At 37.5% G+C, this 72,089-nt stretch overlaps 4 protein-coding genes and 1 non-coding gene across 5 annotated transcripts; 2 read left to right on the top strand and 3 right to left on the bottom strand.

Moving 5' to 3' along the window:
* Positions 1-16,809: 16,809 nt before the first annotated feature.
* Positions 16,810-16,916, bottom strand: LOC125588116. Its single transcript, XR_007324510.1, has one exon. It is a non-coding gene; the product is annotated as a small nucleolar RNA R71 (small nucleolar RNA).
* An 8,381-nt stretch (positions 16,917-25,297) lies between these two features.
* LOC111206144 lies at positions 25,298-26,560 on the bottom strand. Its single transcript, XM_022702516.1, has 5 exons — positions 26,478-26,560; positions 26,268-26,397; positions 25,904-26,140; positions 25,612-25,836; positions 25,298-25,426 (listed from the first exon to the last, which is right to left on the bottom strand). Exons 1-5 carry the CDS (start codon positions 26,558-26,560, stop codon positions 25,298-25,300), a joined length of 804 nt encoding a protein of 267 aa, XP_022558237.1.
* Positions 26,561-29,442: 2,882 nt separating this feature from the next.
* Positions 29,443-36,923, top strand: LOC111206146. The gene is made up of 10 exons (XM_048759138.1): positions 29,443-29,558; positions 29,635-29,694; positions 29,777-30,482; positions 30,581-31,451; positions 31,563-31,904; positions 31,982-32,041; positions 32,109-32,161; positions 32,235-32,314; positions 32,394-32,563; positions 32,682-36,923. Exon 10 carries the CDS (start codon positions 34,857-34,859, stop codon positions 36,489-36,491), a length of 1,635 nt encoding a protein of 544 aa, XP_048615095.1. The 5' UTR covers positions 29,443-29,558; positions 29,635-29,694; positions 29,777-30,482; positions 30,581-31,451; positions 31,563-31,904; positions 31,982-32,041; positions 32,109-32,161; positions 32,235-32,314; positions 32,394-32,563; positions 32,682-34,856; the 3' UTR covers positions 36,492-36,923.
* Positions 36,924-37,929: 1,006 nt separating this feature from the next.
* Positions 37,930-40,560, top strand: LOC125587199. Its single transcript, XM_048757394.1, has 3 exons — positions 37,930-38,386; positions 38,468-39,859; positions 39,917-40,560. The coding sequence occupies exons 1-3, from the start codon at positions 37,930-37,932 to the stop codon at positions 40,558-40,560; spliced, it is 2,493 nt and encodes an 830-aa protein (XP_048613351.1).
* Positions 40,561-58,175: 17,615 nt separating this feature from the next.
* Positions 58,176-59,061, bottom strand: LOC106374604 (1,4-dihydroxy-2-naphthoyl-CoA thioesterase 1). The gene is made up of 2 exons (XM_013814598.3): positions 58,736-59,061; positions 58,176-58,639 (listed from the first exon to the last, which is right to left on the bottom strand). The coding sequence occupies exons 1-2, from the start codon at positions 58,859-58,861 to the stop codon at positions 58,298-58,300; spliced, it is 468 nt and encodes a 155-aa protein (XP_013670052.1). The 5' UTR covers positions 58,862-59,061; the 3' UTR covers positions 58,176-58,297.
* Between the last annotated feature and the right edge of the window lie 13,028 nt (positions 59,062-72,089).

Genomic DNA, 72,089 nt, shown 5'->3' with positions numbered 1-72,089 from the left:
CCTAGCCGGCGACCTTGAACCCTAACCCGACAAACCCTAATCTGTTCTTGCAAGCGTTCCAGCTCGTGTTCATCCGATCAGCCCCAGCCGTAAGGTGTTTCTGATACTAGACGAACACAGCCTCAGCTCCATCCATTCTCAGCTTGCATCCCGGACAGCTACAGCTCGCGTTCCCCGATCAGCCAGCTCGCGACCCGACAGCGATCAGCTCACGCGACTTCAACTCCAGCTCGTTCCAGCTCGCGCCCATTCGAGGTTCTCTTGGTGGTCCGGTTTCTACAATCTGCAAACAAAAGGATAATAGATCAAACCCTAAAAGTGTAAACCGGAGCTCGAATAAGTCCGATCCCCTAAACCCTAAATCAAGATTGATCCATTGATCAATTAAAATCATAACCTTAAAGGTTTTGAATCTCAAATCAAATCCCTTTGATCAAAGATCAAAGTTTCGAAATCCCTAAAACCCTAAATTGGAAAATCGGTTTTTAATTTTGATTTGAAACTTAATTGTTTGTTTGATCACCTAGAAATATTGATTAGGATTGTTTAAACCTGAATCTGAATTGCTTGACTTGGTTAAAACCCTAATAATCTACTTTTTATCACTTTGAAAACGAATTAGATTGTGGCCGTGTGGTCTTAATACATTCTAGGTTAATTGTTCTAGATCATCATCCGTGGCCATGTGGCCTTGTTGCATTCATATCTGAACCTGATCACTACTGATTGATTGTAATTGAACTTAGATCTAATTCTAGGGATGATATTAAATTGAACTAAATAGCCGTGTGGCATGTTCTATTACTTGGCCGATTGGTTTGTTTGTTTGTTTTGATGAATCATGAACTGATAGAAACCAACCGCTTTAGGATTGCAATTACATGTAAAACTATATGCATTAACCCTAAATTGAATCTTGGCCTTGTGGCTTCTCTTTCTTGGCCGCGTGGCTTCTACTTGGCCGTAAGACATATACTTTGGCCATTAGGCTTTACTTGAATGTTTTTTAAAACTAAAAACCTTATTTCTAAAAGACATATATTATCTATGATTTTAGATGTCGAAAATCAATAACTTGGATTTTGCTGCCCTAAATGTCTCTGGAAACAATTACCTTCAGTGGGCGCTTGATACCAAGATCATATTGAAATCCAAAGGTCTCGGTGAATGTATCACCGAAGACAACAACTCAAATGAGAAAGATCGTTACAGAGCCATCTTGATCATTCATCACCATCTAGCTGAGAGTCTCAAGGATCAATACCTAACCATTGAGAATCCACTAGAGCTTTGGAACGAATTGAAATCGAGATATGATCACCAGAGAACGGTGATCCTACCAAAGGCTCAGTCTGATTGGAGGGATCTAAGAATCCAAGACTATAATTCCGTGGACGAGTACAACTCGGACATGTTTAAGATCGTTTCAAAGTGGAAACTGTGTGGTGAAAGTATTACGGATCAGGATATGCTTGAGAAAACCTTTTCCACTTTCCACACAAGCAATGTGCTGTTACAACAACAGTACAAAGAGAAAGGTTGTAAGACCTATGCTGATCTTATTTCTTGTCTCTTGCTTGCTGAGCAGAATAATGAGTTATTAATGAGAAACAGTGAGATGAGACCTGTTGTCTCAGCAGCACCACCTGAAGCACACAACACTGAAGACGATAAAGAGTCCCACCATGTCCAAGGAAATGACTATTATGGCCGTGGTCGAGGAAGTAGATACGGACGTGGCCGTGGCCGAGGTTCCCCTGGCCGCGGACGAGGTAATCAGAATGGACGAGATCATGGACATGATCGTGGCTCATTTGGACGAGGCCATGGTCGTGGACGTGGATCTTCGTTTAAGCCTCAACCCTCGACCAAATCAAGTAAATCAGTGTGCCATAGATGTGGAATGGACAATCATTGGACTAAGACTTGTAGAACTCCAAAGCATCTTGTTGAGCTTTATCAAGAGAGTTTGAAAGGGAAGAATCCCGAAGCCCATATGGTTTATCAAGACAATGAAAAAGACTTCGATCATGACAAGGACGATCTTATGGATTATGAAACTTCGGATTGTCTTAATGACTGAAGTGATTTCGACATTATAATCTGATTTCTATGTTTTGGTGTTTTTAAATTCTATGTTGTCTTTCATTTTAAACTTGTTTTAAAGACCTATATAATAAAATAAAAGCTTTCCTTATATATATCGAAGCTAATGCCATTTTTAATAAATAGGCAATCGATAACTTCATTTTGTGGCACGACCGGCTGGGTCATCCCGGGTCCTCCATGATGCGTAAACTGATTATGAACTCGAACGGCCATTCCCTTAAATAGAAACGAGTCATCCCTAAGCACCTATCTTGTGTTGCTTGTTCCCAAGGGAAACTCATTTCTAGGCCATCACCAGTTAAAGTCACTAAAGAGACTATAAACTTTCTGGAAAGAATTCAAGGAGACATCTGTGGACCAATTCATCCACCTTGTGGAACGTTTAGATATTTCATGGTCCTCATAGATGCATCCACTAGATGGTCGCATGTCTGTCTCCTGTCGACCAGGAACTTGGCCTTTGCCAGGTTGCTTGCTCAGATATTTCGATTACGAGCACACTTTCCAGATTTTCCATTAAAGACTATACGTCTTGATAATGCTGGTGAGTTCACTTCCCAAACATTTATTTACTACTGTATGTCCATGGGGGTAAGTGTGGAACACTCCGTGGCACATGTACATACACAAAACGGCTTGGCCGAGTCATTTATAAAATGCATACAGCTCATAGCTCGACCATTACTCATGAGGTTGAGACTTCCGGTCTCAGCGTGGGGACATGCGGTCCTTCACGAGGCCAGCCGCGAGGTTGTTTGGTTGAGATCGATGATCCAACATATCGGATCAGATTGTGGGATGGTCGAGTGCAAAGAGCTGACCATTATCTTCGAGGACAATGCGGCTTGCATTGCTCAGCCAAAGATGGTTATATCAAAGGGGATAGGACAAAACATATTTTGCCTAAGTTCTTCTTTACCCACGATTTGCAAAAGACCGGAGAGGTCAAAGTGATCCAACTACGGTCTAGTAATAACTCGGCCGGTTTATTCACTAAGGCACTTCCGACCTGTACATTCAGGAAGCTCACTAAGGCACTCCACTGAGGTTCTCATCAGGGGGAGTAGTACCTGTTGTACTCTTTTTCCTTCATCATGTTTTTGTCCCACTGGGTTTTTCATGATAAGGTTTTAATGAGGCAACATTAAGCGTATTACAATCTCTGTATGGTTATGGCATCCAAGGGGGAGTGTTATAAATCAATTGATGGATGTCCATAACCGGCCCGGTCCAAACCGGCCGATCTGCAGGAGAGAGAGAAAGGAGAGAGAGTCGGCCTATTGAGGAGAGAGAGGCGGCCACATACATGTGTTTCCTTTTCCTTGTATGATTAGGATTTCCTTTCTTTGTAATCTTTCCATATTATGTATTAGTAGTCTTTCCTAATTCTAGTTGGTTTAGGTTGTGGATACTTTCCTTTTTACTTATCTTGTAATCCCCTATATAAAGGGAACACTTATTCATTAATGAAATACAGAAACATTCAGCTCTAAATCTATTGTTTCACAACATTTTGTTCTTTTTGATGACTATTAAATAGATTTATGTTTTTGGTAATGACTTCGTATTTTCTTGTTTTGAAATCAGAGAATAATGATTAGCATACATTTCGGGTCGTGTTTTGAATATCGTAGCTGGCGGCTGCTTTACACATTCACACTTTGCATTAGTGTATTTGTTTAGTTTTCATCAACATAATAATTTCTATCTAATAAACTGTTCTAACTTCTCATATTTACTAGTTGTCTTCTTATATGGCAAACGATCTCAGGACAACTAGCTGTAACAAGCAACTTAACACATCGCTATATGCAATGAGATAATCACTATCCTAGATGTGGAAACTGAGGCAGAGAATAAAACTGTTAATCATACCATGTTTGAATATCCTCCAGCTTTATAAACATGGTCTTTAGCAGCAACCCCGTCTCCACCATTGGTATTTCTCAGCGCAAACCAATACACAAGTATAGATTATCTGTTCTGGCGAAAACATGATATTGAAGATCATGAACTGGACAACTACCCATACCCATGGATAACATGGTATATTTAGAAAGCGTGGAACGATAAGTTGTTCAAATGGATAGATAGAGACCCGATGGAAACTGTCATACATGCAGAACTAGAATGCCATGCTTGATTTGAAGCGAATTGTAAACCAGAAGAAATACCAGCAGAGCGATCGACAATCTCTAGATTATGTCACAACTTCAGGGAGATGTATGATAGATGGATCATAGATACATGACACACTCTTCAGTATTTGTGGATGGACATGGAAAGACTCTAGAAGAGAAATTCAACTATTGGAGTAAGAAACCAACGCAGAAGAATCTCACCCCTACATTCAAAAATTGAGGCTCTTTCATGGGCAATGGAGTGCATGCTATAATAATCGACGTGTCAGGCTTTTGGCACCGATTGCAAGGACCTAGTCTCGATGATTCAAGATCCATGAGCATGACCTAAATTTTCCACTAAACCGAAGGAATTGTCAAATCTGAAGAATAAATTCTTGGATTTCTCGATTGTTTTCATTTCTCGTTTTGAAAATGTATTGTCTGATTCTTTAGTTAAGATAGCAAAATCTTATCACATGGATCTGTACTATATTGGTTGTTTTGTTTCAGTCTGGTTTCTCCGACTTCAAATTTGAATAATAGAACAACCGTTTATGAAAAAAAAACTTCTCACGCTTACTAAACTAACAACTACCATAACTTATTTGTTTGTTTTTCTTGAAATATTTTTTAACTCAAAGTTGTTAAATGTTTAATAGGTATATAAACCAAAAAGGAAAAAATAGGTATATAAGATAAGAATTAGTTGGACTAGATACTATTGAAAATAAAAATATTTAAAATATGTAAGTTCAGATGCTTCAATCACAAATATTACGATGATGTGCCCACGACTTAGACCCAATAGATTCGTTGGGTAATATTTTTGTTTATACACTGGAATTCAAAGAAACGACAAATTCTTTGGAATGAGAAACTTTGGATTCAGATATCTTGTATACAAATACATGTATCTTCTAATAAGAGAAGACAAATCCATTGGAATGAGAAACTTCGGATATGAATCTTTTGTATATTATTAGTATTACATGTGTATCTTCTAATCTGGCTAAGAAAGATTTAAAATTATTGTTTAGATTTATAACAAAATAATTCAAAAGAGACATGCATAAAGGTTTTTACAACCCAAAAACAATAGTCTAGATTTATAAAAAAAAATATTAAAAGAGGCATGCAGAAACGTTTTTAACAAGTCCTCCTCTAGTAGGAATGGTTTCTTGTTTTGTTGACAAGATCAGCAGAAATTATATAATTAAGTAGAAACAAAACATAGTTAATGGGAAGGTCGTGTGGGACTTGGCTTCCTCGAGTAGGTTAAGAAAGATAAACAAAGGGTCCCATTCGTGTTTTATTAATTTTAACTCGATATGAAGATTTGACCCATAAAAACTTGATGTGTGTTGTGATTAGAAGATTGAAGACTGAATGTTTCTGTGTTTTATTAATCATAACATGAGTTCCTTTATATAAGGATTACAAGTCATAGAAAAGGAAAGTATCCAAAAATCTAAACCAACAAGGATTAGGAAAACTACTAATACATAATAATGAAAATATAACAATTACAAGGAAAATGAAATAGAGTTTCCTTTTCTCCAAAGCATAAGCCGTCTCTCTCTCTCTCTCCTAAGGTCATGGCCGCCTCTCTCTCTCTCTCTAGGGTTGGACCGTCTCTCTCTCTTAGTGTATGGACCGGTTATGGACTGGGCCGGTTATGGACATCCATCAATTGATTTATAACACTCCCCTTGGATGCCATAACCATTCAGGGATTGTAATACGCTTAATGTGGGACAAAACCATGATGAAGGAAAAAGAGTACAACACGTACTGCTCCCCCTGATGTGAACCTCAGTGTAGGTTCTTTAGTCTACTCAACTGATGTGTGATCTTTCCTGAACGTGCAGGAAGGGAGTAATCAAATCGGCCAAGTTTATTACTGAACCGTAATTGGACCATTTTGATATTTCCGGTCTTTTCTCATGTATTCTGACATCGTGTGTACATGGTCAAGAAGTGAACCTTTGCTGTCGACCACTCTATACTTTGGTCAGACATGTAGGACTATGGTCCTCGACCAAAAAAATCCTCACGGATACTCTCTTTGGCTATTAGCCGCCTATGACGATGTTAAAATGCTGATTGATAGGTAACGGACTGTATGAGTTTTCTCTATACTACCATCGACTATGCACTAATCTGATCGATCAATGTTGAGTCATAGACTTCTTTTATACATGTTCATAACTTGTCTCATGAGTGTCCAAGATCATGACTTGATCAATGATCATTGTTGTAATTAATTTTACAATCTTATCTAACTATGGCACTCTGGCAAATACACTCATGAATTTCACATGTGGTCATCGATCTTTATTGCCTTAGGCAATGCCATATTCGTTTTTCATTGCAGTCATATCCTTATATTTATGTCGTCTCATGACCTCTGTTGCTGTGGATCATATCACACAATGAATATATATTAGGTCATGGACTTCGATCACACATTCTTATGGACTGCAACCTATTGGTATCCGATCGAGAAGGATAGATTAAATGTCTCCTCTCAGCCTCACAGTAGCAGCAGACTGTTCTGCTATGCCTGATCCTCATCTAAGGGATCTGATGTTGGATTGGTCTATCCGGAGAACATGCTATCCGAGGTAGCAAGCTGAGGCAATCCGAATTACCTTTCTTTGGGCTGATCTTTCTTTTCCACTAGCCCGTACTACAATCTAGTCGGTCCATGCTAGTGTCACAGATCTGTATAAACCTTTTAACATCTCTTTAGGTTGGTTTAATATAAACACAAGGAATTCGAATTTCTTTATTAGTTTACATATGGACTGAATTTGATTGTTCTTATAGAACTCCTTTACTAGTATTATATACTATATGCAGATGCTTTGTTTCAGTCCATGAACAACTTAGGAACAGTGCTGTCCTTTATCCAGTGATCCATATGCTGCTTACTACATCTTTATATGTCAATCTAATTTCTTTCTTATGACCAGACCTTTGTCAATTTCGAATTTGTGTAGCAGCATCCACCACATAGGAGTTTATCTCCTTATAATCTGTTATATGGTCTCTGTGAGTATCCTTGTGTAACAAGCTATGATCGAATGCTGTTAGTAGGAAACATGAACACCTTTAGACCTCGTGATCATGTACCATATCTCACGGTTTCTTTTCCCTCACAAGATCCATCTATTTCACTGGTTTATATCAGATGGCGTTTATGTATATATGTATGTGGCCAATACGCCTATCTTTCTCTATAGATACTTTAAACCCCACGTTTATCTTTTCAATCTAATCTTTATTCTTTATGAGTACTCTTTCGTGGGTTCTGATCCTCGTTTATATCTTTATGTTCAAGTGCTACTCTCTTATGTACAAATATATCTTTATGTGTCGACACTTATATATGGTTCCATTGTGTTTCAGACATGATCTAATCGATTTGAGATTTCATTATCCAGGACCTTTGTTACCTACCAGCTTGGTGTCCCAAGCTACATGGTTTGGTACCTTAGATGTTTAGCTGTGCAGCCTTTTCTCAATGTCTGGTCTGGTTTCCTTATGACCTCGGATTTGTATTCTATGCACCTTTCTCTTTTTCTTTCCGAGGTTCCTTATCTTATGTAACACTTTGGTCTATCTTGTATAGACTCTGTAGAAACTTGACTGTGTCTCTTTCTAGGACATCAGATTTCGTTTGGTGCTAAGCTGGTTATGACTTAGTCATTCTTTTCTTTTCTTTTCGGGTCAGTGTCTGACATCTCGATTAGCTAGCTATGTATAATCGTTTCTTTCTTTGGACGTCTATAATTCTAATCCGAGGATCTTTGCCAAGACAATGATGGTTGATACCATTCTGTTTCTTATCATTCTTTACTCTTTACCAGCTTATAGCTTTCTCTTTTTAATGTTGGATAGTCAGATTCATTGATCATACAATCCGTGTACATGGCCACTTTCTGATCACCCATATTTGGCTCAAGGTCTCTTAGAAGTCGTGGGAGAAAGTCATACTCTTATCCAACATATATTCTCAATCCTCTTCTGAGGTTCCATCTTAGACGGCACATACGTCTGTGGTGGTTTATTCAAAGTCTCTTAAGATGGTGTATGTCTGATTTATGACCCGTATTCAATTTGAGATGGGAATATCTATGCTCACTTATATGGCCTGATATATTTTTACTTTATATACATGTAAATCTATGATGTCCCTAAGCTTTAGGATGGATGTCTGATCCTTATAGGTAATGGACTGCACGGCCAAGCCGCTTATATCATGGTCATAGACCATGGTTCACGAATTTGTTCACGAATTTGTAGTATTGATCATGTATCACGGGTTTATCCTCTCTCTCCCCCTCATGAACATACTATAATTTCGTGATGCTTAGGACAATAAAGCCTAATGAGTTTTCCTTTGTGTACATGTTTCACAACGTGAGATCGTATGGGATAACTCTTTGTGCCTTCTCAATATCAATCTTTGCATCAAGTTTAGACTAGGATGGCTAATCCGGTCTTGCCATAAAGTGTATAATTTTCGTGGGATATATCAGTATGATCACCACGGCTCTTGCCTCTCATCATACTGATCTGTAGCATAGTTGTGATCAGTAGATTACATAGGTATAGTCTTGACCACTTTCTCTATAGATATGTTGTAACAATAGATCTCTTGGATCGGCTGTGAGGAAGGTCTTTTCCAGTAAATCCTCCTCTGTTACCACTTCACCACATAGTCTCAGTTTGTAAACGATTTTAGACAAAGCAAAATGATATTCATCCACAGACTCAAAATCCTGGAATCTGAGACTCATCCATTCATGCCTGACTTTTGGTAATAACACCATTGTGTATCTGGATTTTAATTTTGTCCAAAGGTCACGAGGATTCTCAATATTTAGGTACTGATTTCTTAGATCCTCAGTGAGATGATGGCGCATAATTGTTATGGCCCTATACTTTTTACTTTCAGTTGCATAATTACCCTGAATGATACTCCTACCGAGTCCTCTTGATTTCAGGACAACTAAAGTGTTCATTGCCCATTCTAGATAGTTTTTTCCAGAGGGATTTAGAATGGCATAATCCAAAGGCTCAAATCTCGGCATCTGAAACCACATTATCAATCAATTCATGATTTAGGATGCAACCAATTCAAAATAATCAGTGCATATGATTTCAAAAGTCTCTCGACCAAAACACTTTACGACTCGATCATGATGCGAAACAAGTCGAGAATGCTAGGTCTATATGTGATGCTTAGGCCACACGGTCATGTAATGTGATACAACGATCCTAGAGATCGGTTCATGAGATATGCAAGAAAGGTCACACGACCATTCAGATATGGTGTATCTCTAGGCCACACGGCCAAGCTATGATGCATTAAGCCACACGGCTTTCAATCATATGATGCAAACAATGTGATCTATCAAGGGCACAAGGCCGCGAGTATGAACAATACATCGGAATGGTTAGGCCACACGGCCAAGAAAGAGAAGCCACACGGCCAAGATTCAATTTAGGGTTAATGCATATAGTTTTACATGTAATTGCAATCCTAAGGTGGTTGGTTTCTATCAGTTCATGATTCAATCAAAACAAACAAACAAACCAATCTGCCAAGTAATAGAACAAGCCACACAGCTATTTAGTTCAATTCAACATCATCCCTAGAATTAGATCTAAGTTCAATTGCAATCAATCAGTAGTGATCAGGTTCGAATATGGATGCAACAAGGCTACACGTCAACGAATGATGATCTAGAACAATTTAACCTAGAATGTATTAAGGCCACACGGCCACAATCTAATTCGATTTCAAAGTGATAAAACAAGGTCATTAGGGTTTTAACCAAGTCAAGCAATTCAGATTCAGGTTTAAACAATCCTAATCAATATTTCTAGGTGATCAAACAAACAATTAAGTTTCAAATCAAAATTAAAACCGATTTTCCAATTTAGAGTTTTAGGGATTTCGAAACTTTGATCTTTGATCAAAGGGATTTGATTTGAGATTCAAAAAACTTTAAGGTTATGATTTTAATTGATCAATGGATCAATCTCGATTTAGGGTTTAGGGGATCGGACTTATTCGAGCTCCGATTTACTCTTTTAGGGTTTGATCTATTATCCTAGGGTTTTATCTTAGAAATTAGTTTTTAGGGTTTCAATCTTTACAAACAATCCAAATTCAATTCTCATGTTCTTAGAATGAGGGTTACCTTTTGTTTGCAGATTGTAGAAACCGGACCACCAAGAGAACCTCGAACGAACTCGAGCTGGAACGAGCTGGAGTTGAAGTCGCGTGAGCTGATCGCTGTCGGGTCTCGAGCTGGCTGATCGGGGAACACGAGCTATAGCTGTCCGGGATGAAAGCTGAGAATGGATGGAGCTGAGGTTGTGTTCGTCTAGTATCAGAAACACCTTAGGGCTGTGGCTGATCGGATGAACACGAGCTGGAACGCTTGCAAGAACATATTAGGGTTCGTTGGGTTAGGGTTCAAGGTCGCCGGCTAGGTTTTAGGTTTAGGAGTTTTTCGATTAGGGTTTTAGGCCTAGGGTGTTTAGGGACTATCGTGCTGATAACGTGTTGCGATTAGAAGATTGAAGACTGAATGTTTCTGTGTTTTATTAATCATAACATGGGTTCCTTTATATAAGGATTACAAGTCATAGAAAAGGAAAGTATCCAAAAACCTAAACCAACAAGGATTAGGAAAACTACTAATACATAATAATGCAAAGATAACAATTACAAGGAAAAGGAAATAGAGTTTCATTTTCTCCAAAGCATAAGCCGCCTCTCTCTCTCTCTCTCTCTCTCCTAAGGTCATGGCCACCTCTCTCTCTCTAGGGTTGGGCCGTCTATCTCTCTTAGTGTATGGACCGGTTATGGACCGAGCCTGTTATGGACATCCATCAATTGATTTATAACAATGTGGAGAAAGTCGTGACTTTTTGATCAATTATTGGACCCATCACTCATATATCATTGACTGAGCCATGTATCAATACACATTTTAAAGCGTAGAATTGTAATATGTAACTAGATTTTAATCCGCACGTCCATGAAGATATTTTTGTAGTTTTATTAATGTATTTTGATATTATTACAACTGTTTTAAATATATAATTTTCATTTTAGAATTATATATTATGTAACTCTGTAGTATTATTATTTATATTTTTATTTGGCACTATAAATATATAGTGATTTTCTTAATACATTTTACTTTATTAATAATTTTTATTATTTACTAATATATTTTCGAGTTAGGTACAATAAAATAACAATATAAAATAAACAAATAGATAATTTTCCTGAAAATATGTTTTTTCTTTAGTTTATACATTTTGCTATAATATATTTTTAAATTTTATATATTTATATTATAGAAAATAAATATGTTTAAGATAATTTATATTTACATGTTGTGTTTAAAAAATATACTTTAACATATATTATTTTAGTATTTTACGGGATTAATAAGTAAAAAATATTGCTTTGTTTAAATAATATAGCCCTGTTATTTTAGTAAATTTTATACATAGTAGCCTAATAGTAGCATATATCATATTATTTTAGTAAGTTTTATTGATATATGATTTTTTTTGGATGTTATGATGTAAAGTTTTTTTTTTATTTTTAATTAAGATTTCAAAATATTAGATTGATTTAATTTTTACAACATGTATAGTTTGTTTTTTCGTGGTGGATTTCAAAAAAATATTTTTTATTATCTATGATTTTATTGTTTGTAAAATTTGAGATATTATCATTTTGAGCTTGAATATTTATTTTTAAAATTTTATATTTTGTCAAGAAAACTTTGAAATATACACTATTATTTTTGAGTTTGGAAGGTTAAATGAATTTTGAATTTGTTTTTGTTACTACATTAATACATTATTTAATAAAAATATTTGAATATTTGGTAATATTTTCTAAATGTTTCTTAACAGATTTTGTTATAATGAAAAAAAAATTATAATTATAATTTGATTTGTCATTAATATTTCAAATGAATTACTAAAACTTCATAATTTTCTAATAACATATTTTTTTTTAAATAGTATATGAACTAAAGGTTATTATATACTATTATATTTTTGTATATAAAAATTTTAAACAATATATTGTTGAGAGTTTCAAAATAAATAAAAAGATAATATATAGTTGTAGATATAAAAGTTTAACTTATGTTAATAAATTTATTTTTTTATATTATATACTTTACGAATTTTAATCCATTTTAATGATGAATGATAATTTATTTAAATGAAAAAATTTTAAGAAATAAAATTTGTTAATTTATCTATTTAATATAATTTTGTCATATTTAATTCATATAGCACTTTATTCTTATATAATACAGAATATAATTATAAAACTTATAAAAAATAGTATATAATTTTTTATTTTTTTGTTTTATAATTAAATTTTAGTTAACAATGATTTATATTATACTATATTGCTAATTACGAAGTTAATTTATATGTTATTTTATAAAAATATTTAAATTTTTAAGTAAGATATTGGTAGATTGTTTCTGAACAGATTTTGTTATAATGAAAAAAAAAATCAAATTTATAGTTAGTTTGTTATTAATGTAAATAATCATATATGTCATATTAACTAATTCTTTAAGTAGTATTACTATGACTTATTGATATTAGATAAAAAATAATACCCTAAATTAATAGATTAGAAGTTGCGTGAAATAAGCTTAAGGTCCAATTGGTAACCACTTTAAGAATACTAGAAACTGTTGGGAAAACAATCAAAAAAATCATCTTTTATACTATAAAACAAGAGTCAATTGATAATTTTGGGAGTGACATGTGTCCTTTTAAAAAAAAATCTAAAACAAGTTTTTTTTTTTTGACAAACATTCTGTAAAATAAAATGATTACAAGTTTTTTTTAAAACAAGATTCAATTGACAATGTTGGGAGTGGACATGTGTCCTTTTAAAAAAAAATTTAAAACAATTTTTTTTTTTTTGACAAACGTTTTGTAAAATAAAATGATTACAACTTTTTTTAATCTTCACTATCTCCATAACTACTTCGGTTTTCCATTATCTCAACGATTTTGTGAAACTAATTAAGTAACTATAACTACTACTCAAAGAAAAAAAAACTACTACTTTTATCAATCACCAACAATGATCTATGTTCTTCTTCTTTTCTTTCCGACACTACTCTGTTCTACTTTTCAGTTTGTTTGATAGATCATTGAGCCAATTTATTTAACATGTAGGTTAATCAGAGCCTTACGGTTGATTTATTTCTTGGATTTTTAATTCATCTCAAGCATTTTTGTGTACGAATCTCTCTGTGTATTTACTTTGTTTAATTTTCAAAATTTTATTATGTTGTCAGAAGGAGAAGGAAATAAAATGGCTGTTCGTGGTGTTGAGTAGAAGTTTATCAAACGGTGGATGAAGAGTCTAATAAGTTCAATAATATGTGCAAAGAAAAAGGTATTAAAATAGAGTATGGGTATTTAGTTCTGTTTTATTCACAAGTTTTTAATTGGAACATAATTATATCCAAAACTTATTATTTTCACTTTTGTTCGAAATTTTTTATACTATTTGTTCAAAGTTAATAATTTTACAATTAAATTTTTTGATGAGATACATATATTTTCGTTCAGCTGGAATAGATTGTAATGATATTAAACACTAGAGTTATGCACATGCATAGCATATGCCAAAATACTAGTATTGAATAAATTAGAAGGCACAACTCTTTTTTTTTTACCAATGCGGATGTGGACTACTGGTTTCATGAAAGTTCGAGTTCTCTAGGTCGATTCTTGTTGAGAGGACGAGCTTACGCCCCTAAAAAATATCATTAAGCGTTGCGTTTGGTTCAGGGGATTGGTCGGACCTAAAGCTCGGATCACCTCTTAATTATAAAAAAAAAATTAGAAGGAACAATTGTATAGTAGGAATGTAACGTTGTTATAGTGAATGGTAACCCCAAAAAGAAATGAGTCTTAAAACAATAAATAAGTTGATAATTTGTCTTTAGCAAGAAAATGTTGGATGTAATGAGCGTTTTGGTCCACAGTTTTTTTGACTTAAGTTAGAAGGAAACTTTAGATACAAGTTAAAGTCTAAATCCTACCGAGTTATAAAGATTAGGGTTATAAGATATGTTTATAGAATTCAAAGATCAAGATTTAAGAACACTTTTCTTATTGCTTTAGAAAATAACTCAAAAAACTAAAGCTCTCAATCTTTAAACTCTCGTAAGTTATGTCTCAACTTGACATCTTCTTATATAGAGAGATAACGGCTCTTAATCCTATTAGGTAACATATTTAGATGACTCCTAAACATACTATATATCCTAATTTCCAAATCTCGGTAGGATTAGTCTTTAACTTGTGTTTCAAGTTTTCTTCGAGCTTAAGTCAACATTCTTCCCCTTAAGCTTGCACTCCATATACGAAAATTCTTGAACTCCTATGAAATCTCTCATTTCCTTGAATTTGAACCTTCCTAGTGTTTTGGTTAGAATATTCGCCTTTTGTTTATTTCATGGTACATGCTCCACTTCAATCTTTACATTCTCAGCACAGTCTCCGATAAAGTGGTACCTGGTGTGTATATGTCTATTCCGACCATGAAACACTTGATGCCTTGTGAGAGCAATAGCTGACTTATTATCTATTCGTAGGATGACCTTCTCGCATACTGAACTGTCTACATCTTTGATTAACTCTTGTAGCTATATCACATGCCTTGCTGCCTCTGTCCCTACCATACACTCCTCTTCACACGACGATAAAGCCACAACTTTTTGCTTATGTGAGCATGATATATGGTGTTTTTGACATCATTGTATATATGTTTACTAATTGGTTTTCAGGTTTTTATCGAGTCTTCCTAGTCTTTTTCGAGTCATTTCAGGTTTGGAGTTGCATTGGATGGGAGATGGACCAGTTGGAGAAAAGAGGCGGAAAACAGTGCAATTTGGTGATTTTCACGCAGAACAGTCTGAAGTGACTGTTCCCTATCGAGCGGAGCAACCCGAGTGCCTGTTCCAGCGGTAGAGATTTTTAAGGAAACTACAACCTATTTTGGGATTTGCCTTAATCTCCCTATTTTCTCTCCTAGCTGCCTGTGGCTTCCATATATCTTCTTTTTCTGTTTCTTTTTATTTTTCTACGTTAGTTTTTGGAGAAGAAACCAGAATTGAGGGCTTTGTACCTTGCGATTTCATACTTTGTAAAGGGAGAAAGATCTCTCTCTTGCCTTAGAGAAGAACCCCCTGAACCCTATCTCTATTTCTTTTATAATTGCAGTGATGTATTATTCAGTTTCAATATATGTGTTTTCTTGCTTCATGGCTGAGTAGTCAACTTGCTTAGTCTAGGGTGTTAGGGTGTTAGATCTGTGGGCTAAACATGAATAAGTTATAAATCGATTGTCTTCATTCATTGCAACACTTACTGCTTGTGTCAAACTGGCCATTTAGTATTTGATTATAGGTTTAATCTATTCATCAAAAGTGTTATAGGTTGCTCGACATTGAATGAATGAGCATTGCATCCCTAACCAGCGAAAGTAGATGTTAGGGCGTTTTGGAAACATATCGGACTTGATCTTAATGTTTGTCATCGCGTCTCAATCCAAACGACAGTTTATGTACTGAGATCGATTGACAAAAGGTGAAGCACCAAGACAGTGGGCTGATCTATTTTAAGTGATCCGAGTTCTAGACTAGTGCTAGATTGAACTTGAATAATTGTTTGGCTCACACTTGTTTAACACCCGATCAAACCACCCTAGGCTAGCTCTCTTAATCATCTGAAAACCTTAATCCAATCTGTCACTTGTTTATTTCGCTTCTTTAAACTCAAAACCCCCATATTGTTTTAGCTTAATATTGAACTCATAAAGATAAAGTGTAAACTTCTGGAATTGAATCTCAAATACTACATTTGCACTGTTAGCTTTCAGTAGTAAAGACACAATTTTAGTGTACCAGAGCAACCAGAAGCTAGCAAGGTTAGAAAGACAGAACATACAACAGCAAAGGCCAAACAACACCAACATGGGTGATCAAGGCCATCTTGATGATCTCGCTGCAGCAATGCAGCTGATGCAACATCAGATGCAGCAGTTGCAGCAGACCATTCAAGCGCAGGAACAAACTGCTCAACAAGCTGCTGAACAGGCCGCGCTACAGCAGGAGCAAGCTGCTCCAATCGGGCAGAGAAACCTTCCGCGTAACTTCCCTACTACGAGCTCTGCCATTACTCCTCCACCCTGCCTCAGACAGGATTTTGAGATCAAGCCTGCTTTGATTGCTCTGGTGCAGGGGAAAGTGTTCAATTTTCTTCCAGCAGAGATTCCAATGGAACATATTGAAAGTTTCGAAAAAGTCTGCAGCTTTACTCGCGCCAATGGAGTACTACAAGACTACATCAAGTGCACGTTGTTCCATTCACTCTTGATGGCAAGGCTGGAAGGTGGTTGAATTCTCTCCCTACGGGTTCTCTTACTTCCTGGGAACAGGTCCGATCAGCGTTCCTAAGCCACTTCTACACGAAGGCGAGAACAGCTGCATTGAGGAACAAAATCACCTCTTTCAGACAGCTCACTGATGAGCCTTTTTGTGACGCATGGGAGTGTTATAATGACTACCGCAGAGAATGCCCTCACCATGGATTTGATGATGATTACCTCCTGGTAATTTTCTATGATGGAGTAGACTGGAAATACCAAAGTGCTCTAAACTCTTCGAGCAATGGAGACTTCATGACTCAGACCACTGATGGAGCGTTTAAGCTGATTGAGAACATGGCATCTAGCTCAGCCAATGAGAATCAGGAGAGTGACCGCTCCAAGAAAGTCAACAGTGTCGACACCCAGAAGATAGATGATCTGACAACCAAGGTTGATCAGATACTAAAAAATAACCACAGGCAAATCTTCAGCATGGAGCAAGCTACGGCTCTGCAGATTCAGAACACTCAAGAGGATTCTCCCGGGGCTGAAAAGGAAGGAAACAATCAACAAGGCTTCCCATAGAACTTTCAGGGTAAAACTTTCGTTTTCAGTCAGGCACAAACCAGCAACAATCGCAGAGCAACCAGCAAGCTGCTACAGCTACTACCAGCGGTCCGCAAGATGAGATGAAAGGTTTGGGTATGATTCAGGGACAACAGATTCAGGGACAACAGATTCAGGGGAAGTCACTACACCAGGTTACCTCAGAGATCAACACCAGAATGGACAACATGTTCGCCGAGCTGAATACAAAATATGATACTGTGAGCAACCACATAAAGAGGATCGATGTTCAGCTTGCTCAAACAGCTGAGAGTGTCAAGAGGCAAAAGGGACGCTCACTGGAAAAACTGATAAAAATCCTAGGACTGAGCACTGTAATGCAATAGAGCAGCCGTTCGCTGAGACTGTTCTAGGCGCAGAAGAGAACACAGAGCAGTCTGCTAGCTCTGGAAAGACTGCTCCTAGAGAACCTACTGAGACTCCACAAGTTCGAGTCTATGTTCCTAAGGTTCCCTATCCTATTCCACCTAAACATCGGATGGATCCCATTAGTGCAGAGAAGCTGGAAGGCTTTAATAAGATGGTGAGAAGGCTTCATAAAAAACTCTCATTCGAAGATGCTCAGCATATTCGACCACTGCATATGTTCTTCAAAAACAGTAGAGAGACTCAATAGGAAATTAAAACCCTCTATACAAAGGCATTGAGCACACTATCACTGAAGGTATTGCCTAAGATTGATAACCCTGGTAAGTTTGTTTTCCCATGTTTCATCGCTGGAGTGGAATTTAAGTTCTTTGTGATTCAGAGTCTAGTGTGAATCTTGTCTCAAAGGCGATTGTAGATGAGCTGGGCATTGTGGATGTTGAGCCTTCTCTGGTGACTCTGGCTTTTGGAAACTCTTCCACAGCAGTCCCTTATGACACCATTCACAATATTCCTGTCCAAGTAGGGGACTGTGTGCTCCATACATAATTTCAGGTGGTTGAGATGAGCAAGGATCATGAGATGCCTTTGATCTTTGGAAGGTTGTTTATGGCTACAGTGGGAGCAATCATCGACCTGCCTAATAAGAGAGTCTCTTTCTCTAACATAAACCAGAAGGTTTTCTACAAGGCTGTCCCCACCAGATTTCACACACTACACGGCTCTTGCATCTTAGTAGTCAGTGGAGAAATGCTGAAAATTGTTCCTAAGAAGGAGCTTGGTAAAAAGAGTGAGATCAAAGAAGTTCTGGATGGAGATCCTCACACTGATACCAAGAAACTCGGTGGGAATGCAAAGGTGAATGAAAAAGTCCAGAAGAAAAGGGTCAAGGGTGACCATATGACGGCTTTGATACCTCGCTTGAGTGATGAGAAATCCATTGAGTATGAGGTAAAGTGCAAGGGTACCTCTAAACCTTTCTCTAATGTCAGAGTAATTCTCACACATGAGCTGAAAGAGAAAGGAGAAGCTGCTGTGAAAGGGTTGTTGAGCAGAGTTTTGAAGCTGAACATGTCTGATTGTGAAGCTTGTTTTGGAACAAGCCCTCATGCTCAACCCGACTGATCCCAGTCACCAAGTCAAGTTAGTGACTTAAACCAAGCGCTTGGTGGGAGGCAACCCACCAGTAAGTGTAAGTATAAGTTGGTTTTGTTTTTGTTTGCTTATTTTTGGTTTTAGCTTATTGAGTCTCAGGTCAAAAAGCAAAAAATCCGAGATACTTCAAAAATTCTGGGTTGCAGAAACGGAGCACCTGCCCTCTGAAAAGAGCGGTTGCTCGAGACGATGGAACACCCAAGTTTTCATGGAGCGCCCGCTCCAGTCAGGTAAATATCTCGACCAAAAAAATGTTTATTCTTGTTTTCACCTTCTCTCTGATTTATTTTCACACCAGGGACGGTGTGAAGTAAGTCTGGGGGAGAGTTTTCGTCGTTTACTAACTCGTTTCTTTCTTTTGTGTTTCTTTTGAGTCAGTTTTTAGGATCGAGTCAGTCAAAAATTTGTGGGAATTAGGATCTTATTCTGTTATGATCACTAACCACCTCGTGCTTTAGTTATCTTATTCAGTGACCTTAGGAGTGGCGAAAGACACACATGTGGACCTGGAACACCCTGACATATCTCACTTGATTCTCCAGAAGTTCTCAGCCGATCAGGTTACACTGGATAGACTTAAATCCACCTAACTTGAACCTAATCTTGACTGAAACTCTTCTTGTTATGGGCACTAGATCAGGGAAACGAGACATACACTCATGACTTCTTATTCTTTTTTACCCATCTTGCTGTTCCTGAGTGGCTAGCTCATTTTTAGCTAGTTCCCACCTTGCACCTTAGCCTTTATTCCACCTTCATGCATTTGTTTTTCAGTGTTATATGTGCAGATATGTGCAAAAAGGTCGGAGAGGAAAGGATCGACGCAGCCTCTTACTCGTTACTGCTGCAGAAATTCAGTCAGAAAGGAGAACAAGCAGATTAAGGGAGCAACCACTCCATGACCAATGAACTGCGCAAGAGCAGGGGTGGAGAACCAGAATGGTGCGAATCAGAATCACCAGTGGCATCCCTAACGTCACATGTTACCTCCTTCTTCGTCACCTTACCATCTCTTTACATACTTGTTAAAAAAAAAAAAAAAAATCTCTATCTTTCATTTTATTAGCATATGGTGATGGAGAAGGAGATGAATTCAAGGGAACACGTGCCACTGGGAAGGTGGAGCAAGGAGTTGGTACTAATTTTTGAAGAGCATATAGAGGGAAGTGACGAGCTGAACAGCCTTTCGGCTGTTCCCGAACAAAGAACAGCCGTTCCAGAGAGAGTAAAAAACGAGTAGAGGCTGTGGACATCAATGGATCCTTCCTCTCTAGCAGTTTTGTGCGATATTATGCATCCTCTAAAAATGGTAGCCCCTAAACACTCTTGAACTCCACCATTTAAATTAGCATGTTCGATACCTAGCCTGTCTACCCTGAATAATGCATGTGATGAGAAGCTCACACTACTCTTAAATGAATGTAGGGAGTTTTGTCTCGATAGTGTTGCTTTTTCAGGTTTGAGATGTTGAATACGGAGCTGATTTTCGAACAACAGTCAGTGGGGTTCCGGTAAGGGTGTGTTGTCCTAATTTTATAGTTTGTATGCTTCAGAGATTCGTGTTTAAAGTATGGTTGCTGAGAATAGGAGAGTTTCCACACTTTCAAACTTTTCTCCCTGTTCTTGACACTTGACATTGTTTGAGGGCAAACAAGGATCTAAGTCTGGGGGAATTGATATATGGTGTTTTTGACATCATTGTATATATGTTTTCTAATTGGTTTTCAGGTTTTTATCGAGTCTTCCTAGTCCTTTTCGAGTCATTTCAGGTTTGGAGTTGCATTTGATGGGAGATGGACCAGTTGGAGCAAAAGAGGCGGAAAACAATGCAATTTGGTGATTTTCACGCAGATTAGTCTGAAGTGACTGTTCCCTATCGAGCGGAGCAACCCGAGTGCCTGTTCCAGCGGTAGAGATTTTTTAAGGAAACTACAACCTATTTCGGGATTTGCCCTAATCTCCCTATTTTCTCTCCCAGCCGCCTGTGGCTTCCATATATCTTCTTTTTATGTTTCTCTTTATTTTTCTACGTTAGTTTTTGGAGAAGAAACCAGAATTGAGGGATTTGTACCTTGCGATTTCCTACTTTGTAAAGGGAGAAGGATCTCTCTCTTGCCTTAGAGAAGAACCCCCTGAATCCTATCTTTATTTATTTTATAATTGCAGTGATGTATTATTCAGTTTCAATCTCTGTGTTTTCTTGCTTCATGGCTGAGTAGTCAACTTGCTTAGTCTAGGGTGTTAGTTCCGTGGGCTAAACATGAATAAGTTATAAATCGATTGTCTTCATTCATTGCAACACTTACTGCTTGTGTCAAACTGGCCATTTAGCATCTGATTATAGGTTTAATCTATTCATCAAAAGTGTTATAGGTTGCTCGACATTGAATGAATGAGTATTGCATCCCTAACCAGTGAAAGTAGATGTTAGGGTGTTTTGTGAACATATCGAACTTGATCTTAATGTTTGTCATCGCTCTCAGTCCGAACGACAGTTTAGGAACTGAGATCAATTGGCAAAAGGTGAAGCACCACGACAGTGGGCTGATCTATTTTAAGTGATCCGAGTTCTAGACTAGTGATAAATTAAACTTGAATAATTGTTTGGCTCACACTTGTCTAACACCCGATCAAACCACCATAGGCTAGCTCTCTTAATCATCTGAAAACCTTTATCCAATCTGTTACTTGTTTATTTCACTTCTTTAAATTCAAAACTCCCATATTGTTTTAGCTTAATATTAAACTCATAAAGATAAAGTGTAAACTGATCATCTAGAATTGAATTTCAAATATTACATCTACATTGTTAGCTTGCAGTAGTAAAGACACAATTTTAGTGTACCAGAGCACCAAGTGATTGGACTCTCACCAAGATAGAAAACATGACCCATTGTACTTTTACCATCATCTGGATCCATGTTATGACTGATATCACCATATCCTATGAGTCTTGTTGATTTGACGTTGAGCGCTGATACCAGCTCAAATTACCCTAGAGCCAACTTTACTCTTTCAAATAAGAGGATCAGGTGTAGTACTTATGGATCGAATCCATAGAGAGCGTGGACACGCAATAAATCAGACTAAATGTAAAATCAAGCTAGGCAAGAATATTTAAAGCAATAAATGATTAATAAGACAGTAAATAAGATAGATGTGATTTGTAAACAGATAAGTCAAAAGCTAGACTTTCAGGTTTAGGTAATCCAAATTATGATATGAATGCTAGAAACATGTGATAATCACTTCTAGAATTCGAAAGCAAAAATAAGATCTCCAGCTCCCACTGTGAGTCTACATGTTTGAATATGTACCATACTTTTATATGCGATATGGAACCAGTGTTGATCGATACACCTATAGGGTGTCGATCCATACGCTTCCAAACAAGCGTTAATGATCAGATCTATAAGTTCACTAAGGCAAGCATTAGACCAGCGTGTCACCGCGCCTAATAACTTAGCTGATCAATTATATTCATGTATGAATCCACTCTCGCAGTTGTCAATCCTACGATCAAGATTCTAGTTAGCTACATTAGAATACATGCAATAAGATCTAACTCTGTGAAGGATTTCAATTAATCACCTTAGCAATTCTAAATTAATAATTCATCATAACCATATTAAACCCTAAGTCTAACAATAATTCTACTCAGACATAATCAAGAAAGACATAAAGATAAACATAATAGGTTAATTGGTTGCTCCAATTGAAATCAAATCCAGTAAAAGAAAACCAAGTGGATCAGTTCAATTTGAGTTTGGTTAATGGTTGACCGGTTTGGGTCAGTGTTGACCGGTTTGGGTCAGTGTTGACCGGGTTGACTATTGACTAGATGTGTTGACTAATATGTTAACTTTAACTAGACCAGTGCTTATCCGTTTATAACTGTTCGAAGGGCACTCTGTAGGCATGTGCATTTTAACCTGGACATGGAAACCCGAACCAGAACCGATCCAAAAATATCCGACCCAGAATCGAACCTAAAATTTACAAGTACCCTTTGGGTCTAAATTTCTTTTACCCGAAAGAACCGGAACCGAAAGGAACCGACCTGAATAAACCCGGACCCGAAAAGAACCGACCCGAATAGACCCGACCCGATAAGAACCGATTTGTACCCGACTTAAAAACATGTATATCCAAAACAATATATTTTTTTGTATTCTATTATATATATATATATATGTATATTATTTTATGATTTAGTTGAAATATCTTTTGTTAAAAACATTTGTTATTATTTTGCAACATTTTTTAAGTAATATGAAGCTTTAAAATGTAAAATTTAGAGTTTAAAAATATTTTATTTTAATTATTAATAATTTCATTTAAGTTATTTTGTAAAATTTTAGATATATATGACAAATATCGACTAAATTTGATGTAGTTAGGAATGTAATGACCTTTTCAGATCCTAAATATCCAAACCCGACCCAAACCCGAAATGGACCCAGAACATTATGGGTATTTTATGGATATTTTAATTATAGTCCCAAACTGACCCGGACCCGAGAAGAACCGACCCGAACCCGAACGAAAAATTTCAAAATACCTATTGGATCCAAATGTTTAGGACCCGAAAGGATCCGGACCCGAAAAGGACCGGTCCGAACCCGACCCGAAAACCGAACACCCATGCCTAGCACTCTGACTCAATTTTTTGCCCTGATTTCAGATTTGGAGTCTCTTTGAGTAGCTCGAGTTCATAGATACTACTTTTCAAATGTTTCAAGGCAGGGCTATTTCATTAAATCTCATAAAAGTGTAGAAATTTTTCTATGGTAGTTTAGTTCGAAGCATGTTGCATCTATATGAATTGAGTCTTGCTTGGTAGACATGGTATTCATTATAAACCTAAATTAGGGATCTAGAAGATTCAACTGTTAATTGATTCGAGCGACGTTAAATAGCGATATATATATATATATATATATATATATATATGTAGTTTTAGAAGTAGAGACTATGTGGAGATTGCGGGGCCAGAGACGTCTGAGCTAGCGACACAGATTTTTTAAGTGATTGTGGGATGCCAAGACGTTTGCATATGGACGCAGAGCAGAGATTGCAAGGGTACATAGACGAACTTTGTACTATCAAAGCAGAATATGTATATCCTCCCTGTGAGGAGAATGCAGGTGTATGGACTAGACATGTACTATCAGCGCTTTGTTTGTTGTGTGTGATGCATTAAGCATCTTGTTTGATCGTGTTAGAACTAAACTTCTGTAATAGTTTGCCTGTCTACCATTCCATACCTCACTTACTCATCCCTCATTCTTTTCCCTTTTTAGATGAGACTGACGAGTATTAGTGATATGCTTTTGGGCGTTCAATTTTTTTTTTTCTAGTTTTATGCTATTATCAGGTTTAATTTTATTTATTGGATTTATGGTGTTGGATTTACATTTGAAATTAACAAAGTGGAGATTTGAGTTAAATAAGAAAACCCGGTGTTACATGTTCAAACCCAAATTTGCAAAACCTAGGTTTTTTCTGGAATCCAAAACAATCACTTTCTCTCGACTTGCAAAACGATTTCCCAACTGAGATTACCTCAGGTTTATAAACAGTTGGTACCTATGGATTTCTTGCAGAAATAAATTTCCAGAGACATATAATCTCGATGTAGCTCTTCCTATCTGGAAAACTTCTCAAAAAAAACCTCCCACAAAAACTAATAAACATAATAACCCAGAATTAGTTTTAACAGATTCGCCTCCACATATTGAAATAGCAATACATTTTATAATTAGCAATAATTTCATAAGAAGCTTCTTAGTCGAGTAAGGTTGGTTGTTTCGGAAAGTTGGGAGCAAGATATCACTACAAGAATGCAAGCGAATTCCGACGGTTATATTCGTCGGTATAGGTGAATTTCGACGAAACGAGTCGTCGGAATGGTTTCGACGGAAAAAAAAAATTCGTCGGAAATTCGTGACAAATTCCGACGAAACTCCGAGCGAAACCGACGGCTAAATTTTCGACGGACAACCGACGACTCCTTTCGTCGGGATAAATTTTATCGGTAATTTGTTGGAAATATTTCCGACTGCGGTGTTCATCGGAAAAACGTTTCCGACGAAACATATCTCTTTTTCCGATGAAACATATCTCTGAGAAATTTCCGACGAAGTTGTTTCGTCGAAATATTCCGACGAATAATTGCCGTCGGAAATGTCCGACGAATAATTCCGTCGGAAATATCCGACAAATTTCCGACGAAATATGTTTCGTCGATCTTTTTTATTTATTATTTTTGTATAAATCGCAATTTATAAAATATTTTATTTTGTTTTAAAATAAAGAATTATTTTAAAATAAAGATCTAAAGAACACTGAATTTATAGAAAAAAGTTTTGCATAATTAAAAACAACATTTAAAATTTTTACATAATTAAAAACAACATTTAAAAGTTTTTAAAATGGAAAAAGAAACTAAGAAAATTCATGAGGAAACAAACGCTTCATCTTTTCCGTTATCTCCTCGTTTGTCTTTTTTTGACCCGCTGAATAAGCAAGAATTGTGGCGTTCTGCGTTTGCCAGCGCCACAAACCGATCATCCTTGTTCTGCAGCTGCTCTATAATCATAGGATCAGGAGGAGCAAACAGAGCTTGTGAAGACGAAGGACAAGAAGAGGCACGCCGAGCCAAACCAAACAACCTTTCTTCTTTAGAACCGCCTAAAAAATATATATATATATATATATATTAATAATAAAGTTAATATAGTAATGCAGTGGTAAAAAAATTTTTTTTACCTGTTCCACCATTTGGTTTATTCGAGCTCGGGTTATGTTCGTGGATGCTGCAGAGGAATCGTCATCTGAGATAGGCTGAGAAGCAAGTAATGCTTCTTTCTGGGTTTGCACAAAGTCTATGACATCTTTGATTACGAGATTCTGAATTTCCCCCGTCTTCTTGTTAGTGTACGCCTCTTTCATAACATCGAGATGATCAACGGGATTACCCGCATTTGCTTCAACCTAAATACAATATTAATCAATACATACATAAAAAAATAATTTAAAAAGTTATATATATGGAACTTACAAGTTCATCTTCCTTAGAAGACATACTGCAAGCACCGAGGTTGTGGACATAAACACCTTTCCCTCCACGATCGCTCTTGTGGTTGGATGAGTTTTTGATTGATTTGTCTATAGTCTCGTGGTTCACCCAATGATCCTTCAACTCTAGCCAAACCGTTGGGTTGATGTATTTTGGTGTCTTTCCCTTGAGCCATAGCTGCTTCCACTCATATATCTGCTTCGTATAAGTGTCTGCCACCTAAAGCTAAACGGACACTTTCCGTGAGGCCTGACTCAATTGAAATGTTGCTGCCAAAAAAAAGAAGTTAGATAATATATAATAAAAAATTTAAACCCAAAAAAATATATTAAAATTTAGGAATTACCGTAAATTTACGGAACCACAAATGGCGCTCGTCGTTAAGCATCACACTGTAGGTCGGATATCCCTTGCGGAGCATTGAATACATCATCTGGTTAATGCACCTGCAAATGCCATTCTTCGACTTGTTGGACCTTAAAAAAAACAAAAATTTTGTTAGAAATAAAACTACAAAAAAAATTAAACTAAAGATTAAAAAAAAAGAAAACTTTACCAAGTTGTGTATCCTTGTGGATACGGATGGAGCACACGAAGATGCTCTCGACCAGGTTGGAGAACAAGGAGCTCAACCGGCATGGTACCAGGCTCATATGGAGCAGCGGGATCAGCCGGTGGAACAACTGGAGGAGGAACAAATGGGACTGAATTTTGCTCATGCGACGAGCCCGAAGTCTGGGAAGGACTTCTTGAACTTAGTCGACCTCGGGTGCGGAACGACGTAATGGTCTACTACCACCATCCTCAGACCTACGAAAAAATAACATTTTTGAAGATCATATATACCAAAAAAATAACTATTAGAAAGGAATATTCATTTATTTAGTTTATAGTAAGTTTGTATACAATAAATTTTTTAATATATTTTATATATATAATAAACGGTTTTAGTATTATATATTAAACTATTAAAATGTTTTATAAAATATATTTTTTAAAATTTAATAGTTTATATAAATATAATAAACGATATATATATATATAAATATATGTAAACTATTATATATTAAACTATTAAAACATTTTTTTTTTTTAAATTTTAATAGTTTATATAAATATAATAAACAGTATATATATATAAACGTTTTTAAAATATAATTAACACATAAATTTCACAATATATACATAAAATTCCCAAAATCTACAAATCTAACATTCAAAACCTTAAATCTACATATAAACCACAAAATCTAACATGTAAATTCCAATAATTATCCATTCAATCCTAACTATTCATATTCAATTCTACATAAAAACCTCCAAATCTAATATCAAAAACTATTAAAATTGAGATTGAAAGAGGGTTTAGGTGACTTACATGATTATGGAAAGGGATTTGAGATTCAAATTTGCCGGAGGGAGAGAGATTCACGGTGAGAGAGAGAGATTCATTTCTCGCTGGAGGGAGAGAGAGATTAGCCAGAAGGAGAGAGATAAGGGGAATTGAGGAAGAAGAAGAAGTGTCAAGTTATGTCTTTACAACGTGGCCGACCGAATTCCGACGACTAAGTGTCCGTCGGTTATATTTCGTCGGAAATCCGTCGGTATTTAATTTTACGCGGTTAACCAAATGAATTCCTCGAAAATAGTACGCGGGAAGTGAAAAGATCCGACCGAATTCTGACGAAAAAGGTTCCGTCGGTCAAATATCGTCGGTAATTCGTCGGAAAGTTTAGGAAACATGTAAGGACAATGCAACGAGGAATAATATTATTTCGTCGGAATATCTGTCGGAATTTCCCGACCGAAAACCGACGATTATTCTATTTGTCTCTTTTTTCCTACAGATTTCCGACAAAAGAGTGCATAGGGTTTCAAAACATCAATATAATGCTCTAATACAAAACTCTTATAATAAACAGATGGTTTTAAGAAGATTAACTAAAAAAAATTGGTTTAACTCGATATTATACAAATTAAATATGTATGATTATATTTTGGAATATGTTTGTTGTTTAAGTGTATAAGTGTTAATGAAAGATGTTATGAATAAGTTGATATATGTACATATAGAGTTTTTACAATTGAAAAACTTAAATCGTTCTGAACATTATATTACACACTTGATATGTGTTATTTGGTATTTTAGTATCCATTTTTACATTTTATATGAATTAGTTGTATTTAAAACTACATTTCGTCGGAAAACAGTCAGTAATTTCCGACGAAATTCCGACAACGTCTTGAGCTTCGTTGGAATTTCGTCAGAAATTTCTGACGGAATACCGACGATGTTTTAATTTCGTCCTCCTTTTCCTACAGATTTCCGACGAAAGAGTGTATATAGGGTTTCAAAACATCAATATAATGCTCTAAGACAAAACTTTTATAATAAACAGATGGTTTTTAAGAAGATTAACTAAAAAATATTTGTTTAACTCGATATAATGTTTGTTGTTTAAGTATATATATAAGTGTTAATGAAAGATGTTATGAATAACTCCGATAACTTTAATATTTAAAAAGAACAACTCCAATAACTCACATAACTCCAATAACTCACATAACTCTAATAACTTATAAAAAAACAACTTCAATAACTCACATAACTCCAATATCTATTATTATAAAGAAGAGCTACTCTCTTCTCCTATGCTGCCACGTCATTAATTCGTTAAACCACAGGCTGACACGTGTCCACAAAACCTATACGCTGCGTTTCATTTATCCTGGTGTATATTGTGTTTGGGCTTGCGACTGCATTCGTGTCATTATTTTGCTTCATAAAGCTGATATGATCGAAACGCGTCGTTTTGATTTTTTTTCATCCTGTTCCTTCGGTGCCGCTGCGATATCGGACGAGACTCTAGGGTTTACGATCCTGTTGGTTCATCTTCTTCCTAACGATCCAGGAATCCACCAGTTACAGATTCATCCCATTAAAGTCGTTCTTCAATCCATCGTCCACAATCTACCTTAAATGCGACCTTCGCTTTTGAGAGGCGGTGGAAATTTGAATATAAAAAGGCTAGCATCCCTACTCTCAAAATCATCCTATCATTCTAGATTCAAAAGTATTTCGAGACTTGTGATCTGATTTCATCACAATTTTCTAAGAGCAAAGAAGGAAGAAGAAGAAGGATTATTAACCATTGAGGCATTGACTGGCCGCAAATTTCCTCTGTACATTTCTTTGAAAGAACACATTTGTTTTTTATTTTCTCCTTTTTTTCTCCCTTAATTTTGATTGGTAATGGTTTGTGTTTCTAACTTGGTATTTTTTTGAAAAGAGCAGAGATCAAGCTCTCTTACCGTTGGAGAGCAACTCTGCGCCGTTTTTATACCTGTCTTTGCCATTTTTGATTTCCTCTTCTCAACCGTTGGACAATGATTCGACTGCTGCAGCCGCGGATCGCCTCATACATGTCAGCACGCGAATCTGGCTCTTCTTGACCTTGAATCTCCATGTGGTTTTCTTCTTTTTATCAATGGATTTTCAATTTTCTCTTTTTGGGACCGCAAAAGTTTTTAACCTTTTGGTTTTGAATTAGCAGTTTCAGTCAATGAAGTTGAAGCACTGTATGAGTTATTCAAGAAACTGAGCTGTTCAATCATTGATGACGGCCTGATTCACAAGGTCTGTTCTTTTCAAAGTTAATTTTTTTAAGTTGATCGATCTTCTCTAAGGATATATTTATTACTTTGTTTTGTAGGAAGAGCTTCAGCTAGCGCTTTTCCAAGCTCCATATGGTGAGAACCTCTTTCTTGATAGGGTGAGTGTGTTTTTTTGTGAGACTTATAAATAGCTTTTTTCAATGGTTTCTTGGACCTTTTTGAGATGAATGTTTTGGTTAGGTTTTTGATTTGTTCGATGAAAATAAGAATGGGGTTATAGAATTTGAAGAGTTTATCCATGCCTTGAGTGTGTTTCATCCCTACGCACCAATTGAAGAGAAGATCGACTGTAAGGATCATAGCAACATAACTATTCAATGTCCTGCTAATGATGTACAGTCTCAAGCATATGTTTTTGATCATTGGCAGTTGCGTTTAGGCTCTATGATATAAGAAAAACGGGATTTATTGAGCGAGAAGAGGTAAATAATCAGCCATTGCAACTTGAAACGGTGTGTTTGAGGTTTTTAGTAAGTTGATGTTGTTAATGTTTAGGTGCACCAAATGGTGGCTGCTATCTGATGGAATCTGAAATGATTCCTTCTGATGGACTTCTGACCATGATCATTGATAAAGTGAGTGTATAAGTTGGTGTCTCAGTTAATTAGAAGATTAGTTATTCACATTTTATATCTCTAATTTGGTATTTGCTAGACATTTGCTGATGCAGACTCTGACAAAGACGTAAAATAACTAAGAAGGAATGGAAATACTGAGGATTTTTTTCTCTGATCTGAGTCCGGCAAGTGTTCCTCCGTCGTCGAGGTGAGGCAAGGCTGTTAGTAAACAAAATGTTATCTGATTTTTGCCAATTTGTTTTTCTATGTCATTGTCAATAGGCTGTTGGCAATGTGAACTAGATCATTGGCCCAACATTGATGGAAAGGTGGGTGTTACCTTGAATTATGTTTAACGCTTCAAGTTTGTTCCAAAAGTTTTTCTCCCTCATGTTCATGTGTTTTTTTTTGTTGTTGTTTCTTGCAGTATCCAACTCAGCAAACTGCTATTGACAAGTTCATGGTCTATGAACTGATAAAAACGAGTGGGATTGGTACAATCAAAAGGTGATTCAAGGAAAATTAATGTTTTATGTATTTACTTAATAGTGAAAGAATATTTTAATAGGTTAGAATATTGCATGTTTTGAACTCTGTATGTGATTCTGATATTCTAAGAATATAGGATATTGACTTTTTCTGCACCAAAAAGGTCACCGGTATCAAGATGGACAAAAATGGTGTTACGCTTCTTGCTCCAACTGTACCAAGAAGCTTCAACGGACTGTCTCAGCCTATTATTATAAAGAAGAGCTACTCTCTTCTCCTATGCTGTCACGTCATTAATTCGTTAAACCACAGGCTGACACGTGTCCACAAAACCTATACGCTGCGTTTCATTTATCCTGGTGTATATTGTGTTTGGGCTTGCGATTGCATTCGTGCCATTATTTAGCTTCATAAATCTGATATGATCGAAACGCATCGTTTTCATTTTTTTCATCCTGTTCCTTTGGTGCCGCTGCGATATCGGACGAGACTCTAGGGTTTACGATCCTGTTGGTTCATCTTCTTCCTAACGATCCAGGAATCCACCAGTTACAGATTCATCCCATTAAAGTCGTTCTTCAATCCATCGTCCACAATCTACCTTAAGTGCGACCTTTGCTTTTGAGAGGCGGTGGAACTTTGAATATAAAAAGGCTAGCATCTCTACTCTCAAAATCATCCTATCATTCTAGATTCAAAAGGATTTCGAGACTTGTGATCTGATTTCATCACAATTTTCTAAGAGCAAAGAATGAAGAAGAAGAATGATTATTAACCATTGAGGCATGGACTGGCCGCAAATTTCCTCTGTAAATTTCTTTGAAAGAACACATTTGTTTTTATTTTCTCCTTTTTTTCTCCCTTAATTTTGACTTGTAATGGTTTGTGTTTCTAACTTGGTATTTTTTTGAAAAAACCAGAGATCAAGCTCTCTTACCGTTGGAGAGCAACTCTGCGCCGTTTTTATACCTGTCTTTGCCATTTTTGATTTCCTCTTCTCAACCGTTGGACAATGATTCGACTGCTGCAGCCGCGGATCGCCTCATACATGTCAGCACGCGAATCTGGCTCTTCTTGCCCTTGAATCTCCATGTGGTTTTCTTCTTTTTATCAATGAATTTTCAATTTTCTCTTTTTGGGACCGCAAAAGTTTTTAACCTTTTGGTTTTGAATTAGCAGTTTCAGTCAATGAAGTTGAAGCACTGTATGAGTTATTCAAGAAACTGAGCTGTTCAATCATTGATGACGGCCTGATTCACAAGGTCTGTTCTTTTCAAAGTTAATTTTTTTAAGTTGATCGATCTTCTCTAAGGATATATATATTACTTTTTTTTTGTAGGAAGAGCTTCAGCTAGCGCTTTTCCAAGCTCCATATGGTGAGAACCTCTTTCTTGATAGGGTGAGTGTGTTTTTTTGTGACACTTATAAATAGCTTTTTTCAAGCATATGTTTTTGATCTGTGGCAGTTGCGTTTAGGCTCTATGATCTAAGAGAAACAGGATTTATTTAGCGAGAAGAGGTAAATAATCAGCCATTGCAACTTGAAACTGTGTGTTTGAGGTTTTTAGTAAGTTGATGTTGTTAATGTTTAGGTGCACCAAATGGTGGCTGCTATCTGATGTAATCTGAAATGATTCCTTCTGATGGACTTCTGACCATGATCATTGATAAAGTGAGTGTATAAGTTGGTGTCTCAGTTAATTAGAAGATTAGTTATTCACATTTTATATCTCTAATTTGGTATTTGCTAGACATTTGCTGATGCAGACTCTGACAAAGACGTAAAATAAGTAAGAAGGAATGGAAATACTGAGGATTTTTTCTCTGATCTGAGTCCGGCAAGTGTTCCTCAGCAAACTGCTATTGACAAGTTCATGGTCTATGAACTGATAAAAACGAGTGGGATTGGTACAATAAAAAGGTGATTCAAGGGAAATTCATGTTTTATGTATTTACTTAATAGTGAAAGAATATTTTAATAGGTTAGAATATTGCATGTTTTGAACTCTGTATGTGATTCTGATATTCTAAGAATATAGGATATTGACTTTTTCTGCACCAAAAAGGTCACCGGTATCAAGATGGACAAAGATGGTGTTACGCTTCTTGCTCCAACTGTACCAAGAAGCTTCAACGGACTGTCTCAGCCTTTTCCGTGTGCACTGCAACAATACTAATGTTGTTGGTGTCGTCCGATATGTATCTATATAACATGTTATTTCCATTCATTGCACTGAGTGTCCACACACACGTAGTTACCCTTGACACTTAATCAGTGGCGGAGCCAGAAATAATTTTTACCGGGGTCATAAATATATCGCGCAACAAGATTACAACAACAAAAATAAGAACTATCTGTAATTTATTTTGTTTTCAATAGATAAAGAAGTGAAATAATCAAATAACCATTTGAAAAGTTGTATGGAACATAAGTTTCCCATTAAATGTAGTGTGGTCGTGTTTTATTAAAGAATAAGTATTGTTTTTATTATATAAAAATGTAGTAAACTTTTAAAATATCGTATAGGACTTGGACTTTTTAAATAAGGGCTGTAATATCTGTAAAGTAAAAATATATATGCAAAATCTTACTGAGAAAAATGTCATTTGGGGAATTGAGACTAAGTTTAGAGGGGTCATAACTACAATTAAGACCGCTTGAGCTCGAGATTCTTAATGATTTCAAATACAAAACAAATAATTTGATTATTTTAGTGGGGTCAGCTGAACCCCCTATTCCCTTGGTAGATCCGTCCCTGCACTTAATACATGTTTTCCGACTTGTAGATATCGTGTGGAGATGACCATTACTGATGATACTGCCGAAGGTCTATTTGTTTGTTTTGATGGGGTAATGACGAAACTACGTAACATCAGAAACTATGAAACTGGTCTTCTATTGGTACGTGACTATTCCATCTCATATCATCGTTTGGTCCGATTTTTTTCTCATACACTTGCAATCAACCACTGGTCACTTAGCCTGGAGAGGGTGTGAACCCGGAAAAGACTCAGGTCCCCCCTTTATTGCAGACATAGTAGTCAAGACCTACACGTTCTAGGTCAAGGTTAGTACCTACAACTTCACAGTGAATCATCAAACTTTCACAATCTCACGCATCCTTAGCGAAGGTGACCGTACGCCACTTTCTGCCTTTGTTGACGATGTAAGTTTCATGTATATTTCATTCTTCATTCCTTAGTTTGTAAATAATTTTAAGTGATTCTGATCAGGGAGCAGCGATGACAATGGAGATGATATATGCTCGGTGCCAACTCAGTACCTACTAAGGTGGACATTGGTGCTAGTAGTTTTCAGGAAGCATCGACTACACGAGCAGCTCCAAGTGGTGTCGACACAAAGAAGCCTCCAGCGCAAGCAGCTTCCAAGATGGCCAAGAAAACACTCATGGCATAGGTTAAGATAATGAGTGCATTGGACGCAGTATTTCCTCTTTGAACAATGCTAATGCATCAACATTTTATTTGAATAAGTATGTTTTTGTTTCGCTCCTTTTGGGTAATCTATGTTTGGTTCAGAGGATTTTTATAAAAATGTCTGAGCTTTAATTGGTTTGTATATTTAGTACCATACGTCATTTAATTACTAAGATTCAGTTTATATACGCAGAACTCACATTCTGCTTAAAAGAAAGAGGGTCATCTATAAAATGACTTAATGCTCTATGACTACGTGTCCAAACAGTCTTTAATTGCCTGTCTTCGTTTTTTTTTATCAAAGTCTTAAATTGTCTGTCTAAGCTTGAATAAATAGATATCTTTATCATGACATTTAACCACTAAGGTTCAGTATATATATGATGCACTAAAATTCAACTTCAATGAAAGATGGTCAGCTATATAATAACATAATCTATCTAAGTTTAAGGTATTTGTTACTTTTTCGTGTCTTTTAAACTCAAGGTTCATTAATTTATATATAAAAATTTTACTAGGGAAAGCCCTAGCTCTAATGGCGACTCCGATGGCGACTCCGACGGCGACTAAGGAAACGAAGATCTTTTCCTGATCGATTCACCCTTAGTGATTGATTAGTCTCTCATTCCAAATCGATCATTATCGTCTGGTTGTGCCCGGTTCATTCCAAGCAATCCACCTTTGATCACCCTCTTTGTTTACAAATCGATCTTCGTCGTTTGTTTCACTGAGATTAAGCAACGCAAAGCTTTACACGCTGTATCCATACAATACCGATGGCGTCAAGCAAAGGAAAAGGTCCTCTGTATCAGGATGATGACAATGACCCTATACTACTTCCGGATCAGGCTGATGAGAATCTTATCAAAGAGTATAGCTCGTCTCTTATAGGCAAGGTCTTAAATCCCAAGAAGCAGAACGTCGAACGTCTTATTGTTGCGATGCCAGAACAGTGGGGAATGTCTGACAAGATCTCTGCGTGTGATCTAGGCAATGGTCGGTTCTTATTCAACTTTGATAATGAGGAGGATCTTACTTCTATTCTCAACCAAGGCCCTTTTCACCATAATTATTGTATGTTTGTGCTCGTACGTTGGGAGCCGGTGATTGACGATAACTATCCATCAATGATCCCATTTTGGATTCAACTGCAAGGAATCCCTCTGCACCTGTGCACGAAACAGAATCTGGAAGCTATTGGTGATCGGCTGGGCAAGTTGGAGACATCAGACACGGTGGAGGGGAAGATTAAGGTCTCAGTGGACTCAACCAAGCCTCTGAAGTTTTCACGGAAGCTGCAGACAAAGAATAAGGAGGATATCATGATCAAACTTTTCTATAAAAAGCTGTTCAAACATTGCTCAACGTGTGGTCTTATGTCACAAGAAAGTCAAGACTGTTTACATAAGCATGATCTAACCCAAACGGCCCCTCGTGAGAACGTGTTTGATAGAGTTCGTCCACCAAGACAGGATGAGGCATCTCGTGTGAATGCAGAACGTGGTAAAGAGGAGACTTCTTATAGGTCTCTAAATGATGGGTCAAGTTCCACTTCTAGAGTCCAGAGATCAACTCACTCAAACCGTGTAAATCGTATCAACAGCTCAAGAGAGTCTCGATACAATCCGTACTCGTCAGTACGTAATAAAGGACAAGAAAAGCGATTCCCTCCTAGGGATAAAGAATGGAAGGAGAAACAGAGGCCCCTGAGAATCGTTGAACCAGTCAGGAGTATGGATAGGGATACTGATCGTGCATCTATGTATCCAAGGACGACAATCGGGGACAGAGGAAAGAGTGTGGTCGAGCCAGACAGGTCTCAGCATAAACGAGATGACACGAATGTCACTTACCGTGGGTCAGGAAGTGGCAAGTCGACAGTGGATGTTGGGACAGCGGATGATCTTATTCCACCATATGATGCTCTAAATATTGATGCATTAAGTGAACAAGAACAAGATGAGGAGGATCGTATATGTGATGCGGATATGAACGATATTCCGGTGGGTAATGAATTAATGATAATGGAGGAAGATGATCTCCTCGGAGAGGAACTAAACCAGACAGAAAATCAAGAGCCCCTTAAGCAGGACATATCGCAGCCGGTGTTTGCTTCAGAACATGGTAATTCAATCCTTTTGATTGAAGCGAAGGAGAATTCCGGAGATGATGGAGCTGGAGATGACTATGCGAAAGCTATAACGAGGAGTGCTACGCGTTCCTTGTTCTCGTCGTCACAAGCTGTAAGCCGTAGGGCTTCAACAAGGATAAATGCACAGACAACATCAGGGCATGGTAGTGGTGCGAGAGGACAGAGTGGGCACCAGCAAGGAGCGGCTGTGAGGAAATCGAAAGCGGTTCAAAAGAAAGGTACGGTGGATGCCAAACATCCGCCCCACCATCGTCAATGAAGACGCTCAGTTGGAACTATCGAGGGATAGGAAACGACCTCACAGTTCGACGCCTTAAGGAGATGTGTCAGAAGCATCGCCCATGACTTTTGTTTCTTTCTGAGACTAAAAATAGGAAGCTGCTGTTGCAAGACATTCAGGCTGACCTAGGATTTAATAAATTGTTCACCGTTGAACCTCTTGGCCAAAGTGGTGGTTTAGCTTAATTTTTTATGGATGAATTTCAAGTTGATGTTTTATTTTCTAATAACCGAATGATTGATGTAAAAGTGGTCATTAATGGAATAAAGGTCTATATGACATTTGTTTATGGAGACCCTGTACTAGACAGAAGAGACGAAGTTTGGGAACGTCTTACGCGTTTCTCAACAATTAAAGATGGGCCTTGGTTTATGATAGGGGACTTTAATGAAATCACAGGACATCATGAGAAGGAAGGGGGGGGGGGAGGATACGATCTGATTCTTCATTTCTTTCTCTTAATCAAATGATATCAGATTGTGGAATGCTAGAATTCCCATGCACTGGGAACAAACTATCATGGGCTGGAAAGCGCACTAATGGCACTGTTTGGTGTCGCCTTGATCGTGCTCTTGGCAATGAAGACTGGCATGAAAAGTTTCCACACTCCAAAGTCCAGTACTTAAGAATGTGGGGATCAGATCATCGTCCGGTCCTTGCGGATATACTATCTAAGCCAACCAGAAAGAGGAAAACTTTCAAGTTTGATAAGCGTTGGTTAGAAAGTGAAGAAATAAGACAAGTAATCTTAGACGGCTGGAACTCCTCTGATCTTTCCCCGGATGCAAGCATAATGGATCATATATCCAGCTGCAGAAAAGCATTATCTCAGTGGAAAAGAGAAAGGGATATAAACTCTGCAAAAATGATCGAAGATCTTAAAGCTAAAGTCGATAATCTTTACTCTGATAACGAGGCCACGACTGAAGAAATAGTAGAGGCCCTGAAGGAATTAACTGATGCTCTTAAGGTAGAAGAGCAGTTTTGGAGGCAGAAGAGTAGGATACTCTGGCTTCTGGAAGGTGACTTGAATACAAAATTTTTTCATGCCATTACAAAGCAACGTCGAGCCAGGAATAAGATTACAAGTCTTTTAGATTCGGCAGGAAACCTTGTAGAGGAGGAGGAAAAATTAGTAGCCATTGCTACTAGTTACTTTAGAGATTTGTTTCAAACATCCAACCCTCAACTCATTGATGAGGCATTGGCGAATGTTTCCACAACCATCACTGACCAGATAAACGCGGATCTTACAGCTCCTGTATCTGAATGGGAAGTTAAATTGGCTCTCTTTGCGATGCATCCTGAAAAAGCGCCGGGTCTGGATGGTTTCACTGCCCTTTTTTACCAAAAGTTCTAGGACATTGTGAAGGAAGATTTAACTCGTATGGTTAATGAGTTCTTTTTCGATTGAACAATGGCCAATGGGCTTAATGATGCAAATATATGTCTTTTACCTAAGAAGGAGAAGCCAGATGAGATGTCACAGTTCAGGCCAATAAGTCTATGTAATGTCAGTTACAAGATTATATCCAAAGTCCTATGCCAAAGGTTGAAAAAAGTATTACCAGATCGAATATCTGAAACCCAGTCAGCTTTTGTTGCTGGAAGACAGATAACAAATAATGTCTTGATAGCTCGGGAAATGTTCCATGCTCTGCGTACGAACTCTGGGGGAAGGGTGAAGAGAATGGCGATAAAGACTGACATGAGTAAGGGTTACGATAGGTTGGAATGGGAGTTTATTAGCGCGGTCTTGAAGAAGATGGGATTTTCAGACACATGGATTGAATGGATAATGCGATGTGTATCATCAGTGAAATACCATGTCTTATTCAATGGTCAACCAAGAGGAAATATAACCCCTCAACGAGGTTTACGACAAGGAGATCCTTTGTCTCCTTTCATATTCATCTTATAGACGGAAGCGCTCGTTAGCCTTCTTAATCATGCAGAGAACCAAGGAAAGATTACGGGGATGCGCGTTTCACGTGCTAGCCCCCCGGTATCCCACCTTCTCTTTGCTGATGATAGTCTTTTCTTTTGCAAGGTGGAGCCACGTGAATGCGATGAAGTTATGAAAGCACTTGGGACCTATGGAAAAGCCTCGGGACAATGCATTAATTTTGAAAAATCCTCCTTACTCTTTGGTAAGAGAATACCTGGACATGTCAAGGACACTCTGAAACTATCAACTAGAATTACAAATGAGGGAGGAATGGGCTCCTATCTTGGTATCCCTGAAGATATTAGTGGTTCGAAGGTAAGGCTGTTTGCCTTTCTGAAGGAACGTCTACAAAACCGTGTTAATGGCTGGACAGGAAGATGGCTAACAAGGGGAAGAAAGGAGGTGCTTATAAAGTCTATACTGCTGGCTCTACCTACGTATGTAATGTCGACCCTTCTTCTCCCCTTGGAGACTTGTGAGAACTTAGCTAGTGCCATTGCACAGTTCTGGTGGAGCTCGAACCCTCCGAAGAGAGGAATACACTGGGTTAAGTGGGAGCAACTCTGCAAATCAAGGGAAGAAGGAGGAATAGGGTTCAGGATGATCCATGAGTTCAATCTCGCAATACTTGGGAAGCAACAGTGGCGATTAGTGCAATTTCCGGACTCTTTACTGGCAAGAGTATTGAGAGGACGATATTTTTGTTTTAGCTCAGCATTACGACTAAATGATGTTAACAATCCCTCATATGGGTGGAGGAGTATAATGGCTGCAAAGCCATTAATAACGCTGGGGATTAGAAAAAAGGTACACTCTGGGAATGAAATCAGGATGTGGGAAGATCCTTTGATCCCAACGATACCGGCAAGACCAGCTAGGCCAATTGCACCAGTACTTCACCCAATGATGCCAGTGAGCAGTCTGATGATTGGGAACCCGAAGAGATGGAATACAGAGATGATAGAGAATTATGTCCATCGGGAGGATATCCCATTGATTCAGTCACTGGCCATAAGCCAGGACTATCAACGAGATGGATATTGCTGGAGCTATACGAAGAATGGGATGTACACTGTCAAATCAGGTTACTGGGTGGCAACTAATTTGCTAAAGGAACAGTCATTGGAGACGAAGGAGCCTAGTATCACAAAGCTCCAGGCCTATGCTTGGAAGATAAAATCTCCTCCAAAAATGAGACATCTCATTTGGCAGGTGGTATCGGGCCAACTAGCAGTAACGAGTAATCTGACTAATCGCCATATGCGATGCGATAATTACTACCCTCGATGTGGTGCAGATGATGAATCTGTAAATCACGCCATCTTTGAGTGTCCTCCTGCAATTCAGACATGGGCACATGCATCAACCCCAATGCCGCCGACTATATTTCCAAGCGGAAGTTAGTTCACGAATATAGATTACCTGTTCTGGAGGAAGAATGATATTGTATAACCAGAATTGGACAGGGACCCATATCCATGGATCATATGGTTTATTTGGAAATCGAGGAACAACAAACTCTTTAAAGGAATTGACAGGGACCCTTTGGAAATTGTCAGACACGCTGAATCTGAATGCCAAGCTTGGTTTGACGCAAATCAAAGAACGGATGAGGTGGTGGAAGAACAAAACACAGTAAGGAATCCAATCTCCGAGCGCTGCATGATAGATGGATCATGGACACATGATGCACTCTTTAGTGGTTATGGATGGACATGGGCAAGTTCAAGTGGTGCGCTACAATTATTGGAAGCAAGAAATCAACGACGTCGAATCTCACCACTGCATTCTGAACTGGAAGCATTATCATGGGCAATGGAATGTATGCTACAGGTATCAACATGCCAATCTTTTGGGACTGACTGCAAGGAATTAATCGCGATGACCAAAGACCCTGGAGCATGGCCGAGCTTTTCTACTGAGCTGGAGGAGTTTATGAAGTTGAAAGCAAGATTCTCGGAATTCTCGATTGTTTTTGTACCTCGTCAGGAAAATGTATCGTCTGATTCACTAGCTAAGATATCGAGATCCTTCCATATAGACTTGTATTACATTGGTTGTTCTGTTCCGGTCTGGTTTCCCAGACCAACTCAAGCTTGAGTAATAGAATAGCCGTTTGAAGAAAAAAAAAATAAAACTCAAGGTTCATTTTCTATAAGGTGCACTTAAATTTATCTTGAAAGAAAAAGGGTATATACTAATAAATAAAAAATTAATGCTATCCGAGTACGTGTTTCAGTAATAAATTAAAGACACATTGCACCTGACTTTCAATTTTTTTATAATTCACAAACTAACCAAAAAAAGATAAACTGATACTCTTTGTATATTCTATATTAATGTTAATTTTATTTTTTCTCTTTATTCTTACTGGTTACATCTCTTTTTTCTTCTTTGTGAGAGAAATAAAGCTCATTTCTAGATTTATGTCCACATATGTAATATACTAGATTATGCTTATTTAAAGTTAATTTCTAAAAATTACATACTAGTTGAAAATATCATAAAGATAAATTTAGAATAAAAATATAAACTTTATTTTGTTAAAAAAAAACCACGTCATCAAATAAAATACCATAATTATTAAAAGGTGTATAAGAAGTACACCTCTTAGTCTTATTAGTTCAACTAAACAGTATGAACAACACATCATCCATAAATTTTTTAATAAACAGAATTGTATATTTTCAACTCAAAACCAAATGAAAATTATATATTATAAATAACTATTTCAGTATAGTTCATAAAAAATATAACTAATAAAATTAGCTATACAAAAATATTTATATTTGAAGTATTTAACTGAATTTTTATTTTAAAATAAACATAAATTCGATAATCAATAATATTATCAACATATATGTCTTAAAGTTATAATTTTTTTTAAAAAAATATTCTGTTTACAAGTAAAGTAGAACAAGTATTACAGACAACGTAAAACAGTTAAATTTAAATATTTTAATTATCAAACAAGTATATAGTTTATAAATATAATAATAAAGAAAATAGAAAAAACAAATTGTAACTATTAGTGAAAGTTAATGTTACTTATAATTGATCATAAATAAAGTAATTTAAATATTTTCACTAAAAAAGTTTAACGGTAAAACATATATACATGTGTATATATATATGTGTGTGTGTGTGATTTGTTAATAAAATGCACCACTTACTACTTCAAACAGAAAAAAACGTGATATATCGAAATATCAATATTGTATCCAGAAAATAGAAAATATTTTATAGAAATTATGTATTGGATTAAAAAGGTCAACCATAGTTTCAGTAATGATATGAAAATAGAAAATATATATAGTTGCACATTACGAACGATAGACCAATATAAAAGAACTCGGCAAATTACACATAAAAAAAAAGAAAAATTAGATTATTAAAACAAATAGATTAAAATATCTACACAACCATAATAAAATATAAAATATCCCCATTCAAATTATTTCAACAATTGTAATATGAAATTTTGTCACTTGCAGCAGAAGTAAAGATTCCAACAAACAAGTTTAAATAGAGTGATAAAAGATAATAAAGAAGAGAGAAAATCCCTAGGATAGACCTAAAAATTTTTTTGTCACAAATATAGATCTTAAAAATAAAAATGACCAAAATAGACTTAAAGGTTTTATCAAAAGAAGTAAATATACACTTATACCCCTAAGGTTAATTAATCTAGACATTAGGGTTTAGAGTCAAGGGGTGGAGTTTAAGGTTTAGGGTTTAGGGTTTAAAATTTAGGGTTTAGAGTTGAGGAGTGGAGTTTTGGGGATATGATTTCAAATTTTACAAATTAAAAAAAATTAAAATTTTCAAAATAAAAATTGCTATTTTGGTCATTTTAGTTTTTGGAATCGATTTTTGTGACAAAAACTAAAAAAGATCTATTTGAGAGAATTGTCTTCAATAAAAATAATTATGTAAATAAAAATTTATCTTACTCATCAACTTCTTGATACTTTGAAAAAAGACGAGAGACTAATGCGCTATTCATATTTTGTTCAATATTCAGATCATGACATCCGAAGGGTGATGAAGCTGCAACTCAGGAGGATGAGATGGTTAGGAAGGAGCCTGAGGTAGAGAAGAAAAGCGAATCGGAACCGGAGTTTGAAAAACATAAGGAGCAGAACTAAACAATAGTTTGTTTAAAGTCTTAATTATTTTGGATGATATGGTAAGTTAAAAGTTGAATTAAAAAATGATAGTTAACGTTTAATTTTGCATAATTAAAAACAACGGATTTAAAAAAAATGTGCAAAATGTATTCAAAAACAACTTAATATTGGAAAAAAACAATTACGTATTGAATATCAACTGTAATTCCAAATAATTTTATTTATTTATTATTATAATAGAGGCAAAACCAGTACTGAAAAATGGAAAATAATTACATGATTAAAAACAGCAATATTCTTTTTAGTTAGATAACCTATAATTTTAAATAAGAATAAAAACAAAGGGTGAATATATATTAATTTTGTTTAGTTGTGTTTTGCTTCACTCTAACTTCCTCCAGTAAATTATTTGATATGAAGTTGTATGTAACTAAAGTCAAAATATAGAAATATACTCTTTCATTAATTTATAAATACTCTTTTAAAATAGCATGAGAAAAAAATTCTAACGAATAATTTTGTTACTAAACAGAGTTCAACAAAAGCTTTAATAACTTACAAAACATAACCAGTAAAACACTAAAGTTTCATCAATATTTCATTCCAAATATAATTATGCTCGGAAACAAATATATTTGAAAACATCATTTTCTGATAAATTAGAATTTTTTTTTTTAGATATTATTAAACTATATATAAAATCAATGATATTTTGATCAACACTGAAACACTTCTTCTCTACTACGCTACCTAGGTTTAATCGTCTTCATTGATTTGACTTCGTCATCTACCTTTCTTCGCGAGATGGATCCATCACCGTTAAAAACTATCGCCATTAATATATTAATTTTATTATTTATGATATTACTAATATATATAAACAATATTAATTTTAAATGTATCGTAAATTAATATAAAATCATATAAAATAGCTTTTATTATAATTTCCCGCCCGTAGGACGGGCCGAACCTAATATATATATATATAAATATGTTTGCTTCTCTCCTATGCTGCCACCTAGGATGCCACGTAAGAAAGTCATGCGTTCTGGAGCTGACACGTGTTCAGTTAAGTAAGACTCTGCGTTTCATTTAATCGAGTTATGTTTCGTTTGTTCACATGTTAATGGACTTCTAAACATTTAATTGGCCCAACGGAGAGAGGTTGTCTTCCCCAATGGCGTGACCAAAAATTAAGGCTCGTGTCCTCTTCGATCTATACCAGTTATGGAGGAGATATGATGAATTGAGTGAATCAAATCGACGTGAAAAACCTCTGTGCCAAGCTTTAATTGCGTCTTTTTGTCTTCTGTTGTAATCTTCCAAAGCGTTACGTAACAACCTTCATAAATGCTTCCATGATTTCTCATTCATTGTATCTCGCTTTATCCCTTTTTCCTAGCAATGAATCTCCACCTATGAAAAGGTAAAGCTTCATCTCTTGAAAATCATCCTCACAAATCCAATAGCATTCGATATTTTCTCATTATAATAGTTAACTCCTCTGTTCGACTTGCTGATCTGAATTATGGATTGTTCTTCCACCTTAGAGGTGAGGTTGCTCAGTTTCTGGGAAATTGACATGCTTTTTATTTATTTTAAGATATTTTGTTTTTAAAACATATCTTAGTATTGAAATAATTTGTCTTTACGAAGAAGGTTGTATAATCTCAAAAAAAATTGAAAAATTGTATCCTAATGAGAGACTCTTTGATAACAACAAAGTGTCTTTCCGAAGTCAAAAATAAAAGGACATACATATCCCTCAGTTATGTCATCGATATGGTAAATGTGCTGAAGGAACCATGACAGAGGAAGATGTTGTCTTGAGAGAAAGTTCAAACAAAAAATATGGCATGAAAAAGTATAAAAGTTTCCCGTTTCCTAAATCTGAGGAACATGTCCTCATGAACCAAAGTGGTCATCAGAAGAGTTAAAAGTTTTTTTTCTGGTTTCTTAATCTGAGATGTGTTATTTGTTTTGGTTTTTGGAACTGTAGAATGCTATATCTTATGTGGAAGGGGAAAAATAAATACTATGGAACTAAAGTAACTATAAATGTGTGGGAGCCAAATATACAGCAGCAGTACGAGTTCACCTTCTCACAGATATGGTTTCTCAGTGACTTATTCAGAAAGTATTTTGACAGCATAGAAGCTGGTTGGCAGGTACACTCAGTTAACTTCTAGGGAGCGTGAATTTGATTTTCATTATCTTTTCTGTATAATGATTTGTGTGTTTTATTACAGATTAGCCGGATTTATATGGTGACAAACTAACAACAATACAAAGGCTTTTTGTTTACTGGACTGTAGGTTCTTTAGAAAAAAAAAATTATGTTAATGTTTTAAAAAATTTGAATCTTCTTAAAATAAATATAGTATTATTTGTATAAACTTTATATTTTTACTATGTCAAATTGAAATTGAAATAATAAGAATATTTCTATTATTACATTTTCTTAATTATTTTTGTTAATATTGTATTATTTAACGATAGAGAATAATGAAAGTTGTTGTCATTTTAATTCAAATCAAAAATATTTATTAACAATAACAATATGATCTCAGAATTATTTCCATTATTTTTTGTTTATAATATTATTTTCAATATATAATAATTTTAAATGTTTCATAAGTTAATATAAATTCATGTAAAATAATTTTTATAATAACTTCCCGCCCGTAGGGCTGACCGATCCTAGTATATATATATATATAAAGTTGGTTTCTTCCATTCTTCTGACAAGTGGCAGGGGGCTTTTGTGACACGTGTCATCCATGTATTTTTTTTTTTTACATTTTAGATCCTTCTTCTTTTAGATTATTACAATTTGGCCAAGTATTTTCTAATTGTGAACTATCTAATCTTTTTTGTACTAACTATTATCGTATGAAGTTTGATAATCTATTTTATTGTTCACTAAAATTCAAGATGGATAAAGAAATAAATAAAATAATAGAAATATATTTTACATATTTAATTTATTCACAACTAAACATAACATAAAATTTTGTTATTTTATTATTTTTTACCATTTTCTATTATTTAATTTACAAATTATATATTTATTTAGCTATTAAAAATATAAATGACCAAACTAATAAAAAAAAACTAGAGTGTAATACATAATCTAAACATAAAACTTTCACAGTTTGAGAGAAAAAGTAAAATATCATAATAACACTAACTTGATAAATATTCAGAACTGAAAAAAGATCAATAAAGAAGACTAATATATCTCATCTTACCATAGAATATCTTTGCTAGAACAAGCAGATTTCAGAAAAAGGTAAAAAGATAAAATATGAGATAAAGCAATCTCCGGAACACAAAAGATCGCGATCAAGCACCAGCGCAAAAAACCAAAAAAACGGGTCAAAGAAAGAATATTCATCGGAAGAACAAAGTCACCACGAAACAAAAAGACACATATCTAAAGCACCGGAAACACAACCACCAGCTAAGAGATAAGAAGCACCTCACAAACTAAACAAGCACATACAAGGCGCTCATGCGAGCGAAGAACCACAAAACTCTGAATAGAAGAAACCAAAGATCCAAAAGACTAACTCCGCACACATACACCAAAGGATGCATGATAAGAAGATAAATAATCTAAGTGGGGGAGAATGGAAACCAATCACCGAGACACCAAAGCTTACGCTTGAGACCCTAAACAACCTTCCAAGCGTACAAAGCATACACAGAGAAAAACACTATCCAAACCTAGAGTAGCAAATATGGCGAAAGGGAGAGCCACAAGAGACGTGATCAACGATGAAAGGTGCAACGAGATGAGAGAACAAAGAGATAAAAAGAGATAAAATGAAATCAATAAACCGTGGAGCCATCCTCGAGCTATGAAAAAGAGCATAGAAGTCATATCACCAAAAACCCGATCTTGAAAACCAGACGAGCAGAGACTATTGACGGCAAACCAGCGACGAGGAAAACAACATCAATGACAACTAAACTCTAGCCCAACCCAATAAGATGTAGCTTCTAACCTTAGGTAAAGAGATGTAGTTTCTAACCTTAGCCAAAACCTAAGGAAAAAGAAGATCAATATTGACCGAAATAACATACAACGCCGTAAGAAAGAACCGTACAACATGGAACTAATATGCCTGATCTACAACAAATACCAGATAATCTCAAAGAAAAAGAAGGTGAGCACATAGGTGAGTCTTTTCCCAGTGATGGTGAGAAGCACTGCACACCGGAGAGGTAAACGAAATACATAGATGGTGATGACTCAATGTCAAAAGATGGGGGAGAGTGCAAAAAACACTTAAAAGAGTAATGTGAAAAAATGTGAAAAATTATTACAATTTTGACGCCGTTAATCTTCGAATCAACAAATGCCTAAAGACAAAGTTATTGAAATTCAATATATTTTACATCAGAAACTCACTTCACCACTAACAAATAGTATTATACATACAACAACACACTATTAAAAAGACAAACACATAATATATTAACTTATTACCTACATAACATAATAAAACATCAAATAATGCTCTTCACAAATAAATACTGACCACATAATGACATCATCACAAAATTATATTTAAGAACAATAAAACAATATTCCGCACGAATTGCGGACAACCCCCTAGTAACTTATAAAAAAACAACTCCAAAAACACAAATCTACTCAGAATCTTCTTCAAATTCTCCAACCTCGGCCTCTGACCCCGAGTGCACAAAAACAACATCTCCTATGATTTTAGAGAATAGAGTAGGTATTGAGAGATTAAAGGAAGATTAGAGAAGATTAATGGGAGATTTGTAGAGAGATTAGGTAGTAATCATGTTTAAGAGTATTTAAGAATCATCATGAACAAGAGAGAGAGAGTCTAGAGAGATAATCCCAAACTTCTTAATTATTAATCTGACCAGAGTTGACAATATATATGAGGAGGCAACACTAGGATGAGGGTTTCATAAAGAGACACTATTACAAGAGATAAGGTTTGCTTTAATTCAAACCATCCAATGAGCTTCTTCCTTGTGCATAAAGCTCTTTTTGCTTTATCCAGCTCTTCTCCAGCCTGTCACACGTGCCTCCTCTTCCCTTGCAATGGTCTGATGCCTTAGCAAAGGGAATAGAGCTTCTCTTGTTCATCCAAAGTTACCCGGGTAACTAGTATAACTAGTATACTAGGATAACTACGGTAACTTTAGTTTAACCCTTGAAAGTTACACGGGTAACTAGTATTACTATGCCATGTACGGCCTCTTCATCGTACTCAACTCCTCATGTCTTTCTCTTCCCATATATTGATCTCATCTCAACACTCCCCCTTAAGCTTAGCTTTGTGAAAGTCTAAGTTTGGATAGCCATTAGATCTTCCTCATTAAAAATCTCACCAAGGAAAACCAATTGCGACAAAACCTTGATGAGGAAAAAAAAGTAAAGACCTCATGACTTAGGGGATCAGCTCCTTCTCTTCCCAAGATCTATGAGTCCCAATCTGATGTGGATGGACTCCATAGTCTTTTGAGAACATATCTGCCAACTGATCTTCACTTCTTGTATAACATGGCAAGATCACTCGCAAGACTATCATCCGCCTCACCTTGTGGCAATCTACTTCAATGTACTTTGTCCTCTCATGAAACACTGAGTTTGTAGCAATGTGAATAGCCGCCTGATTGTCACAATGCATAGTCATTGGTGTTGCTTGCTCAATCTCCAAATCCCTAAGAATCCCTTTGATCCATACCAACTCGTTGGTAAGCTTTAGCATAGCTCTATACTAAGCTTCAGCACTAGAGCATGATACAACCTTCTGCTTCTTACTCTTCCAAGTAACCATGTTTCCTCCAATGAAAGTGCAGTAGCCTGTTGTAGACCTTCTGTCTGCTCTATCACCTGCCCAATAAGCATCACAATAACCCACAACTTCAGTGCTTTTATTGCAGCCCATCCATATACCAAGCCCTTGAGTTCCATTCAGGTACATGAGAACCCTCTCCACCATGCGCCAGTGATGCTCTTTTGGAGCTTGCATATGCTGGCTCACTTGATTCACAGCAAAACAAATGTCTGGCCTAGTGATGGTCAAGTATATCAGCTTCCCCACATGCTTCCTATACAGCTTTGGATCATGGAACAACTTGTTGTCTTCAATCTCCCCCTCACGTGGAACCTTGTACCCATCCTCCATGGGCATCTTGGCTGTTCTTCCTCCATACACACCAGCATCCTTCAAGAGATCCAATGCATACTTCCTTTGAGAGATAAACAACCTTTCCTTGGATCTGCACAGCTCAATCCCAAGAAAGTACTTCATCTCTCCCAAATCCTTTATATCAAATACTGATTTCAGAAACTCCTTGGTGGCTCGGATTCCTTCCTTATCACTGCCTGTTATGATGATGTCATCCACATACACAAGCAAAACAATGATGCATGAGGGAGTATTGAGAGTAAAGAGAGTGTGATCAAGCTCGGACTTCCTGAAGCCTCTACCATTCAGTGTTGTGGTTAGCTTATTGTACCATGCTCTAGGTGATTGTTTCAATCCATAGATGGCTTTCTTCAGTCTAAGAACATTTCCTGGCTTCACCATTCCTTCAAGACCCGGAGGTGGTAGCATATAGACTTCATCTTCTAGCTCTCCTTGGAGGAAAACATTCTTCACATCCATTTGCCAAAGATCCCACCCAAGGTTGGTTGCAACTGATAGTACAATTCTAATGGTATGGAGCTTTGCAACAGGTGCAAAAGTATCAATGTAATCCTCTCCATAGGTTTGTGTGAAACCTCTTGCTACCAGCCTTGTCTTACGCCTATCAATCTTCCCATTAGGTAAATACTTGATGGTGAAGATCCACTTGCATGACACATCTCTCTTCCCCTTAGGCAACTCACTCTCATACCATGTATCATTTCTAATCATGGCATCAGCCTCATCATTGACTGAATCCCTCCACCCTTGAATCAGCATTGCTTCTTCATAGCTTCTTGGCACATAGCTTTCGTCTAAGCTTACCATAAAGGAGTAGTGCTCTTCCGGAAACTCAGCAAAGGAGCATACAGCTTGGGAAGGATGTTTCACAGCCTGGGCATTGTATAACACTCTCGTGTTTACCCAGTTTCTCGTGTTTGCCCACTCGGAAGCATCCCTCCTTACCCGTGTGCTTCTTCTCAAAGGAACTTCTACTTGTTCCTCAACAGCTTCCTCTTGTATCTGGATTTCTTCTCCAGCTTCCTGACCTTCATTCTGAACTTCTCTTACTAATTCATCTCCACTTTGGACAGGAGAATTTGAGCCTTGATCTTCTAGACCTCCAGCTTCTTCTAAGCCTTGATCTTTTAACCCTTCAGCTTCAAATTCACTTCCCCTTCATGTTCAAAGTGGGATGGTTCTTCAGCGGCCACTTGAGTAGGCTCTTCACGCCTGCTCTGATCCTGGGACACGCCAATACCGAGGTCTTCTAGTATGTTTCTCAAACTAGCAGCTCTATCTGATGGTTGAGAAAGTTCTTCAAGCTCCTCCCAATTCTTCTCTTCATAATACGCTTTATCTTCCATGAACTTCACATCCCTAGACACCAAGACTCTTCTAGCAGTGGGATCAAAGCACTTGTATCCCTTTTGAGATGCGGAATACCCAATAAGCATAGCCTTGGTGCTCTTTGCTTCAAGTTTGTTTCTCATCTCTCCTGGCACCAGTACATAGCGCACACACCCAAATGTCCTCAAGTGATCCAGATCTGGTCGACTCTTGTTGAGTACCTCAAATGGAGACAAATCCTCTAGGATTCTTGTTGGTATCCTGTTGATCAGATAGCAAGTAGTCATCACAGCATCACTCCAAAATCTCTTAGGGACACTCTTATGGAACATCATTGAACGGGCCACTTCCATGAGGTGTCTGTTCTTCCTTTCAGCAACTCCATTCTGTTGTGGAGTCTAAGGACAGCTAGTCTGATGTAGAATCCCATGTTGAGCTAGGTGATCTTTGAATGCGTGGCCTATGTATTCCCTACCATTATCTGACCTGAAAATCTTAATCTTGGAATGATAATGGTTAGTAACATAGCTTTGAAATTTTTTAAATGCATCAAGAACCCTATCTTTTGTTTTAATGAGTGTTAACCAGGTGTATTTGGATTTTTCATCAATGAATGTGACATAATATTTATAATCATCTATAGAAAAACACGGTGCAGTCCAAACATCAGAGTGAATCAAATCAAAGCAATTCTCATAAATAGTGGATGATCTTTGAAACACAGTCCTACAATGTTTGCCAAAAATACATGCCTCACAATCATTATATTTAAACATGACACCTGGTAACATAATGCTTAAAGCCCTAACATGTGGATGTCCAAGTCTAGCATGCCACAATGCATCTTTACTTAAGGAAGAAACATAACTAAATAAGAAGCAAGAACTAGAGATGGGACTAAGATCTTCAAGCATATAAAGGTCTCCTTTGGTTGCTCCTTGCCCAATCAACTTACTGCTCTTAATATCCTAAAACTTAACATCGTCAGGACTAAAAATAACATTGCATTGAAGATCAGTGGTGCATCTTTTGACAGATAAAAGATTAGAAGTAAACTCAGGCATGAAAAATGCTTTAGAGTCCTTATCAAACAGTTTCAGTTTACCAATTCCTCTAATAGGAATTCTATCTCCATTAGCAATCATAACATGTCCATGAGACGGTTCTATGTCTTTAATAAGATTATTATCACTAATCATATGATGAGATGCCCCAGAATAATTGATCAAAGGTTTATGCATGTTTCTAGTAATCTCAGTCCTTGATGGTTCATTTTGTTTTATCAGGTTTCCTAGTAATCCTAACATCTTACTAGTTATACTCGGCTCACTAGTAGCAGTGTAAGCGCTTTTAAACATGTCTAGTAACTTATCAGTATTACTAGGATTACTAGCAGTAGTGTAAGAGCTTTTAAAAATGTCTAGTAACTTATCAGTAGTACTAGGCAATGTATGAGCAACATATGAGTATCCAAGGGTGTTTCCGAGAGTGTTACAAGACTCCTTAAGAGCTTTGAAGAAGGCTTCAAGGTCAGCTCTCTTGAATACCTCCTGATCCATACCCTTTCCAATTAGTTGATGAGATGCCAAGGTCTACCTTCAATTTCACCCACCTTAGCGCCTGAGCTAGCTCCGGATGAACCAGCACCTTTTGCTTCAGCAGAAAGATGAGCCATTGCTTCCCTATCCCTGTTGGACCCACGTGGCCTGAGGTGAGGATGTAGCATCCAACACTCACTCTTCTTGTGACCGGTCCTCTTGCAATGCTCACAGCTTCCCTCATACTTTTCATACTTCCTTCCTGAGCTTCTGTATGCAGCCTTGTTTGCTTGCATTCCTTCAGCTTGATGAGCCATAGTGAGCTCACCCTTGCCTCCAAACAGGCCAAGAGATCCCTCCTCCTTCTGAAGTTGCGCGCATACTTCCTCCATGGATGGTAGGTTAGGCGATCTCAAGATGTGTTTGATGACATTCTTGTAGCAAGGATCCAATGTCATCAACAACCCAAACACTTGATCTTGTTCTCTTCTTTCCATAAGAGCTGATTGATCAGTGGTGTTAGGTCTTAGACTTTCAAGTTCAGACCATGATGATCCAAACTTTCCCATGTGTTTGGTGAGCTCTCCTCCATCTTGCTTCATGGAGTTAATGGCTCTCTTCAGCTCAAACATAAGACTGATGTTGGAGACGTTTCCAAACATCTTTAAGAGGGTCTCCCACAAGTGTTTGGGAGTCTCACAGTAGCTTTAAGCTTCAAGAAGAGGGAGATCAAGAGATCCTTGCAGCACGGAGAGTACCATCAAGTCTTCTTGCACCCACTTCTTTGCTTCAGCTTTGGCGAGAGTCTCTTCCTCTTCACCTTCTTCAGTTTCGTTGGCCACTGGCTATGGACCATCATCAGTGATGTGGCTCCACAGACCTAGCCTTCTAATAGCAGTCTTCACCAATCGAGACCACAAGGGGTAGTTTGAACCACCTTTCAACGCAACCGGGACAGTAACTAGCTTGCTGAAGTTGTTTCCCTCCATCTTCTCTTGCTTGAACCAGAAATGACCAGAAAGCTTCAAACTTGCAACTCAGCTGAAGAACACACAGTACCAGACTTCAAGAACACACGAACTCAAAGCACAGCACCACAGGACTCAACTTTATCACACAGCTTCACGGAACACTCAAGAACACAAGAGCAAGAACACAAGAACACAAGAGCTAGAGAAAGAAAGAAATGGAACGGGGTTTCTCAATACCAAAGCCAACCTGGCTCTGATACCATATGATTTTAGAGAATATAGTAGGTATTGAGAGATTAAAGGAAGATTAATGGGAGATTTGTAGAGAGATTAGGTAGTAATCATGTTTAAGAGTATTTAAAAATCATCATGAACAAGAGAGAGAGTCTAGAGAGATAATCCCAAACTTCTTAATTATTAATCTGATCAGAGTTTACAATATATATGAGGAGGCAACACTAGGATGAGGGTTTCATAAAGAGGCACTATTACAAGAGATAAGGTTTGCTTTAATTCAAACCATCCATTGAGCTTCTTTCTTGTGCATAAAGCTCCTTTTGCTTTATCCAGCTCTTCTCCAGCCTGTCACACGTGCCTCCTCTTCCCTTGCAACGGTCTGATGCCTTAGCAAAGGGAATATGGCTTCTCTTCTTCATCCAAAGTTACCCGGGTAACTAGTATAACTAGGGTAACTTTGGTTTAACCCTTGGAAGTTACACGGGTAACTAGTATTACTACGCCATGTACGGCCTCTTCGTCATACTCAACTCCTCATGTCTTTCTCTTCCCATATATTGATCTCATCTCAACATCTCCAAACTCGGATAAATTGACAACGAGTTCAACATTTTCTGAATTTTCAACTGGACTCACGTTGCTGGTAGAGCTTGATTGTAATGGTTCGTTATCTCAACTTCCATGTACTCTTCCTCTTGGGTTGATTAACGTTACAGTGATCCAAGGATCGTCTCTGTACGTAACCCGTGGGTAACTGATGTAGCAAACCTGTAAATATATTGTAAGAAATTAGTAATACTTGAAAACGATAACTATATTGTTAAACCATTAAATTGACATACCTGATCAGCTTGTGAAGCAAGAATGAAAGGATCATAATGTTGAAGTTTCCTTCGGAAATGAACCGATGTAACACCAAATGCATCAGTTTTAATTCCTCGACCTGGAGTGTTGTCATACCAATCACAAAAGAATACAGTACACCACAATCCAACCATACCAGGATACTGAATTTCCAAAATTTCCTTAATGTTGCCGTAGTACACATCGTCTACGAAGCCTTTGAGTTCCATTCAGGTACATGAGAACCCACTCAGGTACACATCGTCACCGAAGACGAAACACCAGCATCATAAGTTGTCCTAGAATGACCTTTTCTTTGTGAATGCGTATCCTCGAGTACAATATTTTGGATATGAATTGACCACACAGTTTGGTCCCCGCACAAACTCGCATATCCAATATTTCACAAAACATATAACTATTTTTTCACGTGTACACACTCACATAATTAAGAAGCCATCCAGCAAATCTGTTATGTCTGAGTTGTTCAAGCTCCTCTTCTGTGGCATGTCTGTGAGTCAAACGCAACTCTGCCATATAAACACTATACAAAAATTATGTTATTAGTATGAAATAAAAGTTACTGAATATTCTTACAATGAAATGGAAAAAAAATATTTACCTCTCATACTGTAGAACATCTTCACAGTTGGTGAGAAAATATGTTTGCAAATGAGCGTGCTCCGTCTCAGTAAGTCTTCGCTTTGAGCATTTTCCACTAAGTCGTCCAATTTCCTTGAAGATGTTTGGGACGTAAACATAATACGTTGCCCTTTGCCCTCCATCATCATGCCGAGTATGTCTTCGGTTTTTTGTGTGCACTTCTGATGGAAAGTAGTTTTCAGCAAAGTTTGAAGTTTCTTCGTTGATCACGTGTACGATTATAGATCCTTCCACCTTGCTTAAATTCTTGATCTTCTTCTTCAGATGATGTATGAAACGCTCGAAAAGATACATCCACACACCGGTACTGCACAGGACCACCAAGTTCTAATTCTCTTACGAGATGCATAACAAGATGTTCCATAACATCAAAAAATGATGGAGGAAATATCTTCTCGAGGTTGCACAGGATAACGGGTATGTTAGCCTTCAAATTACTAATACCCTCTTCAGTGACTTCTCTACTGCATAAATCGCAGAAAAAGCACTTATCCCTACACAGATAAAAAGAAAAAAAATTCTATAGGTACATATATATATATATAAACATAATAAATCAATATGACAACCAATTTAAAATGTAAAATATATACATGCAATTGCTTCATGAACATTACGTGGAAATAGTTATGAAAAAGCAAACTGAAGGAGGCGCTGTATCATTACATGACAATCGTGACTCTTCATGCAAGTAAACTTTCCTTCGTTTTTATCCATGCAGTTACGCAAATTTAGAGCATAACCGTCTGGAAATACCACTTTATTTGTAATCCAATCAAAGAACTTCTCTTTTGCAGCTGCATCCAGTCGGTATATGGGAAAATGAGCCATACCGTTCTCATCAACGTGAAGTTCAGAACAAGCAAAAATATCGACTAAATCCAGTGTTGACTTCAAATTATCCTTCGTTTTACCTTGAATGTTTAGGATTGTGTTCATCACATTGTCAAAAAAGTTCTTCTCAATATGCATGACATCTAAATTATGTCGTAACAGATGATTCTCCGAGTATGGAAGATCCTAGAAAATACTCTTTTTGTGCCAATTGTGTAGTTCTCCAACAGCGTCGACTCGAATATTTTCATGTCCACCTACATCTGGCGTCCTTTCTGCACCAAAATCCCTTAGCTGTTTCCGCAAATTTTTCCCAGTAACTTCTTCAGGTGGACTGTCAAACACCTTCTTGTTCTTCGTAAATAAAGTCCTACTTCTACGATATGGGTGATCGGGTGGTAGAAATCTCCTGTGACAGTCAAACCAACACGTTTTCCTTCCGTGCTTTAGTTGGAAAGCATCCGTGCTATCTTGACAATATGGACATGAAAGCCTCCCATGTGTTGTCCATCCAGATAACATACCATATGCGGGAAAATCACTTATTGTCCACATAAGTACTGCCCTCATCTGAAAGTTTTCTTTGCACGAAACATCGTATGTCTCAGCACCATGCGCCCATAACTGTTGCAGCTCATATATCAGTGGCTGAAGAAACACATCTAATGATCTCTTAGGATGCTCTGGCCCGGGGACAAGAATGGAGAGAAACAAAAACACTCGTCGCATGCACAAATTCGGCGGTAAGTTGTACGGTGTCACAATCACTGGCCATAGAAAATATTGTCTTCCATGCTTTCCAAATGGGCTGAAACCATCAGTACATAATCCAAGATAAACATTTCTTCTCTCTTGGGCAAATTCTGGATATGTTGATTGAAAATGTTTCCAAGCTTTTGCATCTAAGGATGTCTAATCTGACCATTTGTGGAGTGCTCTGCATGCCATCTCATTGGTTGGGCTGTGCGTTCGGACTGTTACAACCTCTTCAATCTTTCCGTCAAAGGCAAATACCACATCTTTTTGAATGGCACCAAAACTCTTCCCCTCGTATCCTGATAACGAGGTTTCCCACAAAATTTGCATTTATCTCTGTTCTCATCCTCTCGTCAGTAGATCATGCAGTTGTTGATACATACATCTATCACTTGATACGGTAAACAAAGACCCGCTACAAGTTTCTGAACCTCGTAGTATGAGCCAGGTGCAAGATTATCCTCTGGTAGAACACCTTTAACAAAATCAGCAATCGCATCCATGCATTCTTCAGCCAAATTATAATCTGTCTTAATACTCATCAATCTAGTTGCAGATGATAAAGGTGAATGACCATCTCTACAACCTTTATACAAAGGCTGTTTTCCTGGATCCAACATATCAAAAAAATCTCCTCGATTCTGCATTGGGTTCTTCCCCTCTATAGTGATCATTTACCATATGCTCAGTACCTACACCATAATCTACATCTGTTCTTGGTTCTTCTAACCTATCAACAGGCTGAGGTTCGCTAGTACTACCATATTCATAACCATTTTCCCCATGAAGATACTAAACCTTATAATTCCGTGTAAACCCTCTCATATATAAATGAGTCTAAACATCCCATTCCTTTAAAATTCGATTATTATTGCAGGAAGAGCATGGACATCTTAACATACCGGTATTTGCTTCCAGTTGTTGTTGAACAAGCCTCATGAATTCTCAACACCTTCTGCGTATTCTTCTCTAAGCAAGTTGGTGTTTGGATCCAAATGAGGTTTATCCATCCACGAACGATAATAATTTCCAGAAGACATGATTTTTTTTTTTGGATTTATAGTAAAGAGAGTGAGGAGAGAATGATGTGTGAATGAGAGGAATGAGGGAGAGCACGTATTCATAAAGGAAAGCTGCAGACAGAACCGACGGAATTCCGACGGAAAAGCATCAAACCGTCAAAAGCCGTCGGAAATTTTTAACGGTCATAATATTCGTCGGTATTCCGTCAGTTAAATAATTTCCGTCAAAATTTCGTCGGTACATACCGACGAAATTCCGATGAAAATAAAAAATTCAAAACATTTAAAAAGGTCGCGTAACAGATATATACTTTCCTCGGATTGTGGTCGGTATATACCGACGAAAATAAAAAATTCAAAACATTTAAAAAGGTCGCATAACGATTATATTTGTTCCTCGGATTGTGGTGGAAATTATGTCGAAATTTACCGACAACATTTGTTTTGTTGGAGTCTCATCGGAAATTTCTGACGAAATACAGACGAACAGGAAAATATACATTTCGTCGGTATTTGGTCAGAACTTCGTCGGAAAGTTCCGACAAATTCGCTGCCATCGGAATGTTTGTCGGAATGTTCCGCGTTTTCTTGTAGTGTATTTTCCAATGATACCAAAATCACAATCTGGATCCTCTTAGATCGGTGGACAAACGGCTCTCAATATGACCCATCAAAAAGTTGTTTGCTCTCTCAATTATCTATAGTACCAAAAAAAAATTTATCTATAGAAGTCTTTAAATAGCGAGTAAAAGATTATTAGGTTAGGGTTTATGTCATAGTCTATGACTCATAGACCACACATAAAGACTTCTGTGCCTTATGAGTTTTTTTTTTTTTTTTATTTGTAAAAAAAACAAGCCTTATGAGTTTTATCAGGATGTCCACTGACATAAGGTGAACTGGAAATCAGATAGTTGTGATCAAAGAAGAATGCTACTTGCTATTCTTTAACTAATATCCGAAATCTTAACATTTATACCCAAGTTGAACAAAAAAAAAACATTTACACCCAAAATATGAAAATACTAATATCTGAAGTTGGGAATTTCTTTAACTATATCCGAAAGATATATGTTTGATATTCAAGTAGAACTTGCAGATCAGGGACAACGACAGCTGATGGTTTTTTGCCACTCTTAGCTTACTATCATCATCAAAATTAAAGGTAAATGTTTATAATAAGTGATCATACAAGTGAAAATTAAAAATACCATTAACAAGATAGAATACAGTGATTAGCAAGATAGAATACAATGACTCGTATTCATATATATATATATAGAGGGAGAGAGAGAGGGAGAGCTTTGTAGTTTACAATTTGGAGATCATTTTGAGTGGGTCCGATGCATTTTTGGCGTGACCAGGGGTAGGAAGATTACAGAGGAGTGTGACTCTAGAGGAAGATATTAACGTTTTGTTATGGGATTCTTTTCTTGACTTCCAAAGCTTGACTTCCCAAACCTGAATGGTTCTCCCCGAGCTTACAGGAGATGCTTGGGCGAACACAATTTCTCCAAGATCGGCACTCTTTAAGTGGTTGATCGAGAGTTGAATTCCAGCCACCCTTTTGAGATTAGTAGCCATGTAAGCTCCTATACTTGCTAAAGACTCAGCGATCAAAGCAGATACACCACCGTGTAACACCTTGAAAGGCTTTTGAGAAAGAAATAAAATGAAAAATTCTCAGAACTGTGATCGGGAAACCAAAGGGTTGATGATCAAACTGAAGAAGGAGGACGAACAAAGAACCTGACAGCAGATTTTAGAAACGGGAAGACGACCGGTGACACGTGTTGTAGACAGTTCATCGATCTTGAAGCCTAAGATGTGAAGCGGGAGGGCTAAAACTTTGGTTTTGGACGATGCAGAATCCATTTGTGCGATCTGTGGTGGGGTTAGGTAGGTGAGTGTCTTCTTAGGAGTTAGATAATAACCGAGGCTGGGACAAAGTGGGTAGGATAGGTTGAATTGTCTTGTTGGTTGAATATTTTTGAAACTGAGAGTGATAGCGGGGGTCCACTCCCCTCTGGTCCAAATGTCAAAAGCTGATAGACATTCTTATCAGGTGGAATCTTTTTTTTTTTTCCTTGTCGAATGTGGGACTTGAACTCTTTTAATGGGCTCCAGTAAATTAAGGCCCTTTTGTGACAGATAATAAACTTATCTATACTATTATTATTATTTTCAAAAGGCCTTTCTATTACTCACTTCGGGGGGTTTGGATAACCAGACTGGAATAAAACAACCAATAAAATATAACTCCCTATAGAAAAATCTAGCGGTCTTAGCTAAAAAGTTTGAAATCTGATTGCGCGTTCGTGGAACATGAATGATGTTGAAATCCGGGAAGCATATCTATAGCGTCTCTATCCTTTATCATTGCAATCAGCTCCATACAGTCTGTCCCGAAGCTCTGGCATGTTGAATGTTGAAGCATGTTCTCCATTGCTCATCGCAGTGCTTCTACTTCCGAATGCAAGACTGATTCGCGTCGAGTGAAATTTCTTGTCCCGATAAGTTGAATGTTCCCACCACTGTCCATCCAGACCCATCCACATCCACTAAAGTGGGTAGAGGCTGTCCAAGATCTATCTAACAAGCAAATATTACCCAATCTTATGACTTGGGGTTCTTCAGTATTGTTATCTTTTACCACTGGCTGTACTACTTCGTTCGCATCAAACCAGGCTTGACATTCACTTTCTGCATGTCGAACTAGCTCCAAAGGATCTCTGTCTATCCCCCTGAAAAGTTTGTCATTCCTAACCTTCCAAATATACCAGATTATCCAGGGATAAGGATCCATGTCTTGTTCTGGCTCGATAATGCTGTTTTTCCTCCAGAATAGGTAATCCATATTTGTGTAGACGCTTGGTACTGGAAATATATCTGGGCTTGTTGGAGTTGATGATAAGGACCAAACTTGTAGAGCTGGCGGGCATTCGAATATGGCATGGGTTACAGATTCTTCTAGTTCTCCATATTTTGGGCAGTAGTTATCACACCTCATATTGCGTCTTTTTAAGTTCCGCGTTACTGCCACATGACCAGTTAACAATTGTCATATAAGATGACAAATCTTCTTAGGCACCTTTAACTTCCAAGCAAAGGCTTGAAGCTTAGTGATACTCGGCTCTAAGACTTCCTTCTCCGCCTGTGTCTTTAATAAATTATGTGCCACCCAATATCCTGATTTAACCGTGTATTGGCCATTCCTTGTGTAGTTCCAGCAGAATGTGTCACGACGATGAGTTGAGCTTATGGCCAAACTCCTTATAAGTGGTATGTCATCAAGATTGATATAGTTCTCCAATAGACTAACATCCCAATCCTTCGATACCTGATTAATGAGATCGCTAACTCTCATATTAGGATGCATAACTTGTGCTACAGGGATAGCTGGTCTCGCAGGGGTCGTTGGAATCCACGGATCCTCCCACACCTTCACTTCATAACTTGAATGTATCTTATGCCTGATTCCAGTAATAAAAACTTCCTTGCAGCAGAAATGCTAGTCCACACATACGATGGGCTGCTAGCAGAGTTTACTCTGAGTGGTGAACTCAATCAATAGTATCTTCCCCTCAAGACCCGGGCAACTAAAGAGTCAGGAAATTGAACTAGCCTCCATAATTGTTTTGCCAATAGTGCCAGATTGAACTCAAAACGTCCTATGGGATCACTTCCCGGAACTTCTGAGCAAAATCCCAAGGAGACAATGAAATCCATAACCCTTAGGAGTGGTAAACGGTTGCCTCCTAGAGCTCTCATTAGGGATAATGAGAAGCAAGATGGGGAGGTGGTCATCAATGTGGATGATGATGTGGTTATTGTGGATGAGAAAACCAATGAAGAGACCTTGGAGAAGATAGTTGAAGCTAAAGGAAAAGGAAAGATTGGAGAAGAGAAGAAGGTTGTGAACAAGAATGAAGCTGCTACTTCATCAAAAGGAGCTCCAATCATTCCTCCTCCATATGAAGCAAAACTTCCCTTCCCTGGTAGATTCAAGAGACAACTTTTGGAGCAATACAAGGCCTTGTTTGAGAAGCAAATGAGTGAGGTTCAGATCACTATGCCCATTATTGATGCCTTCATGCTAGTGTCTCAATACAACAAGTTCCTAAAAGATGTTGTGACTAAGAAGAAGAAAGAGATGAAAGGGATGGTGGTTCTCACCCATGAATGTAGTGCCATAATCCAACGACTAACCATCCCCAAGAAGCTTGAAGATCTTGGAAGCTTCACTCTACCTTGTGCCATTGGGCAATTGGCTTTTGAGAAGTGTCTTTGTGATTTGGGAGCAAGTGTGAGCCTTATGCCTCTATCCATTGCTAAAAGGCTTAGGTTTACACAATACAAGAAGTGTAGACTTTCTCTTGTGCTAGCTGATCGCTCAGTGAAGATTTCCACTGGTATCCTAGAAGATCTCCCTGTTATGGTTGAAAACTGTGAGAATCCTACAGATTTTGTGGTGTTAGAGATGGATGAAGAACCAACAGATCCTTTGATATTAGGGAGACCTTTCTTGGCTACAGCAGGAGCTGTTGTGAATGTTAAGGAAGGGAAGATTGATCTTCATCTTGACAAAGGGAAAATCCTACATTTTGACATCAAGGAAGTGATGAAGAAACCCACTATCCAAAGCCAAGCATTCTACATTGAGGAGATGGAAGCTCTACCTAAAGAGTAATTGGAGGAATTGGCTATTGAGGACTCTCTTCAACATGCCCTTACAGTTGATAGAGAGACTCAATTGATAGAAGATGAGGAGAGTGCAAGGTATGTGAGGAAGCTAGACTACCACAAGGAGAAAATTAGAGAAGACAACTTCATAGAGCTTCCACAAGAAGTTTAGCATGCTGCCTCAATTGATCAACAAGAGAACCTCCAAGAAGATTATTGGAGTGAACTCAAAGCACCAAAAGTGGAGCTTAAACCTCTTCTTCTTGGTGTAAGGTATGCCTTTCTTGGACCTAATGAGACATATCATGTCATTGTGAGTAGTGAACTGAATGAAATTGAATTGTCTAAACTTTTGAATGAACTTAAAAAGTATAGAAAGACAATATGCTACTCACTAGATGATATTAAAGGGATATCATCTTCTTTATGCATGTATAGGATACATCTAGAGGATGAATCTATGACTTCTATAGAACATCAAAGAAGTTTGAATCCCAACTTGAAAGATGTTGTTAAGAAAGAGATTCTAAAACTCCTAGATGCAGGTGTGATCTACCCTATTTCAGATAGCAAATGAGTGTCTCCTGTGCATGTTGTCCTAAAGAAGGGTGGAATTACTGTGGTTAAAAAGATAAGGATGAACAAATACCAACAAGAACAATAACAAGACATAGGATGTGCATAGATTATAGAAAACTTAACTCAGCATCTAGAAATGATCATTTTCCATTGCCATTCATTGATCAAATGCTAGAGAGACTTGCAAATCATCCCTCTTATTGTTTTCTTGATGGATATTCAGGATTCTTCCAAATCTCCATACATCCAAATGATCAAGAGAAAACAACATTCACATGCCCTTATGGTACCTTTGCTTATCGAAGGATGCCATTTGGGCTATGTAATGCTCCAGCCACTTTCCAAAGATGCATGATGTCTATTTTCTCTGATCTTATAGAGGATGTTGTGGAGGTGTTTATGGATGACTTCTCTGTCTATGGATCTTCGTTTTTTGCTTGTTTGTCCAATCTTTGCAGGGTCCTAAAGAGACGTGAGGACACCAAGCTTGTGCTGAACTGGGAGAAGTGTCACTTCATGGTTAAAGAAGGGATTGTGCTTGGACACAAGATTTCAGAAAAGGGGATTGAGGTGGACAATGCCAAGATTGATGTGATGGTTGGGTTAGCTCCGCCAAAGACAGTGAAAGACATTAGAAGCTTCCTTGGTCATGCCGGATTCTATAGAAGATTCATCAAAGACTTCTCCATGATAGCTAGACCATTGACTAATCTTCTATGCAAGGAGGCTGCATTCAACTTTGATGTGGAGTGTCTAGAAGCATTCAAGAAGTTGAAGGACAAGCTGATTAGTTCCCCCATTGTACAGCCACCAGATTGGGATCTTCCCTTTGATATCATGTGTGATGCTAGTAACTATGCTGTGGGAGCTGTCCTTGGTCAAAAGAAAGACAAGAAGACTCATGTGATCTACTATGCAAGTAGAACTCTTGATGAAGCCCAAATGAAGTGTGCTACAACTGAGAAGGAGCTGCTAGCCATTGTCTATGCCTTTGAGAAGTTCATAAGCTATTTGGTTGGGTCAAAAGTCATAGTTTACACTGATCATGCTGCATTGAGACACCTTTTGGCCAAGAAGGATGCTAAGCCAAAACTGTTGAGGTGGATCCTGCTGCTACAAGAGTTTGATCCTGAGATCAAAGACAAGCCATGAGTTGAGAATGGTGTAGCTAATCACTTGTCTAGACTGAAGATTGAGTGTGGGATCCCCATTGATGAAGGGCTTCCAGAAGAACAGATCATGGCTATAAGAGCAGTAGTAGCAGTTTGTGAAATTGGAAAGATGCTTGAAGAGGTGAAGGCAACTGAAGAGAAAGGTTCTTGGTATGCTGATTTGGTGAACTACTTAGCTTGTGGAAGAGAGCCATTGGGTCTTGAGGGATATGCCAAGAAGAAGTTCTACAAAGATGTGAAGAGATACTATTGAGATGAGCCTTACCTCTACATACTTTGTAGAGATCAACTCTATAGAAGAGTAGTAGCTAAAGAAGAAGTTAATGGGATCCTTACACACTGTCATGGATCATCCTATGGAGGTCATTTTGCTACTTTCAAGACAGTTTCCAAGGTTATACAAGCTGGGTTTTGGTGGCCTCATATGTTCAAGGACACTCAAGACTTTGTTTTTAAGTGTGATTCATGCCAAAGGAGAGGGAACATCACCAAAAGGAATGAGATGCCTCAAAACCCAATTCTAGAAGTGGAGGTGTTTGATGTGTGGGGTATTGATTTCATGGGACCATTCCCATCATCTTTTGGCAACAAGTACATCCTCGTAGCTGTTGACTATGTCTCCAAGTGGGTGGAAGCTGTAGCAAGTCCCACCAATGATTCTAGAGTGGTGCTCAAGATGTTCAAGAGCACCATCTTTCCAAGATTTGGAGTTCCAAGAGTTGTGATCAGTGATGGAGGATCTCATTTCATCAACAAGCTGTTTGAGAATCTCCTCAAGAAGAATGGTGTGAAGCATAAGGTTAAAACCCCTTACCATCCTCAAACAAGTGGTCAAGTTGAGATCTCCAACAGAGAAATCAAGTCTATTTTGGAGAAAACTGTGGGAACTACAAGAAAGGATTGGTCTATCAAGCTAGATGATGCACTTTGGGCATATAAGACAGCTTACAAGACACCTTTGGGAACCACTCCTTTCAACCTTGTGTATGGAAAGGCTTGTCATCTACCAGTGGAACTTGAGTACAAGGCATTGTTGGCTGTAAAGTTGTTGAACTTTGACATCAAGAGTGCCAAGGAGAAGAGACTTCTCCAACTCAATGAGCTTGATGAGATTAGACTTGATGATTTTGAGAACTAAAGGATCTACAAGGAGAAAACCAAAGCTTTTCATGACAAGAAGATCTTGAAGAGAGAGTTCTGTGCTGGAGATCAAATGCTTCTCTACAACTCTAGACTAAAGTTGTTTCCCGGAAAGCTGATATACCATGGAGTTGACCCACTTTCAGCCATGATATATAAGTGTAATAATATATATTTACTACTATATAGAGTCTATTTAAAGTATTTACAGGTTCAGGTGCGTTCTCGAGAAATATGGTGATTTTGGAGCCTTTTGAGGTGTAGAACTGCACAGACGCATCAGATGTTTAGCTATGGATGGAGAGATTCCCATTGTTATATTGAGCCCATCCTTTGACACAAAATAGATCTTTGAGTTATATTTCCAACGCCACCGGTTTGAGGTCAATCAGCATCCTGCAGCAGAAGTTATGCCTGTTTTACTGAAGAGTGGTCAGTCTGCCTCGCGAGAGGGAGCTGTCGAGGAAATGAAGGACTGTCGATCGATATTGCATCATTGGTGTCGGTCGACAGTGATCCCAGAAAACAGGACAAGCCTGTTTCGTGACTAATTTAGGCCCAGAAGTCACCACATATTACCAATATACCCCTGGACGAACTGAAACCCTATTTTACTGTTTTCTAAGCCGTTGTTGACGGCTATGCTTCATACTATTCTAGAGAGAGAGTGCTTAGGATTAGAGAGAGAGAGATCTTTACACCTTGAGAGAGGGAAGATCTTGAACTCCCTTTGTTTCTTTACTCTATTCTGTGTATTTATCTATTGCAATATTATTCAGACAATCATAACCATGTCTTTTATGAATATGTCTGAGTAATTTCACTTTTAGATTTAGGTTTCTCTTAAGGTTGATATATGTATTGCTAGCTTAAAATGTTAGTACGGTGATTTAATTAGTTCTTCATCTAGTTGTTCTTACTACTAAGTTTAGGGTTGATAAACCATAAAACATAGATCTTAGGATTAATTAAGATCAAGCCATTGCTTGACTCAATACCTGAAAATAACTAGTATGATCTAACTGACTAGATACAGACGAGAATTTATCTAGTGAGTTAGAGAATACAAATCAAACCTGTCCGTAAGGCTTTCTGGAAGAAGTATCGATCGACGCAACGATAGCCCTGTCAATCGATATTTTGAAAGATGTATCGATCGATATTTTGAAAGATGTATCGATCGATATTCATAACGAATTATCGATCGACACTTTCTCGTGATTAACATACGAGAGTTAAAATCCGAGATCCAGATTAGATAATCAGATTGATTATATCTTAGTTTGAATTCAAGAACAATTAATATCAATAAACCCCTAAAAACCCAAATTTAGTTTTACTCATCATACCTGAGAATATACCTGAATCTAGCTATTTCTCCCAACTGTTAACAAACTCAAAACAAATCAATCGAGTAATAAACTTGCTCACCAATCCATTTACTGCTTTAAAACTTATAAACCAATTAATCTAGATTTATTTCAAGACCATAATCTATTGTGTAATCCTAGAGTCTCTGTGGATTCGATCCCTAAGTACTACATCCGAACCTCTTATTTGAGGGAGTAATTCACTCCTTAGGGTAATTTGAGTGATATCAAAAGCTCAAGTCAAGATGGTCCGGTCCTCTCAAGATCAAGAAAGTTAGGCCATATGGAGCAATTGTGTTATGGAACAAAAATGGTGGAGACTTTACAGTGAATGGGTAAAGAGTTAAGCTCTACATGGGAACCACAACAGAGGAGAAGGGAATCTTGGTTCCACTCTCCGATCCTATTCCCGCCTAGCCAAAAAGAAAGAAAGTCAAGCTAGAGACTTAAAACAAGCTCACTTGGGAGGAAGTCCCATGACTATCCTTGTATATATTTTCTTTGAATTATTTTGTTCTTGTTGATGTTTCTATGTTTCTAGATGACAGGTTTGTACTACCAAGTGCTCAATCAAGTCAGGTTTATGATAAAGATATCCCACGGCCTGCAACCACGACAAAAGTCGACCCGTGGTCCTATCTCGACGAAACAGCCAGATGATACCGCGCCTCACCCCCGCGACATGATGAGCCCGTGGTGAGTTGTGAAGATTTCACGAGGAAAAGCGCCATCCCGCGCCACAAGATCGCGTCATGTGAAGACGGCGGCAAGTCTTCGAAAAATGACGACAAAAATCAGTACCCCGCGCCCTCTATCCCGCGCCAAAGACGTACCCGCGGTCTATACTCGATGAATGTACCAGAGAATCCCACGCCTCACCTCCCACGACATATGTAGCCCGCGGCGAGACTTTGAAAATTGTCGACAAAAATCAAGACCGCGACTAAAACCCCGCGGCTCAGGAGTACCCGCGTTCATCTGACGACAAATCACCAGAAGATCTCGCGACCATAGCCCGCGCGAAGTGAAATCGTGGCCTTATCCCCTCTGTCGCGACCACGTCCCGCGGTGGTACGATGCCCGCGGCCCAGGTACGTAACCGGGTTTCTCATTTAAATCGAACCAATATCGATTTAAACCAGTTCTAAACCGGACTTCAACTCTCCTCCCTTGCATTTAGTCGTGAAATTGACTCTCTTTTCACTTAGTTCATCACCATTCTCTCCATTGTTCTTCAAGAACTCAACTTTCTCAATTCTTCATCAAATTTAGTGATTCTTGTTGCTATTTGACGGGTTTGTCGTAGTAATTAAGTTTCCATAACTCATTTTCTCTATTATCAACCTCAGAATCAAGGGTATGCCTCTTAAATTCTAGGGTTTGAAGTAAATTTTGAAATTACTTTGAACTTGAATCTTATTGATGATTGTTGGTTCTAATGATAGTAGAAGTCTTATGAGTTGTTTATTAATAGAAATCCTGGTAAAATTCAACTTAAATTTGTGTTCATTGCAAATTTTTGAAGTTTGAGTTCTTGAGAATTGGAGACTTTCAAAAATATAGAGGAAATCTCAAATTGATGCTTTAAGATGGTGATTTAGAATATGTTAACATTTCTATTGTGAACCTTTGTTGAATGTTGCTTGTTTGTTGTTGTTGAGTGTTGTCATGGAGCTTGAAATTATTGTTATAACTCTTTTCTATGCTTAAATGAATGGAGCTTCATAAAATTTTGAAAAAGCATAAGAGTTATTTGAATATGATATTTTCTTGCTTGGTTGTCTCACACTCCTCTTAAGTGTCTCTTTTGTAGGCATATAACATGGGAATGACAAGTGATAAGATACCAAAGCCATCTCATGTGCCAAAGAAAAATTCAATGACTACAAGTGGAGAAGGAGGAAATGCAAGTTCCTCTCGAGCCAAGAGTCGCAAAGACAAAGAGATACTGAGAGAGGATCCTATTGAAGAAGAAGTTTCTCATGGGTCTGAAAGTGAAGAAGTACCAGCCCCAAAGAAGAAGAGAGTGAGAGCACCAGAGAAAAAGACACCAACACCATCAGAAATTTCTAGGCTCCTCAAGGCTATGGACTTCATGCCTACAGCCTATCCTGATTCTCATATGCTGCAGCGTTTAGGTATCTATGATGATGTGAAGCTTCTACTAGAGAACATGGGGCTAAAGTGGTTGTTGACTTTGCAAAGACCAGGGTACAAGCAGGCCACATATCAGTTCCTCTCTTCTCTTGAAGCTACATTTCACTTAAACAAAGAGAATCCAGTAGATGGTCATGGTCACATCAAGTTCCGAATTGGGAGACAAACTTATCAGATGTCTTTCAAAAGGATCAGCGAGGTCATGGGATTTCCGGACAGGGGTCAGTCGAGGATAGGGCATTACAGAGGAGAAATTGAAAGTCTGTGGAGTATGATTGCGGCGAGAAGTCATGATACGAAGGGTAATAAGAGCAAGGACATCAAAAACCCCGCTCTCTGCTATGTTCAAAAGGTATTGGCAAGCACCTTATTCGCCCGGGGAGAATCAGGAAGAGTAGTTGAGGATGAGCTGAGATTCCTCATTATAGGGATTAAACCGTTGATAAAGGTGTTCGAGGACAAGAGCTTGATACATGGTGGAGCCGACAATGAACACCCAGGGATCGTGGCGATTTTTGTGAGACGTCTACTCTACTACCAACGTTGGGCGTGGACGAAGCGTGATCAGTCACCGGAGCTAAGTATTGGAGGCCTCATCACCCCACTTTTGGAAGCAAAGAGTGTTCCTTCACCCGAGGCTGATGTTGGATTTGAGTTGATGGATGAATCCTTTCTCACTAACCATGAGTTCCTCGATGGAAGAGTAGGTAATTCATGGGTATATTCCTATAAGCTCCCTAACAAGGAGATTGCGAGGACCTTTCTCCCAAACCAAAGCATCACATCACTAGTTGAGCGGGACAACATCAAGTTTCATCTTCCTGAAGAAGTTTTGTACAACCCGGAGATTCATGAGATACCAGTAAAGATCAGTAAGAGCAAGAAGAAGCAAGCTATTGATGATTCCCAGCAAGAAGAACAAGCTGAACAGAGGCCTCCAAGCCCCATCTATGGTAGCTCTCGGTACAACTTCCCACCTTATAGTGGAGCTCTTCCCGATGGTCCACTCCGCGAACCACACAAATATATCAGGTCACTACAGCGAGGGAATAAGTTTCAGGATCGAACAATCGCGAAATTGGTGATATTGGTGAAATCGGTGAGCTACTTGGCTAAGAAGTTGAAGAACTTGACTATGAGACCGAGAAGATCTCGAGCTTCTACTCCAGTCACCACAGATGATCCTATGGAAGATGATGGAACCGCGGTTGAAGAAGAGTCGGTTCACACTCATAGGCATTCCTACCATGGAGATGCTAGTGCTACTGAGGTCTATTATGAGGAACCACGAGCCTCTCTCCGCGAGCCTCGTCAGCGCAAACCAAGGAGGCAGCGACATCCAGTCCCACAACTCCCTCCTAATGAATCCGGCAACGAAACACCATACGTTCCCACTTCTGACACGGACGATCCGCTCGGTTTCACCGAACCTTGAGGTACTTCTCAAACCACCTTTGTACATATAGATTTTATTGCTGCTTTGATTTATTTTCGGTATCTCTCTCCTTCTAAGTCACACAAGAGACTGTGTGATTCAAGTTTGGGGGAGGTACCAAGTTTCTAATGTTCATTTGATTGAACTTTGAGTCATGCATTATTAATAGATATTGCATTAGAAAATCAAAAAAAAAAAAAAACATGTAGATTCATACTTTGCATTGTAGATACATTTATGCATTATAAAAATAAAAAGAATTGAAAAAAACTTGAAAATCATAAAAACAAGCATGTAGATTCATCTTTTGTCTCATTTGCATCATTAGGATTGAGTCTAGAGCATGTAGTATTGCATCATGCATAGGGGACAAGGATTAAACCTACCTTGCAAAGAACTCATGCTTAGAACTCAATTTGATATCCTTTGTAATCATGGCAAGTAGCTTGAGCATCCTTTGAAAGACTTGTAGACTTCGAGCCTTGAAAACTCCTCTTGAAACTCATTGATTGTTGAAACTTACTCATCTTTGAAGCCAACTTCCATCTTAATTGAACTAAATGAACTTAATGCTTCTTGCTTATGGTCTCTTGAGTGCTAAGTCATGGCTTCACACACACTTGAGTTTGTCTCTCCATTTTTATCATTTCTACCTATCTTTTGACAACTCAAGTGGTAGTTCATTCCTTAAACTCTTCCTTCCTTTCAAGCCATCATTAATTGTTGAGTGAGGTCTTTTTGGAAAGCTTTGCATGTGCATAATGTTGAGAGTAATTGGAACGAAAATGCTTGGTCTCCATTATTTCTAGCTATAAGACTCACATTGTCTAGCTTCTAGGATGGGATGGGTTTGATTTGAGAGTTTGCTCTTGGGAGTGTGAACAAAAGTATGAAAAAGGAATGAAAAGAAAGAGTGCTAAAGAGTGTACAAAAAGAGTAAAAGAAAATCAGTCACTAGGGACAAGTGAGGAGAATAGTTTGAAAAGAGTGAAAAAGAAAAGAAGTGAGATCAAGAGTGCATAAATTTTTTTTTTGAAAACCCCATATATAAAAAAAAATTATATATATATCAAAGTGAGGGGTAAAAGTCAAAGAAAGAGAGAGCTTAAGTAAAGAGAAGAGTGAGAAGTCCCTAGTAGACAAAGAAAAGAAACAAAGAATTCAAATGGAGAGAGTCTTTTAAATGATCTTGGAGCTTTGGGTGAGTGAAAAAGAGTTTGACATTGGGAATTGAAGATAGAACTTGTATTATATTTAGGGGATGGGTAGAACAATGGAGATTGAGCATTGTATGCATGAATTGCTCCTTTTCTTAGATATATTATGCATAATGTCAAAGCTACTAAGTTTTTGAGAGTAAGTCACCTTAAAAAGAAATCATTTAAGCCTCTTGATTCACTATGCATTCTAGCCATTTCTTTACAAACCAAATGACTTAGACCAATTGACCATTTCCAAGAATTCACTTACGATTTTGCTAAATGAATGTGAGAGTTGTTTGATTTGTTTGTTTGTGGATTCATGATGATGAGTTTAGAGATCAAAAGAGTTAAAATAGGCCTAGAGAAGTTAGAGTTGGAAAAAGTCTTTGCTCTTGCTATTTGATATGATTATGCAAGGGTATCATGTTGATGTCTAAGAAGAGTTTCTTTTGGTGATGAGTCCCCACCTTCAAACCTCTCTTCCTCCTTTGCCTTGAAAGTTTACTTGTGTACAAGTAAAGGATAAGTTTGAGGGAGTTGATATCTTGTGTATTTATATGATTTTAAACATCATTCTAGCTCTTAAATTGATCATTTAGGCATTTTAGGTTTGTTTAGGTTCCATTTGCATTGCATTTCTGTGTTTTCAGGTTTGGAGAAGTGTTAATCAGGTTTTGGAGCAAAATTGATCACAAGATGCTCAAAAGAGTGAAGAATGGTGCAGTATGGATCCCACGGGCTGACACCACGGCTGAAAGGAGGCCGCGGCCTAAGACTACAAATCTTACCAGATGATCCCACGGACTGCAACCACGGCCGAAAGGGGGTCGCGGCCTAAGACCACGAGTCTTACTAGATGATGCCACGGGCTGCCCATCGCGGCAGTGAGATGGTCACAGGTTTTCTGAGTGAACCGCAAGCTTCAGCCATGGCTGAAATCAGGGCACGTCCGTCATCCGAAGCAGAGCATTTTACCATTTTGTCCTTGTGTTCTAAGCTACTATAAATATATTGTAAACCTAATCTTAGAGATTATCTTGTTTTCTATCTGATCAAAAGCCACTTTTAGGTGAAAGATCTAATCTTGATCATTATCTTTTGTGATTGCTTGATTCCTTGAATCATTAATCATGTTTAGACTTAGATCAACTAATAATTTAATGTCTACCATGATATTGAGTGAGTAGTCACCTTTGGATTCATGGGTTAGGATGATTAGGATGATTAAGTGATGATCTAGAATGTTTAGAGTAGATTAATATGCTTCTTGCTTGATTGAGTGATCTTAATGCTAATCTAGAGTTGACCATTTTAGAATGGAAATCCAGACATTTCATTGCCCGGAAGGTGTTCGATGAAATGTCA

Source organism: Brassica napus, chromosome C5 (genome assembly GCF_020379485.1).
Source record: "Brassica napus cultivar Da-Ae chromosome C5, Da-Ae, whole genome shotgun sequence".
NCBI lineage: Eukaryota > Viridiplantae > Streptophyta > Magnoliopsida > Brassicales > Brassicaceae > Brassica > Brassica napus.
The sequence above is the reverse complement of the archived record's forward strand: the minus strand, read 5'-3'. Positions and strand labels throughout refer to the sequence as shown.

What these genes read in the sequence shown, in the direction of transcription:
- LOC111206146 (XM_048759138.1), top strand. Translation starts at nt 34,857, where the DNA reads ATGGCGTCAAGCAAAGGAAAAGGTCCTCTGTATCAGGATGATGACAAT.
- LOC125587199 (XM_048757394.1), top strand. Translation starts at nt 37,930, where the DNA reads ATGGCCAATGGGCTTAATGATGCAAATATATGTCTTTTACCTAAGAAG. An exon ending in AAATATAACCCCTCAACGAG is followed by an intron (nt 38,387 to 38,467) that starts GTTTACGACAAG and finishes TTAATCATGCAG; the next exon opens with AGAACCAAGGAAAGATTACG. An exon ending in GACTATATTTCCAAGCGGAA is followed by an intron (nt 39,860 to 39,916) that starts GTTAGTTCACGA and finishes TTGTATAACCAG; the next exon opens with AATTGGACAGGGACCCATAT.
- LOC111206144 (XM_022702516.1), bottom strand. Translation starts at nt 26,560, where the DNA reads ATGCCGGTTGAGCTCCTTGTTCTCCAACCTGGTCGAGAGCATCTTCGT. An exon ending in CCACAAGGATACACAACTTG is followed by an intron (nt 26,398 to 26,477) that starts GTAAAGTTTTCT and finishes GTTTTTTTTAAG; the next exon opens with GTCCAACAAGTCGAAGAATG. An exon ending in TAAACCAAATGGTGGAACAG is followed by an intron (nt 25,427 to 25,611) that starts GTAAAAAAAATT and finishes ATTATAGAGCAG; the next exon opens with CTGCAGAACAAGGATGATCG.
- LOC106374604 (XM_013814598.3), bottom strand. Translation starts at nt 58,861, where the DNA reads ATGGATTCTGCATCGTCCAAAACCAAAGTTTTAGCCCTCCCGCTTCAC. An exon ending in TTTCTAAAATCTGCTGTCAG is followed by an intron (nt 58,640 to 58,735) that starts GTTCTTTGTTCG and finishes CTTTCTCAAAAG; the next exon opens with CCTTTCAAGGTGTTACACGG.